Source organism: Symphalangus syndactylus, chromosome 14 (assembly GCF_028878055.3).
Source record: "Symphalangus syndactylus isolate Jambi chromosome 14, NHGRI_mSymSyn1-v2.1_pri, whole genome shotgun sequence".
NCBI classification, from domain to species: Eukaryota; Metazoa; Chordata; class Mammalia; order Primates; family Hylobatidae; genus Symphalangus; species Symphalangus syndactylus.
Genome location: NC_072436.2, coordinates 113,688,306 through 113,749,253, shown reverse-complemented (window position 1 = coordinate 113,749,253; position 60,948 = coordinate 113,688,306). Strand labels below are relative to the sequence as shown.

At 47.9% G+C, this 60,948-nt stretch overlaps 1 protein-coding gene and 1 long non-coding RNA gene across 4 annotated transcripts in view; one reads left to right on the top strand and one right to left on the bottom strand.

Annotated features, from left to right (window-relative positions):
• Window positions 1–9,762: 9,762 nt before the first annotated feature.
• On the bottom strand, window positions 9,763–23,582 carry LOC134732340 (uncharacterized). Of its 2 annotated transcripts, XR_010115384.1 has the most exons (4): window positions 23,457–23,504; window positions 23,316–23,353; window positions 18,659–18,789; window positions 9,763–10,041 (listed from the first exon to the last, which is right to left on the bottom strand). It is a non-coding gene; the product is annotated as an uncharacterized lncRNA (long non-coding RNA). The 2 variants fall into 2 exon arrangements; XR_010115383.1 differs by having other exon boundaries at window positions 23,316–23,582.
• A 19,293-nt stretch (window positions 23,583–42,875) lies between these two features.
• Window positions 42,876–60,948, top strand: part of RBFOX1 (RNA binding fox-1 homolog 1) — a 2,507,416-nt gene continuing 2,489,343 nt past the window's right edge. For both annotated transcript variants that reach the window (XM_055240471.1, XM_055240470.1), the window contains exon 1: window positions 42,876–43,260. In XM_055240471.1, the coding sequence (XP_055096446.1) occupies window positions 43,042–43,260 (219 nt within the window). In that variant the 5' untranslated portion in view covers window positions 42,876–43,041. The remainder of the gene's footprint in view (window positions 43,261–60,948) is intronic.

Genomic DNA, 60,948 nt, shown 5'->3' with positions numbered 1-60,948 from the left:
TATTCTATCATTGAAGCGTGGTGTTGTGGTCACAGCTCACTGCAACCTTGACCTCCCGGGCTCAGGTGATCCTCCCATCTCAGCCTCCTAAGTGGCTGGGATTATAGGTGCATGCTACCACATCTGGCTAATTTTTTGTAGAGGTAGGGTTTCACTATGTTTCCCAGGCTGGTCTCAAACTCCTGGGAATCAATCCTCCCATCTTGGCCTCCCAAAGTGTTAGGTGGCCACCGTGCCTGGCTGACGTGTGTTAATATATTGACTTGTTTTCCTTGTTTGTCATCTGTCTCCAACTACACCACAGGCTCCATGAGACCTGTGATTTTTGTCTTTTTGGCTTACTGCTGTATTCTTAGTGCATGAAGCCACACCCAACACATGGTAGGTGCTTAATAACCATTTGTTGAGTAAGCTAATGACTAGTTTTAAGGCTAGAATGATAATACCTGCTTCGAAAGATTCCCAGTTCAGGCTGAAATCTGTGATGAACTTTGGAGTTTCAGATGTGAGAGGGGAAGGTTCTTGAGCTTTTCTGCTGTCCAAGAAGGATCAGAAGTTGGCTCTGCTAATTTCCCGGGTTGATACAAGGATAGGGGATGCAGGCATGCTCCCTCCAACCCAGGATGAAACAGGGGTGGGTGGAGGGGTGTAGAGGGCCTCCCTTAGTGTGCTGTTATTCCAGGGCAGCTGGGTTTGCCTGGCATCCTGCAGTGGGCCACAATGAAGCTGCTGTCGTCCTTCTGGGTCCACATTTCATCTCCTCTTAGTGCTTCACTTGAGCAGAACCTTTGGTTGTAGCATCAGCCACAGAATTTAAAAACACATGTCAAACCAGACACTCCAGACTTCACCTCCATTCTAGAGTTTAACTCTTGGCCAGATGTGGGAGCCCTGGGCACTGGGTGCACCTGCAGCAGGACAGGTGGAGCCACGTAAGGTGTCTCTATGGGAGCTTCTTCTTTGAGGAGTTCTTAATCTAATTTTCAGCTGCGTTCCCAGTGGGGAGTGCTTTTAGCTTTTCGGTAATGTCAAAGTCAGACCGGATGTTGCCTTGAAGGAGGTTTAGATGTTTCTGTAAGTTTGTTTCCCTGGTAATTTATTAATTTCTTTTTGATTGTGCAATATTTCAAACATATAGAAAAGGATTGGCTGGGTGTGATGGCTCATGCCTGTAATCCCAGCACTTTGAGAGGTGAAGGCAGGAGGATCCCCTGAGGCCTGGAGTTCAGGATCAGCCTAGGCGACAAAGCAAGACCCCATCTCTTAAAAATTGTTTTTAAATGAGCAGAAAATAAGAAAAGACCCCACCCTCCCAATTAGCAACATAATTGTGCAGCGTTTGCTTCAGACCTTTTTAGGTTTCTTAAGAAACATCATCACAGATACAGCTAAACCACCGCTCTCCATCACATCTCCCTACTTCCTTACCTCCCTCTTGGGAGAACCACTGCCCACAGCTCCTTCCTGTACACCTCTGTCTGAGGGCATGAGTGCCGTACAGGGCTAACCCTCTGACAGTGGCTTCTAGGAAGGGTCTGGAGTTAGGAACCATATCTGGAACACTGGACCCCAGAAGGAGTTCGTGCTTTGCCTCTTGGCATACGATAAGACATGTGCTGTTTGCTGTAGAGGCAGATGTTAATTTCGCCTCCCGTCATAGCCAAGAAGCCGTATGAAGCTGTATGGAGACACCTCTGGAGAAGCCCGTCCTGCTCAGAATGATCTCTGTTCTCTGTGCTCTCTCTCCCCTCCCTGCCCCTTGCACAGATGGACTGTGGCAGGTGTATTTGAACTCAACCTTCACAGTGCAGGCTTGTCCCAGGGCCTCTGTTCAAGTATTACCTTGTAGTAGGTGGCGTAATGCCCTTCTCCCCTGAAGATGTCCATATCCTAATCTCTGGAACCTGTGGCTGTGTTATGGTGCTTGGCAAAGGAGAATTCATAATGCTCGTGGATTAAGGTTGCTAATCAGCTGACTTTGAAACAGGGTTATTCTGGTGGGCCCAGTATAATCACAGGACCCCTAAAAGAGGGAAGAGGGCGACAGAAGAGTCAGAATCAGAGAGATGCCATTTGAGAAAGACTCATCCCATGGCTGCTGGCTTGAAGGTAGAGGAAGGGACCATGAGCCAAGGAATGTGGGCAGCCTCTAAACGATGGAAAAGGCAAGGAAAGGGCTTCTCCCCCAGAGCTTCTGGAAGAAGAAGAGTCCTGCCGACACCTTGATTTTAGCCCATCTTGGATTTCCAGCCTACAGAACTACAAGGAAATGAATGTACATTGTTTAAGCTACCCAGTTTGTGATAACTGTCACGGCAGACATAGGAAACTAACATATGCCTCCTCGGGAAGGCTGTCGTTGACTGTCCCATCCCATATTTCTGTATCTCTCTGTCTTAGTCAGTTTAGGCTGCTATGACAAAAATACCGTACACTGACTGGCTGACACAACAAATTATTGCTGATGGTTCTAGAGGCTGGAAATTCTAAATCAAGGCACCAGCTGATTTGGTATCTGGTGAGGGCTGGCTTCCTGGTTCACAGATGGTGCCTTCTCAGCATGCCCTCATGTAGTGAAAGGGGCAAGGCAGGTTTCTCAGGTCCCTTTGACAAATGCACTAATCCCATTCATGAGGGGCCCACCCGCATGACCTAATCACCTTGCAGAGGCTCCGCCTGCTGATACCAACCCCTTGGGGTTAGGATTGCAACACATAAAACTGGAGTAGGGGCCGGGCGCAGTGGCTCACGCCTGTAGTCCCAGCACTTTGGGAGGCCAAGGTGGACGGAGCACCTGGTCAGGAGATGAGACCATCCTGGCTAACATGGTAAAACCCTGTCTGTACTAAATATACAAAAAATTAGCCAAGCGAGGTGGCAGGCACCTGTAGTCCCAGCTACTCGGGAGGCCGAGGCAGGAGAGTGGTGTGAACCTGGGAGGCAGAGTTTGCAGTGAGCTGAGATCACACCACTGCACTCCAGCCTGGGCGACAGAGGGAGACTACGTCTCAAAAAAAAAAAAAAAAAAAAAGGAATGGGGATATGAACATTCAATTTGTGGTACCATTTATTCTGTTTCATTTTTTGGTAGCATTTCTTATGTTTTCTGGAGCAATGTCCAGCAGGTAATAGGTGCTCCAGTTCCCCACCATAGGGTCCTCCTCTTGGCCACAGTGGATGAAGATCTGGGTGGATACCTGGCCTGGCTTGGCTGATCAGCTTCCCTCCTCTGGAAATCTGGTGTTAGGAGTGAGAGATTCTCAGCCTGTCTTGGCAGTGCCTGCGGGAAAGGGAAAGGCTCAAAGCCTGGGGCTGCCACCTTGCACCATATGTGAGAGGAGACCGAGAAGGGTGGGTGCTCAGGGGCAAGAGGGAAGAGGCATGCAAAGGGAAGCAGTGAGGAGAGACGTGGTGAGAATCCCGTAGGGGTCCCACCTCTGTGGCACCTGATTCCAGGGCTGCCAATAGCTTCAGTCTGCCTGGGACTGAGGGGCTTCCTAAAATGCAAGAATAAAGCAGAGAAGGTCCTGGGCAAGCCGGGATGGTTGGTTACCCTACTGTCATTCTTAGATTTCATGAGACACTCTGATGTTTATCCAGTAAACATCCTTTTTACCTGGCATGAGCTACCTTCAGCCAGTTTTATGACCTGCAGTGGAAATCACCCCAAGACCTGCTCATCTCTGCTAGCTTTCACCTGATCTCCAAGAGCTCCTCACTGGCTCTGCATCTGTGAACCGGGTCATAGGTGTCACCCTCTCATAGCCAATGGGCCTCTTAGCACTGGTCAGGGCAAAGGGCTGCGATGTCTCTGCATCAGTTATTCTTCATCCAAGAGCTCTCAGCCAGAGCTGGGCAAAGGCCGTTCCTCTGTTCCCCCATCCTTTGAGCGGGGAACCACTGTGTACTCATAGGAATGCCTGACATGTCAGAGGAACTCAATGCGTTTAGCTGCTCTTGTTATTGTTTTTCCTGACCCAGCCTGATCTTGTAGAAAGCCAGCTTCTGAGGGCCAATTCATCTGAATATAAATGAACAGAGGTTGATTATTCTTATCGTGTAAGTCAAATGCTAGGAAAAACCAACAGCTAGCAGCCTTTATTTTATACTTAGAATGAGCCATACTCTGTGCTAGATGCCTACATGAATTAGCTCATTTAGCCTTAACAACAAACCTGTGCACCACGGGGATGTACCACCATTCCCATTCTACAGATGAGAACATTGAGGCAGAGAGAGGATACAGAATTTACCCCAGGTCAAAGAGTGGGATAAATGGGTGACCTGTGCCTTATAAATTTTCATGACAAGCTCTATACAAGCACCACAGAACACTTGAAAAAGAAAAACAATGCACCTGTCACACCCCTCCAGACCATCACAGTAGAAATTGCCATTTGTTGAGGACATGTGGACCCAACCCAAGGACAGGTGGGCCTCCTGCCTTCCCTTTAATTCTCAAGGAGTCCATAGGCAGACTGAGTCCATTTGTTGCTGCTATAACAGAAGACCTGAGACTGGGTGATAAATAACAAACAGAAATTTTTCTGGAAACTGGGAAGCCCAAGATTAAGGTATTAGTGTCTGGCAAGGGCCTTCGTGCTGCATCATCACATGATGGAAGACATGAGGACAAGAGCACCTGAGAGTGAACCCACTTCTGGAAGCCCTTTTTTATAATGGCGTTAATCCATTCATGAGGGTAGGGCCCTCACACCCTCAACACCTCCCATTCGGCCCCACCTCCTAACATGGTTGCATTGGGGATTGTTTCTGACACATGAATTCTAGAGGACACATTTTGACCATACTGCTGGGATGCTTGCTGTGCAGATGGAGAAATAGAGGCCCCCAGACAGGTGAGCTCTCCTGCCTGAGTGACTCAGCCAATGGGTGATGGAGCCTGATGTCTCATCTGGACACTAGTCCCTGGCTCCCCTGCCTGTGTCATTCTCAGCATGAGCCCTGCAGGCTGAGACCAGGCTGTGACAGCCTGAGTATGAGTCAGTCCACTTCCAACTGTAGCATCCCCACCTGTCCCCATGCCATGACAGCCTGGGCCACCCTGTCCGTTGTTGCTAATGATCTCAAACTGGATTTCACTGACTCACAAGTGCAAATGCACACCTGTGGTTTTAAGGTTTTGGAGGAATTTAGTGATAAATACTGTCTTTGAACCATCTTTGGAAAAACGGATGAGGCAAATGGCATTTTCCTCAAGGTTTTACGCACACGTACATACACAGTGTATAGCAGGAGCCTCACACTTGGGTGTGTGCGTATCAACTTGGTGCTCATAGGGACAGGCCCAGTGCATCCTGGTGATTCCTTTACTTATATGTTAAAACAGTGTCACCTTGTATCCTAAAAAATTATTTAAAGGTAATATGACACCAGTGTGGTGGCTCATGCCTGTAATCCCAGCATTTTGGGAGGCTGAGGTGGGTAGATCACCTGAGGTCAGAAGTTTGAGACCAGCCTGGCCAACATGTTGAAACCCCATCTCTACTAAAAATACAAAAAATTAGCTGGGCATGGTGGCACGTGCCTGTAGTCCCAGCTACGCGGGAGGCTGAGGCATGAGAATTGCTTGAACCCAGGAGGCTGAGGTTGCAGTGAGCCGAGATCATACCTCTGCACTCCAGCTTGGGTGACAGAGCAAGACTCCACCTCAAAGTAAAATAAAATAAAATATGAAAACATTACAGATATTTGAAAGATATTGAGACTTTCCATCTCACTGTAAATAATTTTATTGTTGTTTATTTGATGTAATCACTATCCAAGGCTACTCATAATTCTCAGTTCTTCTTGCTTAACATTATCCTTTTTTTTTTTCATATTCTCCCTGGTTTTCATACTTACGACTTTTCATAACTGCATTAGGTCTAATTTAATGAATGTACCATCATTTATTCAACCATTCCCCTATCGTTGGACATATAAATCGCTTCCATGTTTTGCTATTTTAAATAATGCAGTAATAAATATCTTTACTTACCAGGTCCAGCAAGTAACATGAAGGTAATTTTTTTTTAACTGCCTACTTTTATAAATGCCAACTTTAAAACTTGGTCTGTGAAATGTAATTTAGAACTGAGCTGTGACATATTATATAAATTGAGGAAACACTTGTCATCTACAAAAACTGACACCTATAATTTTTTGTAGAAAATCTACTCTACAGGTTTTCTTTGACATTATCCTATAGAAATTTTAATGATAAAAATTCTGGAAAAAAAACTAAAATTCAGGGCATCACAACAATTTTCAAGGATCAATGTGAGAACAATTAATTAGTAATGAAAAATTTCTCAATACTTCTTAACCAAAATTATTATTATTATTATTATTATTATTATTAATTTATTTTTTTTTAGAGACAGAGTCTTGTTCTGTCGCCCAGGCTGGAGTGCAGTGGTGTGATCTTGGCTCACTGCAAGCTCCGCCTCCTGGGTTCACGCCATTCGCCTGCCTCAGCCTCTCGAGTAGCTGGGACTACAGGCGCCTGCCACCATGCCCAGATATTTTTTGTAGTTTTAGTAGAGATAGGGTTTCACCATGTTAGCCAGGATGGTCTCGATCTGCTGACCACGTGATCCACCGCCTCGGCCTCCCAAAGTGCTGGGATTACAGGGGTGAGCCACTGAAACAGAGTCTCGCTCGGTCACTGAGGCTGGAGTGCAGTGATGTGATCTCTGCTCACTGCAACCTCTGCTTCTTGGGTTCAAGCGATTCTTGTGCCTCAGCCTCCTGAGTAACTGGAATGACAGGCACCCACCAGCATGCCCGGATAATTTTGGTATTTTTAGTAGAGATGGGGTTTCACCATGTTGGCCAGGCTGGTCTCAAACTTCTCACCTCAAGTGATCTGCCAGTCTCGGTCTCCCAGAGTGCTGGGTTTACAGGCGTGAACCACTGCACATGGCCCAGGATGGCTTTCTGTAAAAGCTGCATTATTTTACATCATCATAAGCCATGTATGAGTATATCGGCTTCACCTCACCCTGGGGAGAAATTTTGTATTAGCATTTAAACATATTTTAAAATTTCATATATGAAAAGGTTATCTCTTGTTTCATTGAAATTTCTTCTATTATTCCTCTACATGATTTTGGATGTTCTGTTGGTTTAGGGTAATTCTCATGTGTTTCGGAAATGTGTATTCTGTCTTTTCAAGTAAATCATAAGTTTATACAGAGATTTGTTTAAAGTTCCTGCATGGTGCCTAATATTGTATTAGGCATATGGTGAACGCTGAATAGATTTTGTTGCCATAGTGGGAAGAGGTCGTGTGTTCCAAATCTGTTTCGTTTTGCTTCTGGGCACTCAGCTAGATTATACATCCCAGTCCCCTTGTGTTCAGTCTGGGGCCGTGGGATTACATTTTGGCTAGAGGAATATGAGTGAGAGTCAATAAATGCCTACCTTTAGACTTGACCATAAAAAACATCTCTCCTCCAGGATCCCCTGCACTTTATTCTTCCATACCAGCCTCAGAAGCCACGTGTTGAAGACAGTGAAGTCCTGTCCTGGAAGAAGCATTGATCCCTAAATGACTGCATGGAGCAGAGCAGAGGTACCCTGCCCCTCCCCCATGCATACCACCCATGACATCAGCAATCAACAGATCTCGATTAAGTTAGGCTTCTGAAATTTTGGGGTCATTTTTTTACAGCATCTTGTTTTTGTTATTCACTCTATTTATTAGTCTGTTTCCACATTGCTAATGAAGACATACCGGAAACTGGGTAGTTTATAAAGAAAAAGAGGTTTAGTGGCATTTTCAGGATGCCGCTGGGTTCCACATGCCTAGGGAGGCCTCACAGTCATGGCAGAAGATGAAGAAAGAGCAAAGGGACTTCTTACATGGTGGTGGGTAAGAGAGAAGTTGTGCAAAGGAACTCCTCTTTATAAATCCGTCAGACCTTGTGAGACTTATTCACTATCATGAGAACAGCATGGGAAAGACCCGCCCCATGATCCGTTACCTCCTGCTGAGTCCTTCCCATGACACATGGGAATCGTGAGAGCTACAAATTGAGATTCTGGCAGGGACACAGCCAACCCATATCACCCTAATATGCATACCAACCCATAGCAGTTGGGGAGCTCTAAGTCTCTACTTCCACTTTAAACTTACACTTTCAAGCACAAATTTACAAGTATACCCAGTTTGATGTTCCCTTAATATATCATTGAAAATTCTTTGAACGTAGAGAATACAAAAATACCTGCATATTTGAAGCAAAAGGGCCTTTATTGGAAGGCTGTTGGGGAACTTGTAGAAATAAGGTTCTCCTGAAGAACAAGGCTTGCAGCAGACAGGAGTCAGGCAGTTTCAGAGGACCTTGACAGAAGTGCAGTGTAGAGGTTAGGTGCAGGAGTCGGCCTGGGTTCATGTCTTTGACTCTACTACATAGGGCAGGCTATTTAACAGCTTTCTGCCTCAGTTTTCTGATCTGTAAAATGGCGATGATATTACTCATCTCAGTATTACTGTGAAGTTTAAATGAGTTGATATGTAAAAAGTACTTGGGGCTGGGCGTGGTGGCTCACATATGTAATTTCAGTACTTTGGGAGGCCGAGGCAGGTGGATTTCTTGAGGCCAGGAGTTCGAGACCAGCCTGGCCAACATGGTAAAACCCTGTCTCTACTAAAAATACAAAAAAAATTAGCCAGGCTTGGTGGCGTATTCCTGTAATCCCAGCTACTGGGGAGGCTGAGGCAGGAGAATCCCTTGAACCTAGGAGGCAGAGGTTGCAGTGAACCGAGATCGCGCCACTGGACTCCAGCCTGGGCGACAGAGCGAGACTTTGTCTTAAATAAATAAATAAATAAATAAATAAAAATTAAGAAAAAAGTGCTTAGTAGGGCTTGGTAAACTTCAGCCATTAGCTCAGGTACCACTTTAGAAGGACAGACCTTCAGTCACTTCACCCTTGAATCCCTTTGCTCAAGACCAAAGTTCTGAGAGGGAGTCTACTTGGCTGAGTTGTGTCCATGTGGGCAATGCAGGAAAGGATGCAGCGGGAGGCGGCTCCAGGGACGTCTTTGGCTTCCATCATGGGGGAGCAGGCGCCTGGATTATCCGCCTTAACAAATCTGGACAAAGGAAAACGAGGTTCTCTGAGGAGGGAGGCAGAGAGCCCAAGGAGCTAACCAAGAGACAAACAGTCATCCTGTCTTGGCATTTTCTTTTACACGTGTGTGTACATTATCTTACACTTACCACTTTGTTTTCTTTCTCTCCTTTAATTGCACCCTGCTGCCAAAGTTAAAATAAAATGAAAGTATTGAGATAGCTCAGTAACTGACTTTTGGTCAATTGCCTTTTCATATAGTGAACAGCTGCCCAAACAATTGTCTCTGTCACTGTGCAAATTTGCAAAAGTTTGCATGATCACTCCCAATCCCCCAACACAGAGCTGTGTTGCAGAACAATTTAGTTCAGTGTTTTGCTCTTTGCGGCAGGGAGGTTCTCATCCATTACAGGTTGCAGTAAAAACAGGGGTACCGTAAGCAACCACTGCTTTCCTCAATGATGTGATGAAAGCAAAAGCCAAGTAGCTCGATGTATCCAACTTAAAAATATAAAAAGTTACGCCCGTGGGCTGCAGTTGGAGCCATGGTGGCAGCAACTGCTGCTGGGCCTAGCCCGGGTTCTGGACCTGGGGACTCCCCAGAAGAGCACGAGGGGGAGGCTCCGGAGCGCTGGCGGAAGGCGCACAGGATGCTTTACTACAGCCTCTCGGAAGGGGAGGTGGCGGGACGCCCCGCGTGGCCCGACCCCTTGGACCCGACTGATCTGAACGGGGTGCACTTCGACACAGAAGTTTACCTAGACAAGCTGCGTAGAGAGTGCCCTCTGGCCCAGCTGATGGACAGTGAGACAGACATGGTGTGGCAGATCTGGGCTCTAGACAGCGACATGCAGACCCTGGTCTATGAGAACTACAAGTTCATCTCAGCCACAGGAATTGACAAACAGCATCAAATTGTATGAGGAATTACAGGAGACCCAGAATTTCCCAAATAATCTTGTAAAAGAAGAACAAAGTTGGAAGATGGAAGAGTCACACACACACACACACACACACACACACACACACACACTGTATATATATATGTATGTAAAGTTTTGTTTTCATTCTGTTGTAAATATTTAGTAATTTCTATTGTGATTTTTCCCTTAACTCATGAAAGGATATTTTTAATTTTCCAAATATATGCTTGTGTTTAGCTATCTTCTTGCTGTTGACTTCTAATTTTGTTGCATTATGGTCAGGAAAATGTGGTCTGGAGAATGTCAATCGTATAGTGGATTTTGTTGAGACTTCTTTCTGGCCTAATATGTGGCTGTGGCCAGTTGTCATTGTTGTTGTTTTTTTTTTTTTGCAAATGTGCCACGTGTGGTTAAAAGGAATGTGGATTATTTGTTTTTTTTTAGGAGAGTTTTTATTTTTAAATAGATTCTCAGTGTAATTGAAATCTAGCTTCAATTAACAATATGCTAGATCTCTCAAACCTTAGGATGTTAGTCAGTGTAACACTGGACATTGCTGCTGAGACAAATAAACCCTAAACTCTCAGTGAGTTGGCACCCATAGCATAGTCTGGTGCAGGGCAGGGGTTCTCCTTGGGGGCCCTTGTCCAACAGTGATTCAGAGATTCTGGAGGTTTCCATCTTTTAATTCTGCCATCTCAGAGTTTTTCACTTGTAGCCATGTGGATGGGAAGAGAGGAAACATAGCTCATACTTGCCTTTGATAACCTTGGCCCAGAAGTGATTTCTTACATTCCTATTGGTGGAAATGCAGTCACATGGTTCTAAACTAACTGTAAGGGAGGCTGGGAAGTGTAGTCTTTCTGCATGTCCAGGAAGAGTAATGGTGTGAACAAAGCAGTGTCTTTGACACGCTAAGCATGTGCTAAAGAGTTCTTACTCTTATAGGAGGTTTGTCTGTCCTGTGTAACTTTCTCAGTTTTTCCTTAGTTTCAGGCAATGTTGTCTGGTGCATTCTGCTTGATGATTATTATGTCCTCTTGGCAAAGTTTCAAGATTCCCATCAGTTTGAATGAAAGTGTTTTACCGATAGGTCAGGAAATGTTAATACTTTAAAAGGCCCTTCTATTCCTCCACTCTACAGATAAGAACAACAGAGTCCTAGAGAGGGGAGGTCATGGGTCTCACTCATGAGTGGCAGAATCGAAACCAACATGGCAGTAACTTTGCCTTTCTGCCATCATGTTGTTCTCCCTCTATTTTCACTCTGCTGATTTCTTCACTTGCTCCATACAGACCTCCCAGTGCCAAGTATATAAGGAGTGATTAATCTGAGCTTCTCCAGAAAGTCCATTCCTGGTAGGCACTGGGAATAAGAAATCTCAGAGTATAAAATAGCATCAAGTGGTAGCACTTTTGTGAATGGCTCCCAAATTAGTTCCTTTACCTTTTTTTTTTCATGAAGCGCAGTTGCACAAACCACGCTTAGCCTGAGATGAAGCACATATTAGAGAAAGGTTCTCTCTATAGCATTATCTATTACTCTAATGAGCATGAAAAAGAGGAGAGGGGACATGCTCTGTCTAGCTATTATTACCTCCACTATAGAGTTGACATACACAAACTCATTATTGCATTATGTTTTATTCAACAAAATAACTTTAATGTTGTAGTTTAAATTGAATTTGCTAAAACATCTTTATCTCCAGCATAATGTGCCTCAAGTGTCTTCTTGGTGCCTGCATTTTCTCCAGAATTATAGTGCTGAAGCTATGGAAATGGTGAAATTATATGCAATCTGCAAAACAATGTGGCTGTAACGTGGTAATTGGCCTTCCTCATCAGAGCTGTTCCATCAGAGACCCAAAGGCTATCGTAAAAATCACCCACTTAGGAAAACCTTTATTCCCAGTAGCCTGTAAAAATCTGGTTATACAAACAGATTTGCTTATTCAGTGACATTAATGGCTCCTCATAGTTAAAAAGTCATCAAGGTGATTGACCTATGATCTGTTTCCTCTGTGACCAAGTGTCATTTTTATTTTGACAGTTGGGAGCCTTTTGACTCTTTCACAGCTGGCAAGAAGGCACAGGAAAGGAGATCTCAAAAACCAACAACCTGTGTATTCCCAGCCTATTAATCAGTAGAAAATCACTTCAACTGGATTAGGGTCTTGTACCTGGCAGAAAGGCTCTTATGGACATTGGAATTGGATTTTTACACTTGATATGACACCTCCTTGAGTCAGATCAGATTCGTGTTTGATAGACTCTTGCCAAAAAATTGCTCCAGGGTCTGTGCAGTAGCTAAAGCGTTTTTGTTGTTGTTGCTGTTTTAAAAGCAGCATTAAATGTTTTCATTAAGACCTTCCCAGCAGTTATTTTATTGTGAATATGGTCTTTAGCTCTGGTCCTGAATAAGTTACACTGAGGAAACCTCTACCAAGTGTTTTATTGGAAGATGTCTGATGGATGGTTTGTTTTAATAACAAATCTCTTCCCTTTTTCTGTCCCCTGTGTCCTATTCTCCTTTCTCTACACGTTATTCAGGGAGGATTCAGCTATTCCCAAAGTCCTTTCCTCTTTATTTCCATTCCAGAGCTCTCTGTATAACTCCAGGCGGATGAATCCAGCTGCCCACTGGTTATCTCCACTTGGCTGTCTGTCTTGCGTTGACCTCACCTTACCTTTCCTCTCCTGATTTCCTCTTCTGCCTGGGTTCACCACGTCCGATTCACACCACCATCCACCCAGCTTCCAAAACACCTGGGCCTCATCCTGCATTCCTCCCTCTTTCTCAGTCAAGTTAGTCTACCATCTCCTCTCCATCTGCACTGCCACAGCCTTGGTCCAGCCAACCATCTTGTCTCACTTGGTGTATTGCAGCCTCCTGCCTGGTCTACTCACCTCCCACTCTCCTTCAGCCAGACTGCTCTTTTTATAGCAGAAAGTGGATCATTACTCCCCTGCCTAAAAACATCTACTGTCTCCCTTTGTCTACAGGATAAACATGACAAAGAGCCTTTAAGATTTGGCTCCAACTTACCTCTATATTAGTCACTTTTTACAATTATATGAACATCTCTCAGCTCCTCACCCTCTCACTTCTCGATTTTTGCACATGCTCTTCCCTCTGCTGGGAATGATCGTCCACACCTCTCCTACCAACCTGCCTAATTCCTACCATTTTCTAGTCTTCAACTTAGGAGACCTCTGATGGAGAAGTATTTCTGACCACCTGATACGGACTGGATGCCTACACACCGGCTGGCCATTTTTTTTTTTTTTGACGGAGTCTTGCTCTGACCACCCAGGCTGGAGTGCAGTGGCACGATCTTGGCTCACTGCAATCTCTGCCTCCCTGGTTCAAGCAATTCTCCCACCTCAGCCTTCTGAGTATCTGGAATTACAGGCGCCCACACCACACCCGGCTAATTTTTTTTGTATTTTCAGTAAAGACAGGATTCACCATGTTGGCCAGCCTGTTTTCGAACTCCTGGCCTCAAGTGATCCACCCACCTCGGCCTCCCAAAATGGTGGGATTACAGGCATGAACAACTGCACCTGGCCGATTAGGTGCCCCTTCTATGTGCTCCCATTGCCCCAGGCATACTGTCACCACAGCTTTTACCATTCTGAGTTGAAAATGATTTTTTTTTTTTTTTGCTTTTTATTTCTCTCATTAAATGCAAAGCTCATTGAAAAGAGGACGGTGGTTGTTCACTGTTGTACTCGTAACCTTCGCCTCAGTGTCCTGAGGTTGGCTCTAGAGCTGTGCACACATGTTCAGACATTGGAGCACATCTTGTCTAGCACCTCTTTTGAGGTGGCTTGGAGAAAAGTCAGTAGGTACTTCCCCAAGGATGAAACAGAAGCTTCACCTCAATCAGGAGTTCTTCAACTTCAGCCTGCACTGGAATCCTCTGAGAGCTTGTTAAAAATACAGTCTCCTAGAGCCCACTCTTCAAAAGTCAGTGAGTTGCTTCATCATCAAAATATATACAGAATCCAGCCAGTCTTCAGCGCCAGCCTGGTCTGAGCCACTGTGGACTCCCACCTGCAGAATCTCCCTGCTGGTCTCCTTGCTTCTGCTCTTACCCTCTTATCATCCATTCAAGTAGCCAGGGTGATCCTTTTTAAAAAATTTTAAAAATTTTTTTGAGATGAAGTCTCACTCTATCACCCAGGCTGGAGTGCAGTGGTGCTATCTTGGCTCACTGCAGCCTCGACCTCCTGGGCTCAAGCCATCCTCCCACCTCAGCCTCCTGGGTAGCTGGGACCACAGGCATACACCATGACACCTGGCTAATTTTTGTATTTTTTGTAAAGACAGGGTCTTGCTATGTTGCCCAGGCTAGTCTTGAACTTCTGTGTGCACCCACCTCAGCCTCCTGCATTTATAGGAGGCCCCTCTTGTAGGGATTTTGATGCAGAGGCCTGGGTGCCTCATGTCTCCTCCCATCTCTCTCTGTCTCTCTGTCTGTCTGTCTCTCTCTCTCTCTCTCTCTCTCTCTCTCTCTCTCTGTCTGTCTTTCTCTTTGCCTTATAGCTGCCTGGGGACTAGACTCTGCCTTAGGCATGCCTCTGACTCCTGTTTGCTTTTACACTGAGGCTGCTTTAAGTTGCACCTTGATCGGAGGCCTTGGGCGTCTGTTCCTATTCCTTGCTTTTGTTGGAAGGGCCATGCAGCTTCTTCACAAATTGCAAAGGTGCCCACGAGTTTCCAAGTCCCCAACAACCAAACCAGATGACAAACAAGGATGCAGCCCACAGCTGGAGAGACAGATTTCCTGTCCACACAGAGACTCCAAGATGCTGAACTCAAATCCACCCTGAAACCTGTTTTCTCTCTCATTTAAGTTCAATGTCGGCTGGGGGCTTGCAGGGCAGGGCTGGTGACCATTCACAGGGCAAAGATGCTTTGAAATGTCGACTGAGAATGGTGTGGTGGTTGACAGATGGCACATCAGAGCATAGATTAACATGGAAAGAGAAACTCACCTCTTGGGAGGAATGTGTGAGGCTGGCAGCCACACAGAGGGCTTTTCCTGCGAGCTCTCACATAGGTGCAAACAGCCAGGAGGTTTTGCTTTCTGAGCCTGAGTGGAACCATGTTCCTACCTGCACATTGCCGCTCTGCAGCAAATGTTTATTCCTGTTGCATTGATCAAAAGTGCTTACCGAAGGGGTTTGAGAGGAGTGGTGACAGTGTGAGTTATGGCTCTGCCGGCTGCCAGTGGAGCCAGCCACTCTGCACAGCTGTGCAAGGGTGTTTTGAAAAGTGGCTCAGCCGGCCAGGAGTGACTGGGTGTAAATGTTGCTGCCACAACATCTTGTAGCCTGATTGGGGCCGTATTTGCAGAGCCCCTAAACCACTACCCTTGTTCAGGCTTAAAAATAAGCTTACTTTGTTTGTTTGTTTGTTTTGTCTTGTTTTATGAGACGGAGTTTTGTTCTGTTGCTGGGTTGGAATGCAGTGGCATGATCTCGGCCCACTGCAACCTCTGCCTCCTGGGTTCAAGTGATTCTCCTGCCTCAGGCTCACGAGTAGCTGGGACTACAGGCGTGCACCATCATGCCCAGCTAGTTTTTGAATTTTTAGTAGAGATGGGGCTTCACCATTTTGGCCAGGATGGTCCGACCTCTTGACCTCGTGATCTGCCCACCTCTGCCTCCCAAAGTGCTGGTATTTTAGGCGTGAGCCACCATGCCTGGCCAAACATAAACTTACTTTCTTACCTCTTCTGCTGAACTTTATTTGCTTCTTTTCCCAAACGTCTCTATGCAGAACAGCTTTTAGCAACAAAGTTACCCAATGCCCTTCCCTAGTCTGTCCTTGCAACTGGCTTTCAGCAGGGGGTAGGAGGAAATCCTTGACAGAACCAATTTACATGACTGTTTGGAGGACTCTGGCTAGCCCCAGGAGGTGTTTGCATTTTTAAATTGGTTACTAGTTATCTGAAATGAGTTTCTAATTAGTAGAGCTTCAGGCATTGTAAGGAAATGAAGTGAAAATATGTAAATATTGTGGGGGAAGACTCCCCCCACCATGCCTGCTCCACCAGTGGCATTTACTTTTCCTACCTTCTTTTCTTTGAGTCCAGTGATTTTTTTTTCTTTTTTTCTTTTTTTTTTGAGAATGAATCTCACTCTGTCGCCCAGGCTGGAGTGCAGTGGCGCAGTCTCCGCTCACTGCAACTTCCCCCTCCCGGGTTCAAGCGATTCTCCTATCTCAGCCTCTTGAGTAGCTGAGACTACAGGTGTGTGTCACCATACCCGGCTAATTTTTTGTATTTTTAATAGAGGCAGGTTTTCACTGTGTTAGCCAGGATGGTCTCAATCTCCTGACCTCGTGAGTCCAGTGATTTTTCTAAACTTGCAGTGGGGTTCCCAGGGGTGGTAATTTTTAAGTGGGGTTTGTAAGTTAGGACAGCCTGGTGAAGTCATACAGTATGCTGTTTGCTGAGGTAGATTCTGTTCTCTGAAGATGGCCAAAATATCATCTCCCTTCCTGTGGGCTGTTAGGTAACAGGGGTACCTTAATGGCGCCAGTTCCGGGTTCTTCTCCCCTCCTTGACCGGGCACTGTCTGAACCCGCCAAAGGAGGGCCAATCAGAAAAAAGCATCTCCCGCCTTCCCTTGGGCCCACCCCACGTAGGCCCAAGGGATATAAAACCCAGCACACCAGCAGCTCTCTCTCTCTCTCCTCCTCTCTTCTCTCCCTTCTCTGCTCCATACCTCCAATAAAGATCTCTTGACCGCGACTGGTGTAGTCTGATCCTTGCCCGGCCTCTTTCATGGGCCCTTCTAGAAGCTTGTCTCACCCCCATCAAGAGGCAAAGTACAAATCTCCTCCTCTTGAACCTGAGCAGGATTGAGACTGTTTCCGCAAAGAGGATGTAGTGGCAGTGAGGGAAGAGAGAGACCCTCTCATATTGTTTTATATTGTTTTATACTCAGTACCTGTTTTAAGAAAAAACAAGGAAGTAAAACCAAAGACAGGCAGCCCAGTGCCAGGCCTGAAACCAGGCCTGGGGCTGCCTGGCCTAAACCCAGTAGTTAGAAATCAACTCCTAACTTAGAAACCGATGCTATTCACAGATTCCAGACATTTTTTAGAAGAACATTGTGAAACTCCCTGCCCTGTTCTGTTTCTCTCTGACCACTGGTGCATGCAGCCCCTGTCACGTACCCCCTGCTCTCTCAAATCAATCATGACCCTTTCATGTGGAATCTTTAGTGCTGTGAGCCCTTAAAAAGGACAGAAATTGTGCAGTCGGGGAGCTCGGATTTTAAGGCAGTAGCTTGCCAATGCTCCCAGCTGAATAAAGCCCTTCCTTCTACAACTCAGTGTCTGAGAGGTTTTGTCTGCGGCTCGTCATGCTACAGCAGTGGCTCTATGAGACTTCAAAGGCCAGGTTAGAAGAGGCTGTGCAACTTTCTCCTGGTTCTCTCATTCTTGGCACATAGCCACCATGCTGTGAGGAAGCCCAAGCAGCCCAAGGCAAGACCCCTGTGGAGAGGAACCAAGGCTCTCTGGTGCACAGCCCTGGCTAAGCTTTCAGCTGACACCAGCATCAACTCTTCAGCCATATGAAAGATTCACCTTGGCTGGGCATGGTGGCTTACACCCTTAATCCCAGTACTTTGGGAGGCCAAGGTTGGTGGATCACTTGAGGTCAGGAGTTCGAGACCAGCCTGGCCAATATGGTGAAACCCTGTCTCTACAAAAATACAAAAATTAGCCAAGCATGGTGGCAGGTGCCTGTAATCCCACCTAACCAGGAGGCTGAGGCACAGGAGTATCTAGTATTGCTTGAACCTGGCAGGTGGAGGCTGCAATGAGCCAAGATCTCTTCACTGCACTCCAGCCTGAGTGACAGAGCAAGACTCCATCTAAAAAAAAAAAGAAAGATTCACCTAGAGAGTGGTTCCTCCAGGCCTTGGGGAAGACTCCCCATTTGTTGCTGGGAAGAACAGAAATGAATCCTTTCCTTTGAACCCTGCCCAAAGTACAGATTTATTAGCAGAACAAATGATGCATTTTTTTAAACCACTAAATTTTGGTCTATTATGCAACAGTAGATGATCAGAATCTCTACTTTGCATAAAGCCCCTGCTCCATGGAGCAACTACGAGGGCTCTGGAGTCAGTATGCTCAGGTTCAAATCCCCTCCTGACTCTGCATCATTTGGGTGACTTATGGCAAATTCCTTAAACTCCTTGTTTCTCAGGTTTCCACCTGTAAAACAGGGATGATAATAATAGCATCCACGTCATGGGTGCCATGAAGATATCCACTGGATGGGTGATTGCATCCCATGAATTGTGAATTCCTTTACAAATATTTATGGAATGCCAATTATACGCCAGGCTATGCCAGGCACTGGGGAGTGACAAGTGAGCAAAACAGCCCTGTTCCCTCCCTCCTGGTGCTTACAGTCTAATGGGGGTATAAGAACCTTAAACAAATAGACAACTCAACATATCATGACCAATTATGATAGCTGTTCAGAGGAAGTGACATTTAGGCTGAGACTTGGATGATGGGTGGGCTTTAGCCCAATGAAAAGACCAGGGAAAAATATATGCAAAGGCCCTGAGATATGAAACAGAGGACTTAGATCTCAAATCTGGGCTTCAGGCAATACCTTACTATCTTGCATCTTTCCTCAAGCATCTGGAAGTGCTTCTTCCTGACACACATCTAAATGGTTTCTGGTTTCTTTTTATAGAATTGCACCAATGCCCACTGTTTGAAGTATCCTTGGGGCTGCTGGCTCTGAAAACAAAACACAAAGAACAAAAGGAAGTGTATATCAGTCAGGATTCTTGGCTGCAAGCCACAGCAGCTATTCCTATTTATGAAGGGAGGAGGGAGTTTCCTAGAAGGTATTTGGGGGCTCACAGATGATCAGCTGCAAGATCAGGCTTGAGGAATGGGCAGGAGGAATGTGGGAGGGTTGGAACCAGTTGGTGGGAGCTATCTAGGAAGGGATAGAGCTGACTCCATCTTTGCAACTCTCTTTTGACAGTCAAAACCCTGGTAGCAAACATCTGACTGGCTCAGCCCAGGTCTTTTGTGCCCTCCTGCGGTACCAGGAAAGATCTGGTCCCTTTGGTTTCATGAATATCTGGAGAGTGGAGCTGGCAGTGGAGAATGGGCTCTAGATTTGCACCCTGCCAAAGACTTCTCCAAGACAGATCAGGATGCTAATGGGGATGTCAGCTACAGACCAACACATGCCACCCTGGCTTCCTCGTGTTCCCCAGCCACCCTGATTTCCTTGAGAGAAGCAGTGACTCCAGAGTTCATTTTTGCTTTGTTCTCCATCTTATTTTCCCAGTGGGAGGCTGCATCAGGGTCTGAGATCTCTGGCTGTCCAGGACACAAATGCCAGCCCCATTCCCAGGCAGCGACACTATGTGAAGATGTTCTCACACGACATCACCATTTTGGACTCCATCCTAGTTCACTTGTGGCTTTTATAGCCTTGGCTTCCTGACATGAGTATATAGCATTTGTCATTTATGGGAACTGCTGCAGCCTCAGGGCTGGCCCTCCTCATTTCTCCTCGGCTCAGTATTTACATTTTGTTGGAAGCAAGCCAAAGTGTGCTCCCCTTGGTGCCCAGTACTCAGACCTTGGCTCTAAACTCAAGATGGGCAACTCTGACCCTCTGTCAATATGTCGGTGGGTTTGGCCATGAGGCGTTTTTGGCCTCCTTGGGATGGGCTGAAGGGGAAAAGCGGGGAGACTAAGCAGAGTGGGGTTGGGAAAACTGAGTCATCAGCTTTAATGAGATGGCAGTTAATCCCGGCATTCTGAATTACTGTGGAACAGCACATGGAGGATGAGAGCAAGCTTGGGGCTGGGGATCATCTCCATGGTGGTCCAATCTGATGGGTGGGACCAGCAGCCACAATTTCAGACAGTGCTCATCTCTGATCTTTGGTAGTCTGAGAATTGGGGAAATGTTTTCATCAGGGCCCGAAGATGTGGGTGTGTGGGTGTGGATGATAGAGTCCAGTCTCTTGGGGGAAGCCGAGAGAGTCTGGGCTGAGGAACATCCTGGCTTTGGAGTCAGAAAGAACTCATTTGGATTCTGGCTGTGCCACTGACTTGATAAAAGTGACTTAATTTCTCTGAATCTTAGTTTTATCTGTAATACGGAGATAAAAATAGAATCCATACTTCACATGGTTATTGCAAGAATTAGATGCTGTGATGCCTGCTGAGCTCTCAGCACAGTTCCTGGCACCCAGAAAGAACTCCAAGCATGATAGCTACGTTAATAGAGACTGGGGAGGCTGTGGCTTGGTGGCTATGCAGGTGGGTCCCCGGGCTTATCCCACGACCACTACAAATCATCCTATAGCAGTGAGGTGGGGTCCGGGAACCACATCTGGTACACCGGGATTGCTTGTCCCCAAAGGTTCGATATTTTCAATGCCTAGCCTGAGGCTGCACATTCCTTCAACAATGGCTGCAGTGACATCTCATCTTCACAGGCAGCACCCTCAGACTCTCCCCTTTCTTCTTCGAAATTTCCCTTCTCTGGGATCCTCAGATTCTTTCCTTCTGCCTAGAGTCTTTGGACAACAGCCAGCTTGTTTTCCTGCCTCTCAGGAGGCTGCTTCTCTTTAGGCAGCCCATTGGCTAATGGCACCCACCATTAGTGTCAAGCCCATGTTTCCAGACACCTAACCCCAGACAGACCAAGAGTGGTGATCAAGTGCTCCCGACGGCCTGGTTTCCTGTGCTGGGGTTGGCTTAGAGGTGGGAGGAATGGGGAAAGAGGCTTCCGCAGTGCCTGCAACTGGGGAGGATGGGTGGTTGCAGGGCCCAACAGCCTTTTTTCTTGGCTGGTGAGATTCCTGGTTGTTTAGATTGTAGCGTGTTCTTTGGAAAGTCTGTTTCTTATAGAGAGAAACTCTAGGAGAGAAGGGAGGACTGTCAGCTAGGTAAGGTGTAGAGAATCAGTTAAATCAGTTAAAACATTTGAACGTTGACTTCAGTAAAGACCAGAGTGATGAGTGTCTTGTCTTCATCTCTTCTTCCAGGGTCCTGTGTCTAACTCATTGCATCAGAAAAGGGGAATGTGTGGGTTGACATAACTAGACTATGGGGTGGCTTTCTTTTGCCCATTTTCTCTCTCCCTCTCATCTCTGTAACCTGGCTTCTTTTCTCCTACTGTAGATGGAATTTTTGTACATGGTGAGAATCTTGGCAGAAATCTCCTGGCTATTTATCCCTATGGCTTTGTTGCCAGAAAGAAAATGGACTTCCCTGTCCTAGCTCTTGTTTGAAAACACCCAGGAAAGAGTTGTAATTGGCTCTCTTGGGTTACTTCTCTACCCTTAGACTGGGGGTTTGAGATACTATGATGGACTCAACCTGAGTCCTTCTACAGCTAAGAGTGGGGTTGGGTGCCTCTATTACCTGAAGAAGTGAGGGAGATGGTGGCACAGACACAGCCACCAGAAGAAATCACCGTGAATTGAATCCACAAAATGGGTATTTCTGACAAAGCCATTTCCAATGCATTATTTTCTTAGCCACTTCAAGTCCTTTTTGGAATAAGCCAGGGTACAAAAACATTTATCAATAAAATATATGCTTTTATTATGGCAGAAATGAGTGTGAAGTTAAAGTAAAGAAATGCATCAAGAGTTACCAGCAACCCAGGAGATGACAAATAAATCAGTTTTGCCTTATTGGTCTTGATTGTTTGTAGTTTTGAAGGCATGAGTGAAGATAAGATCAGGGTGAGGGTGAGTTCACAGGCTCTCAGCTGAGATAAAATTTGAAAATGGAAACACAGTACTTCAAATCACCATGGGAGCCTCTCCACAAACCTTAAATATGCAGAGGATACAGGCAGCATGGTCAATGAGGAAGTGATTCCAAGACCTGGGAAGATCTATGTACCAAATGAGGCATGTATTGGACAGGGTTCTTCAGAGAGGCAGAACCCATCGTGTATAAATACACATACAAGAAGGGAGTTACTGGGGAAATTGGCTCATGTGATTATGAAGGCTGAGAAGTCCCACGACAAACTGTCTACAAGCTTGAGACCTTGGGATGTTGGTAGCCTGGCTTGCGTCTAAAGGCCTCAGAACCTTGGAAGACCATGGTGTAACTCTCAGTCCAAGGCCAAAAGCCTGAGAACCCAGGGGGCTGCTGGTGTTAAGCCCCAGAGTCCAGAAATCAGGAAGCCTGATGTTCCGATGTCCAAAGGCAGGTGAAGGAGAGTGTGTCCCAGCTCCAGGAGATAGAGACACATTTGCTTTTTTTCTGTTTTTGTTCTATCAGGGTCCTCAACTGATTGGATGGTACCCACTCACATTGAGAGTGGATCTTCCCTCCTTAGCCCACGCAGACTCACACACAAATCTCTGGAAACACCTCCAGAGTGCTCACAGGCACACCCCTAAATAATGCTTTCTCTAGGTATTCCTTAATCCAGTCAAATTGACACCTAAAAGGAGTCATTACAAGGTGGCTTCTTTGGGATGCCCCAAGTTATAAGTATAGTCAAAACATTACATTTGAGGTCCTTGCATAGAAATATTTTGGAAATATGTTTATTTTCTTGTCTGGACAATTCTATGTTGCTTTAGAGGATGGCCAGCTTTTAGCTTAGTGATATACAAGATGGGTCATGCTTGCATAGGGGTGAGGTAGTGCCACATTTTTAATTAACTGTTGATTAGTGGGATTTGTGTATTGAGGTTAATCAGGTATAACAAGAATAGATAACTTTACTTAGATTCTTTTAAGCTCAATTACATAAATCGAATGCAGGGTGACTGTATATTAGAAACAACTTTTTTTTTGGTCTAGAAGTAAGCAATGCAGTCTCAAAGCTGACAATAACAAGCACAATTCAACCTTCTTCTATCTGTGCGAATCTGGTTTTCATTTTCTTCTTAGGTTATGGAGCAAAGGGGACATATTTCTCTTTCTTGGAAAAATCTCACTATATATGATGAGCAACAGCCCTTTACCATGGAAGGGACAAATGCGGTATTTTCCCAACAAGGAGTCACCTTGCATTCCCAGAGACAGTTGGAGCTGAGGTACAAGGATTTGTCAGGGAAGGAATATTGCTGAGCTTCCTACTAACTCAGGAGTGTCTTCAGGTGAAATTGGAAGGTCTTGTGACAAGGCTGAGAAAAATACACCAGGTGAGAGTTTTTGCTGAAAGATTACTGTTTCTTGCTGCCAGATGTATGAAGCCATGATTGCATTTATCATGAGTGTGGGACCCAAGAGTGAATTTTAACCACATGGTTGCTTACCTGGCAGTCTCTCAAGAGATCCTGGAGTTCACATCTTTCTGAAATCAAAACAAACAAATACACAAATAACTCCCCAAGCTGTCCTTTTAGAACTTGGAAGTGGTTATAGTTCTTCAAGCCTGGACAGTGAGGAGAGGTCACCTGAGTGATCAAGGTATTTTTTCTCTTGACACTCCTGTAGAAGCTTTGGGGCCTGATAACATCAGTCTTTGTGACCTCTTAGAATCCTTTGTGATTTCCTGGATTCTTCAGATTCCGCTTGTTGACCACGGGGCACACAAGGCAGGCCAGCACCTCGTCTTTTCTGCAAACCACTTTCTCCTATTTTCAGAACAGTGTCATTCAGTTTATGTGGTTCAGGGAGGTCACGACTCAGCCTTGTCCAATCAGAGGACTCAATCCTGCTGGCCACATTGATTGGTCCAGGAATGGATACATTCTAAGAAAGGGCCAATCACGACTTTCTGTCAGTCTTTTCTCAGAGGTTGTGGGAAAGATGCTTTTTCCTAAGCTGGTATTGAGGGCTGTGTGTAGTACACAGGCTTGAGACCGTGAACTGCTGTCTTGTGTCCACCTGGATAAAGCTTGTCTGATAATAAAGCAAAGTGGAGCTGAGGGATAAAGACAGAGACATACAGAGGACCCTGATGACATTATTTGAACCTAGATGCAGCTAAGTCTGAAGCTAGTGTGTCCGGAATTGGTGGGTTCTTGGTCTCACTGACTTCAAGAATGAAGCCGTAGACCCTTGCAGTGAGTGTCACAGTTCTTAAAGGCGGCATGTCCAGAGTTTGTTCCTTCTGATGTTTGGATGTGTTTGGAATTTCTTCCTCCTGGTGGGTTCGTGGTCTCGCTGGCTTCAGGAGTGAAGGTGCAGACCTTCGTGGTGAGTGTTACAGCTCTTAAGGCAGCGCGTCTGGAGTTGTTCCTTCCTCCCGGTGGGTTGGTGGTCTTGCTGGCTTCAGGAGTGAAGCTGCAGACCTTTGCGGTGAGTGTTACAGCTCATAAAGGCAGTGTGGACCCAAAGGGTGAGCAGCAGCAAGATTTATTGCAAAGAGCGAAAGAAAAAAGCTTCCACAGTGTGGAAGGTGACCCCAGCCTGTTGCCGCTGCTGGCTGGGGCAGCCTGCTTTGATTCCCTTATCTGGCCCCACCCACATCCTGCTGATTGGTCCATTTTACAGAGAGCTGATTGGTTTGTTTTACAGAGAGCTGATTGGTCCGTTTTGACAGGGTGCTGACTGGTGCGTTTAGGATCCCTGAGCTAGACACAAAAGTTCTCCAAGTCCCCACTAGATTAGCTAGATACAGAGTGTGGACGCAAAAGTTCTCCACCTCCCCACTAGATTAGCTAAATACAGAGTGTCCATTGGTGCATTCACAAACCCTGAGCTAGACACAGGATGCTGATTGGTGTGTTTACAAACCTTGAGCTAGATACAGAGTGCCCATTGGTGTATTTACAATCCCTTAGCTAGACATAAACGTTCTCCAAGTCCCCACCAGACTCAGGAGCCCAGCTGGCTTCACCCAGTGGATCCCGCACTGGGGCCGCAGGTGGAGCTGCCTGCCAGTCCCGTGCTGTTCGCCCGCACTCCTCAGCCCTTGGGTGGCCGACGAGACTGGGCACCATGGAGCAGGGGGTGGCGCTCGTCGGGGAGGCTCGGGCTGCGCAGGAGCACACGGCGGGGAGGCTCAGGCATGGCGGGCTGCAGGTCCCGAGCCCTGCCTCTTGGGGAGGCAGCTAAGGCCTGGCGAGAAATCCAGCCCACTAGGACCATCCCCTCAAACTTGCGGGGTACATAAGTTGCCAGCATTTTAATGTAAGCTGGTTTGAATTGTGTTTCTGCTGTTTGCAAGTGAACTTATTGGTTAAATCTGGAAAGCTTCGATGCATTACTCAATCCAGATAAAGAGGGTGGTTTCAACACATAAGGCAGAAACATGGCATTGAATTGTTTTAATTAAAACAGAAATACCCAATAGCTCCAGTTAGAACATTTCTCAGCAAAACGAAGAGGGTGGTGGAAGGAGTTTGGTGGAAGCCTTAAAAAGCCCTCATCTTATTGAGGAGAGGCAGGCAGAAAAAGAAGGAATGATAACATTTGGCGAAGGCAGGGGTTGGCATCTTGTTTCCATAGAATGATAGAGAAACATATTTATGAATGCTTGGAAAGGGAAAGTCAATTCCTAAAGACAAGAGGGAGCAAACAAAAGCTTGTTCCAAACAGGGAAAAATGAAAATAGGAGATAAAGGAAAATAAATAACAAGTACGAAGCAGTATCAAAGGATCAAAATCAAGCACATCACTTACGCTAAGTAGATTGTACTTTTTTTTTTTTTTAAATTAAAAGACAGTGACTGTCAGTTGGGGTTAAAAAAACAAAATCCAAAATCTGGGTGTCAGTGTCATCTATAAAATGTAGATATAATGACTGTGGTGTGTATCTGTGTGTGCATGTGTACATATGTGTATGAGTTTATGTATGAGTACACATATATTTAGAAGCACAAATGAGTCATGCTCAATACAACATTGTGCAGCTTCTGTTTTTCAGAAGCCACATGTCCTAAGGATCTCTCTACGCTGGCGCATAAAAGCTTGCTCCATTTTTTAGTAGCTGCACATATCCTGCTTTATGGCTATACCATAAATGTAGCTGAACTCCCATCATGGACACGTCGGTTGTTTTGGTTGTTTGCTTTTCTAAACGATGCTGCAATAAAATTTCCTCGTGTACCATTTGGGCTCACTCATGCGGATGTATCTCGAGGATCAGTCCTCAGAAGTGAGATTGCTGGGCAGAGGGTCTGTGCACTTAACATGTTGAAAGATATTACCAAATTAGTTTAATTTGTAAATGTGTCTTATTAGGAGAAAATCTGTTAGATTAAGTCCACCCTGTAAATGTTATGTTTGAGTAGTTCATTTATTAAATTGATTTGTGTTCTGCTTCTTCCCCAAAAGGGCTCAAGGAAGCTTATAGCAAGAGGCAAATCAAATAAGGCTGAAAATAATAAACATGCGGACAAAAGCCAGTATGGCAACAGTAACAGCTAGCACATATTTTGAGCACTTACTACATGCCAGACACTGTTGCAAGTGATTTGTATATATAAACTCAACTAAACCGCAGAATTTCATTAGGAAGGGATTCCATTTTGCAGGTGGGGAAACCAAGGCACAGAAGGGATAGATAACTTGTTCAATGTGACACAGTGAGTGGTGAACCTGGGAATTGAACTCGGGCAGGCTGGATTCAAAGTCTTCCCTGTTAGCCATTATGATATACTACTTCTCCAAAATCAGGATTCTGATGAGGAGGAAGGATGAAGCTGGACACAGACAGGTGTTTTTGTTTTGTTTTGTTTTTTTGTTTTGTTTTGTTTGTTTGTTTTTTTGAGACAGAGTCTCGCTCTGTCATTCAGGCTGGAGTGCAGTGGTGTGATCTCAGCTCACTGCAATCTCTGCCTCCCAGGCTTAAGTGATTCTCATGTCTCAGCCTCCCAAGTATCTGGTATTACAGGCGCATGCCACCATGCCCAGCTAATTTTTGTATTTTTAGTAGAGATGGGGTTTTGCCGTGTTGCCCAAGCTGGTCTCAAACTCCTGGGCTCAAGCGAGCTGCCTGCCTTGGCCTCCCAAAGTGCTGGTATTACAGGTGTGAGCCACCATGTCTGGCCAACAGATAGGTTTTTATTACTGCTGTGATCCAAGTATTCAACCCTTGATTCATTCAACCACCAGTGTATTCATTCAGTCATTCAACAGATGGCTATCAAGGGCAGCCGTTTGCCAAGAACACTGGGATAATAGTGAACAAAAGTCTCTGTGGTCCCCACCTCTACTTGCCTATGGGGATCAAGTTGCTTCCTGAGTGCACTCATCTGGATGCAAGGCTGTCCTTCCTTGGTGAATGGTGGGTCCCTCTGATCAATATGTTCATTCTTGCTGTAGGGAGAGAGGACTCTTTGAGCCCTTGGTCCTCGGCCTCAGCATCACTGACTTGGTGGCCCTCGCCTCATGCATTGTCAGCCAGAACTTTTGGTTTGCTCATTGCAACCCATTAAGATCCCCTGGGATGGGCAGGTGGGGCAAGTTTGCAGACAGCCCTATAAGCCTCATTCCCCAGACACTGGGCTGAGCTGTAACCTCCTCATTGCTGAGGTGTGGTGGCCTCAGCCAAGCTGGGAGGGACCTCAGCTGAGTCCCAGTGGTCCCTGAGGGCGAAGGGTCAGTTTGAGGTTTCTACTCCTTGTCCTCTGGTGGGAAAAACACTGCGTATGGGATTTTGCCTTTCTTGGACACTCGATCAGCCAGGCTTGGATACATTGAGGTTTCCAGACCCAATTTTTTTCGTCTGTAAAATGATAAAAATCAATGCCATTTCCACTTTGTCTCTTTGAAACGCGTATGAAGCAAACTTAACAAAACAAAGGAAATTTCCATTAATTCTGCATACGTTTTTTTTTTAGTACCTATGTGTGCCAGGCACTGAATTCGGCCCTGGGGCTGTCTTGATGAACAGGAGGACCAGGCTGTCAGCTCATGATGTGCACAGGCTGGTGGGGAGTAGAGCTAAATCGAACAGTCACAGCAGAAATAATAACAAACATTTACTGAGGACTTTCTACATGCCAGGCACATTTCTGAACCCTTGACAGGGTGTCAGCTCAGTTAATCCTCACTGCAGCCCCAAGAGGTGGGTGCTTTTATTTATTTATTTATTTTTATTTTATTTTTTTTTTTTGAGACGGAGTCTTGCTGTGTCACCCAGGCTGGAGTGCAGTGGCGCGATCTCGGCTCACTGCAAGCTCCGCCTCCCGGGTTCAGGCCATTCTCCTGCCTCAGCCTCCCGAGGAGCTGGGACTACAGGCGCCCGCCAACACGCCCGGCTAATTTTTTGTATTTTTAGTAGAGACAGGGTTTCACCGTGTTAGCCAGGATGGTCTCGATCTCCTGACCTCGTGATCCGCCCGCCTCGGCCTCCCAAAGTGCTGGGATTACAGGCTTGAGCCACCGCGCCCGGCCTATTTATTTTTTACTTTTATTTATTTATTTATTTTGTGTTTTGAGATGGAGTCTCCGCTTTGTCGCCCAGGCTGGAGTGCAGTGGCGCGATCTCGGCTCACTGAAAGCTCCGCCTCCCGGGTTCACGCCATTCTCCTGCCTCAGCCTCTCCGAGTAGCTGGGGCTACAGGCGCCCGCCACCACGCCCGGCTAATTTTTTTGTATTTTTAGTAGAGACGGGGTTTCACCGTGGTCTCGATCTCCTGACCTCGTGATCCGCCCGCCTCGGCCTCCCAAAGTGCTGGGATTACAAGCGTGAGCCACCGTGCCCGGCCGAGATGAGTGTTTTATAATCCTCATTTTACAGGTGAGTAAACTAAGGCACAGAATGATTAAGTATGTGTCCGAGGTCCTCAGCTAATAAGAGGAGGAGCAGGGGCACCATAGGCCTCTGGCTCCCAAACCTGTGTCTCTCAATAAGACACCCTCTTGCCTCTATGCTATAAAGTGATGTAGGAGCAAAAGAAGAGGATAGTTTGAGAGAAGAATAGTGAGAACCTCATTTATATTGGAGTGTTTGGGAAACGCCCTTAGGAGGAAGTGGAATTGGAAGAGATAGGAAGGAGGAGAAGGAGCCAGGCTTACAGACTTGGGTGTATGTGTAGGAGTTGGAGAGAGGCAGAGGGAACAGGACTCGCAAAGGCCCTGGGGTGGACAAAACGTTGAGGGCATTTGCCGAATGGAAAGAAAACCCTTGTGTTCGGGATCGTTGAATCGGAGGTGCCCTTGAGACTTGGCACAGTGCTTGGAGCGTCGGAAAAGCTCAGTAGAATTTAGCTGTTCCTGTGTCTTGAGAGAGGAAGAAGCAGGGAAATAGAAGTTTTCAGGGACGACGCGCTTCCCTAAGCCTGCAGCTGAGCATAGCAAGTATCGGTATTAGCATTAGGTACAGATAAATGCCATTTGGTCACCTCTGGCCTCCTTCTGCAGGTGTGGGTCCTGCAAGTGTGGGTTCCCTTTGCTGGGGAATCCTTGGGTGGGGGGCTTTGGCTCCCTCCCACCCCTTCGAGGAATTCTCCTTTGTGAAATTCACTGCGTGTTGCCTCCTTTTTCTCCATCAGTCTTGCAGTGGGAAGAAGGCAGCTCCAACCTGCTTTCAAAGCTGAGCAAATAAAGCTCTTTTACAATTGCTTCCATTGTAGAGACCTCATTGGACTGATTTATTCAAATCAATTCTGGGTAAAAGCCATAAAAGAGAGCTTAAGAATGAGCTCTGTTTCCCCAGGAAACCCAGCTGATGGATGGGCACCTGAAGTGGGGCGGTGCGTGGCTGGCTTCCGAAGGGAATGGGCGACCGCTTGCACTCTGGGCAGGCTCAGACAGCGTTTTCCTGGGGGACTGGGGTTAGACGCAGCCTCCAATCTTCCTTAAGCTCCTGGTGGAGATGAAATGGTCCAGTGTGCCTTTTTGTTTTGGCTCCTGAAGGGCACGAGGCCTCATCGTACAGCAGGTTTTGGGAACATAAGCTGATGTCATAGCTGGAAGGATCAGCAGATAACCTGATCGGAGCCCCTCCTTTTTGGCAGTAGAAGGGTGGGTGGCTAGAACCCAAGAAACTGGAGCAGCTTGCCCAAGGTCACCATCAAATTAGCGGAAGAGTCAGAATTCAAATTTAAGTCTCCCAACTTCCTTCTCCCATGCTGTTTGCATCACAGGAGCCACATCCCAGCTTACAAACAAAATGAACCAACCAACTAATCCCAAATGACCCTGATGGTAAGACCTGCCATTTATCCAACTAAAACCAAGTATGCTTTTTTTTTTTTTTTTCTTGAGACAGAGTCTCACTCTGTCACCCAGGCTGGAATGCAATGGCGTGATCTCGGCTCACTTCAACCTCTGCCTCCAGGGTTCAATCAGTTCTCCTGCTTCAGCCTCCCCAGTAGCTGGGGTTACAGATGCATGCCAGCACACCTGGCTAATTTTTATATTTTTAGTAGAGATGGGGTTTTGCCATGTTGGCCAGGCTTCTCTCGAACTCCTGACCTCAGGTGATCTGCCCACCTCGGCCTCCCAAAGTGCTGGGATTACAGGTATGAGCCACCACACCTGGCCCATGTATGGTTTAATCGAAGTCACTTTCCTTTACTTTGGTACTTTGTACACATAGAGAAGAAATAATCAGCACTGTCTTCATAAAAATTATTTGTTGAGATCAGAAGAGAGGGGAAAATTAATCTCTAAATTTGCTGCACTTGAATTCGTGTAACTTCTCAAACAGGATGAGTTTCTTTTCTTTATGTTGCATTTGCCTTCTGTACCCTCATGCCTATGTCTGCCACTTAGTAGCTGTGTGATCCTGATCCCTGATCACTTTACTCAGTCACTCTGAGCCTCAGCATTCTCATGTGTGTAATGAGCACAGGGCCAGCCTCATCAAGGTGTCATGACTGGATGGCATGAGGCGTATGAAGAAATCAACAGTGCCTGGCCATATCGGTTGCTCATAGATGTTAGTTCTTTTTTGATTATTTGCACAGAAGAAATGAATGAGCCTCTTCCCCGTTGGATAAATGTCTGCTGTTCTGTATTCTGCTTTCAGACTGACCTTGCCTGCCTCTCATTTTACTACTAGGATTGTTCATGGACACCTCTCTCTGTCTACCCCCCACCCCTCACCTTCAGCATATATGCACACACAGCCCCTGTATGCACATTTGGGTGTACAAAACACAGACTCTCCTTTTCAAGTTGCAAGTAGGAATAGGAGAGAGTAGTAAAATGTGGGCAGTAAGAAAGAATGTGAGTCCTTACTTTTTTTTTCTTTTTTTTTGGTGAGACAGGGTACCCCTCTGTCACTCAGCCTGGAGTGTAGTGGTGCAGTCATGGCTCACTGCAGCCTTGACCTCCGTCGCTCAAGTGATCCCCCCAACTCAGCCTCTGGAGTAGTTGGGACTATAGGCACATGCCATCACATCTGGTTAATTTTTGTATTTTTTGTAGAGATAGGTTTTTGCCATGTTTCCCAGCTTATCTTGAAATCCTGGGGTTGTATGATCTTCCCACTTTGGCCGCCCCCCTCAAAGTTCTGGGATTACAGGCATGAGCCACTGCACCCAGCCATGTCCTTATTTCCTAGCCCTTTTATTCTCCAGTGTTTTCCCTGCCCTGGACTGGGGTAGGAAATGTCATGTTTTGAGTTAGTGCAGCTTGGGACCAATGTGTATAGTGTGGACTTCAGTATTGAACTCTTTTGATTCTTTGTCTCTTTTCCAGGGGCTTGATGCCCAAATCACTCAGATATCAGAACCCAGACAAGGTGTTCCCAGGTGGTACTCGTGACTGGGACCCACATAAGCTGTGTTTTCTTGGCCAGCTGGATGGTGTCCCGGTATCTGTCATAGAAGCTTCCCTCCTTGGGCACAACTTTGTCATCACTACAGGTATGTTCAACAGCACTATAAAGAGAGAGGAGGAAAACAGAGGAAGGAAGAAGGGGTAGAGAGGAGAGAGCAAGTGGGAGTGAGAGGGATGGAGGGGGAAGAGGGGAAGTCTCAGAAATCTGCAATCATCCACTGCCTTGGGAGGAAAAGGGGAAATCTACTCTGGCCATGGTGCTGAAGTACAAGTGTCCTGCAAAGGACTTTGAGCCGGCAACCAGGCCAGCAAGAAATGAGAGGGAGAGGGAGAGGGAGAGGGGGAGGGGGAGGGAAAAAGGGACGGACAGAGGAAGAGAGAAAGGAATGGAGGGAGGGAGAGAGATAGAGCGAGGGGGGGAGGAAAGGAGAAAGAAAAAGGGAGAGAGTAAGAGAGAGGGAGGGAGGGAAACGGAGGGAGTAAGAGAGAGGGAGGGAGGGAAACAGGGAGGGAGGAAGAGAGATAAACAGAGGGAGAGTGAGAGAGAGAAAGAGAAAGAGACAGAGAAACAGAAATGCAGAGGCAGGGAGAGAGAGAAAGAGATGAGGGAGGGAGGAAGAGAGTGAGAGCGAGACCGAGAGTGAGAGAGAGAGAGAGAGAGAGAGAAAGGAGAGAAGGAGAGAGACAGAGAGGGGCTGATATAATGCTAACTCCTGCCTAGATTAGGGGTCAAATGCCAATGCCACAGGTTCATGTTGGGGAGACACATATTTTTTTTTTTTGGTAGCATTTTTGTTCACTTCCCAAGGAGGCTTAAATTATGTGTGCATGTGTGTGTGTATGTGTGTGCATAAGAACAGGGATTATTACTATATGGATTTTACTCCATGTTGGAGGCATTGCTTGGGACATCATCTTACTCGTGCCTATAAAACAGCGGGGTGGCATAGCTGGGGCATGGACATAGGCGCCTTGCTCATGGGGACACCAAAGCTTTGCTTACAGTGCAGGAGGCTAGCAGCTCTGTGGGAGGGACAATGAAAGATGCTTCTGTTCTGTCTTCTGAGGCCTTGGCTTCTAGGTCAGCCCAAGGGGATGGGGGACTTTTTACTCTGTTTTGATGATCGAGGGTGTCTCCCAATCCCCGTGGTTGCCTATTTGATTTGCTCTAGTTTAATCTTCTGGGGGTAACCACGGGTTTGCTCTCTGCCTTCTGTGCCTCACAGGGACTTCTGGGATCTTGGTGGCTTCCACAAACCTCAGGGATTTCCATGCAGGAGTAGAAGATGATGGGCATGTGGCTGCATGGTGCCTCAGAGCTCAGGTTCAGGAGCCAGATATGCCTGCATTGAAGTCATTTCTAACCCTCACTGTGGTCTTGGGTGAGGTCTCTTCTTGATGCAGATGTGGAGGCCCCTGGGTGGTAACTGGTTTCTGAAGATGAGAGAATGAAGGGGGTAAGGCTTTTTCTTAATGTCATCCCTGAAATTATTACACAATGCACCATGGTTCTTGCTGGTCTTAAGCAGTCAGCTTGATCTTATAGTGATTCCCCAGAAAGTTCTGGAAGGTAAATGTCTTTGAGAGGTTACCAGCATGGGCTTGAGGCAGATCATGGAGATACGAGTCCCAGCTCCATCCTTTACTAGCTAGGTGACCTTGGACAAGTTGTTGAACGTCTCAGAGCTTCATCCTCCTCATAGGTTAAATGAGAATAATAATAATATCCACCTCAACGGTTGTAAAAAAGATTATTTATTTTTATTTCTTATTGAGAGAGGGTCTCACTGTCATCAAGGCTGGAGTGTAGTGATGCAATCAGCAGTCACTGCAACCTCTACCTCCAGGGCTCAAGTGATCCTCCTACCTCAGCCTCCCTAGTAGCTGGGACCACAGGTGTGTGCCACCACACCTGTGTAATTTTTGTATTTTTTTTTGTAGACATGGGGGTCTCACTATATTGCCCAGGCTGGTCTCAAAGTCAAATTCCTGGGCTTATGTCATCACTTGCCTTGGCTTCCCAAAGTGCTGGGATTACAGGCATGAACCACTGTGCCTGGCCCTGTAAAGAACATTAAATGAACTAATATACACAGAATGTTTAGAATAGTGCCTGACATAGAGTAAGCTTTAAAAAGTATCAGCTATTATTTTTTTCTTCAACTTTTAAGTTCAGAGGTACATGTGCAAGATATGCAGGTTTGTTACATAGGTAAATGTGTGCAATGGTGGTTCGTTGCACAGATCATTCCATTACCTATATATTAAGCCCAGCACCCATTAGCTATTCTTCCTGATGCTCTCCCTCCTCCACCAACAGGCCCCAGTGTGTGTTGTTCCCCCCATGTGTTCATGTGTTCTCATCATTCAGCTCCTCATAAGTGAGAACATGTGGTGTTTGGTTTTCTCTTCCTGCGTTAGTTTGCTGAGGATAACAGCTTCCAGCTCCAACCATGTCCCTGCAAAGGACATAATCTCATTCCTTTTTAGGGCTACATAGTATTCCATGGTGTATATGTACCACATTTTCTTTATCTAGTCTATCATTGATGGGCATTTAGGTTGATTCCACTTCTTTGCTATTGCAAATAGTGAATATCAGCTATTATTATTTTATTAATATTATTACTGTTGTGGCTCAGAAAATGATAACTGAAAATTTGACACTTTGACACACTGAATGCTTTGAACTGAAATAGGAAGGCCTCAGAAATAAGTCTCAGAACCAAGGTCTCTCTGATCTTCCCCTGCTCCCCATCTCTCTGATCCTCTTTCTTTTCTCAAGCACAGGGCGGGACTCTCTCTGAAATTTTCTTGTTTGACTAAAGACACTTCTTTCCAAAAGAAATACAATCGTCTTAAGACCCCCTCCCTAGGAATTTCATTGAATAACCACCAGAGAAGAGACTAAAAGTCGTCACCATGCTGAGACAGACTTTTCATCTATTCTTTGAGGGCAGCTGTAAGAGATTACCTGGGAGACCTTATCTGCATAATAAGACAACCTTTGCCCACAGTAAGTTCTGCCCCTTACCTTCCCACCACCTTTACCAGAGCTCTGAGGGATGTTGTCCCAGGCCATTGTTCTTTCGGCTCATTTATTTCCCTTAGAAATTATATACTACCCCTAAAATTACCTACAGGCCCTTTATTTCCCTTCCTGCTAAGAAAATAGTATTTAAGCCTCAGTGACCTTGTCTCTTTTTGAGCCTCATATTTGCAGGACTCCCATGTCCATATACACACCAAGAAATCTGTGTGCCTTTTTTTCTCCTGTGTATTGTTTATTTATCAGTCATTTCAGTGAAGCTTCTGTGGGCAGAGAGGACACTTTTCCTCTCTCTCTACATTACCATGGCTCTTGTCAACTAGAAAGCATTGGGAACTAATGTGTACCTCCTGTCCTCAGTTTCCTTATCTGAAAAATGGGGCTGCTGATAATAGTCAGTTCGGTCGCTCAAGAAAGAAATAAGAGAGATTACACAAAGTGCCCCCACACAGTGTAGGCACCCAAAATATGACATTTTCCCCTTCCTCCTTTCTTTGGTCATATTCAAGATAGAGGCGTATCAAATATTGGCATAAATGCACAGTTTGGTGGTTCTTGCCTTTTTGAGGGGTCATGGGTCCAGAATCATATCTCCCTCTCAGGGTTCAATAATTCAATGAACTATAATGGGTTTTTAATCTCATTGCCCAGAAAAACCCATCTTAATTGCTTCTTCACACAATACATTAAATATAATTTTCTAGGAAAGAAAATGTGACTGACAAAAGTGGGTTATTAAAAGTCAAGCTCTCAGCCAGGCACAGTGACTCACGTCTGTAATTCTAGCACTTTGGGAGGCCAAGGCGGGAGGATCGCTTGAGCCCAGGAGTCCAAGCCTTCAGTAAGCTACATTTGCACCACTGCACTCCAGCCTGGGTGACAGAGTGAGAACCTGACTCTTATAAATAAATAAAAAAAATTGAACTCTGGTGATGCTGAGATGTGGAGAGTCTGAGGGTCCCAGAGTGCTTGGCTGTTGATCTGTGCAGAAGCTTCTGAGCCCAGAATCTCTGCCGTTCTGGGACTCACTGTTCTCATCCTATGGCTGTCCTTGGCCCCATTTGAGGCCATCTGATGGCTGAAGACAGGATGGTGTTGGGTTGAAGGGGCCTTCCTCCTTCCCCAGTGCTGACACAGGCTGTGTGGGTGTGGCCTTTAATGCTCTCTTCTCTAAACTCTACAATTTGCGGTGCAGCCGCACCATGGAGAAGGCAGGGATTCGTCTTTGTTGGAAGAGCTGTTGCATGTATTAAAAGGCTCCTGCAGCAATCAGGTCCCCATGGCAGGAAACAGTAAGACACAGCCCATGCCCATTTCCTTCTTCTTCTTCTTCTTCTTCTTCTTTTTTTTTTTTTTTTTTTTTAAGACAGAGTTTTGCTCTAGTTGCTCAGGCTGGAGTGCAATGGCGGGATCTTGGCTCACTGTAATATCTGCCTCCAGGATTCAAGCAATTCTCCTGCCTCAGCCTCCTGAATAGCTGAGACTACAGGCATGTGCCATCATGTCCAGCTAATTTTTGTATTTTTAGTAGAGACGGGGTTTCATCAGGTTGGCCAGGCTGGTCTCGAACTCCTGACCTCATGTGATATGCCCGCCTTGGCCTCCCAAAGTGCTGGGATTACAGGCGTGAGCCACCATGCCTGGCCTTCCCATGCCCATTTCAGCAGAACAAGATGAGGGGAGATTCAGATAATCAAGACAAATAGCCATGTGCCCAAATACCCAAGATGCCTCTCAGAAGGGCTAGCAGCCATGGTTTAGATAAATGCTGATGTCTGATGTTTGTTCTCTTGTCCCTGCAGATATCTGCTCGCTAAGTTGGTTCCAAGCTGAGGAGGAAAAAAAATAGGTGCTAGGATGCTGGAGAGGTCCTCAGAAACCCCTCTACATGAATCATTTAAGTAGATGAAGAGCTAGATTGCAATAATCACTGGGAGGAGAAGAAGAATAAAACATGAGATTCCAGTCACATCCCAGAATTAAAGGTAAAATGGGTAAAAAGTGACATTTTCAAACCTGGAATCACACTGGAATGTTATTTGCATCTTGATAGTTAACAATAAAATTTAACATTAACAATAGGGCCAGGAGTGGTGGCTCATGCCTGTAATCCCAGCATTTTGGGAGGCTGAGGCAGGAGGATTGCTCAAGCCCAGAAGTTTCAGACTAGCCTGGGCAACACAGGGAGGGACCCTGTCTTTACAAAAAATAAAAAAATTAGTCAGGCATCCTGGCACGCCTCTGTGGTCCCAGGTACTTGGGAGACTGCGACAGGAGGATCACTTGAATTTTAGGAAGTAGAGACTGCAGGGCTGCAGTGAGCTGAGATTACACGACTGCACTCTAGCCTGGGCACAGGGCGACAGAGAGAGTGAGACCCTGTCTGTAAAAAAAAAATCAATTTCCAGCAGCACCATGGTTGGGCTGACAGAAAAGCTTGTTGATGACCCTGGGGAAGCTGTAATCCCTGTGTAATTTACAGATGCTGGCCACATAGAGACATACATGTTCCAAATGAGGTGGAAGTTGAGAAGCTATAAGCAGAGATATGCAGGCATCTGGGAGCACGGGCTGATAAGAGTGAGGCATCCTGGCACCAGTAAGGTGGAAAGTAAGATAAGACTCATGGAATTCTCAGCAGCAGTGCAGGCCCGCAGAAACCCTGATTTGTCAGTTTTTTGGGGGTACGGTTGGCTTTGGGGTCATGGCCAGCTGCTAATGGCCACTCAGGAGGTGGTTTGCAGATGGTGTCAGGAGACAATTGGCTTGTGGGGCAGTTGCCTGAAGAAATTATGAGGCTGTGTGTATGTGGGGGGTAAATTATTACCCCCGCTGGGAATTCTCACTGGAGAGGAAGCAGCGACACCTTGAGCTCAGGGGTGTGCCCTTATGGGGGCACCTGTGTAGGGTGGACAGGCGATGAGCAACTGTCTCATCCAGATAGAGTCTTGGGGACTCAGGTGAGAATCTAAGGAAGGCGTTTGTGGGCAGAGGGTGCTTCTAACTGCTGGGCTCCTTCCCTCACCTCCTAAATGGCTAAAAGTTTTCAAGAGGGATTTCAGCAGGGCAGCCAAGCCCTGGGGTATATTTTCCTCACGCCCTAATTCACGACCAGCTTCAGATGTGGGTCTCGAAGCTTCTAATGGCTGATCTGGCTGCACAGTGAGCTGCGGCTGTTCCCGGGCCCTTGCCTCCAATGTCCCATCCTTGGCCCACAGTCTCATCAGCATTCAGTCTCCCTCCTCTTCTTCATCAGGACCTCATCCAACTTCAGGGCCAGACTCACCTTTGTAAGCAAAGTATGTGGGCTGGCTGGGTGCGGTGGCTCATGCCTGTAATCCCAGCACTGTGGGAGGCTGAGGCGGGCAGATCGTGAGGTGAGGAGTTCAAGACCAGCCTGGCCAACATGGTGAAACCCCATCTCTACTAAAGATACAAAAATCGGCCAGGCATGGTGGCACAAACCTGTAATCCCAGCTACTTGGGAGGCTGAGGCAGGAGAATCTCTTGAACCCAGGAGGCGGAGGTTACAGTGAGCTGAGATTGCACCATTGCACTCCAGCCTGGGCAACAGGGTGAGACTGTGTCTTAAAAAAAAAAAAAAGTACGTAGGCTAATGATATTTAAAAACAAACACTTTTTGAACCCTTATTAGGTGTCAGGATTAGAGCTTTATATGCAGAATTTTGTTAAATTCTCAAAACAATTCCACCAGGTACTGTTGTGATATCCATTTTACAGATGAAGAAACTGAGGTTTCCAGAGGTCCAGTCCCTGCCTGAGCTAATGCAGTTATGAAGGCTGAAGCCCGGACTCAATTTGAGTTCAGCCTACAGAGCCCTGGCTGAGCTACCTGCCTTCTAGCCCCACGGTGGAAAGGGAGAATCCAGACGTCCTCGGGACCTACCCAAGGAGTTTCCCCGTCATTGCTCTGCCATCCTTCTGATGCCACCCTGCTCCGTATCTGGCTGGAGCTGGCGTGGTTGTGTCTGGGTTTGGCTCCATAGCACGTGTTCTCAGTGGCCTTCCTATTCCCGTGCATGCCGGCCACTTTTGCCTGAAGCTGTCTGTGGCCGCCAATGCCCATTTTGTTGAAAGTACTTGGAAATTAAGACCCTCTAGGGAGTATCTCTGAGTTGTGCCTGGTGAGATTTCAGGAAGGAATGGCCCAGCTCCTGCAGACCTAGGCAGGATGTCTGAGGTGCACCTTCTACACGCTCTTTCAGTTGGATTAAGTCCTAGGATGCCCACAGGAGTCACCGAGAAGTTGACAAACTTTTTTTTTTTTCTTTTTGAGATGGAGTCTTGCTCTGTTGCCCAGGCTGGAGTGCAGTGGCCTTATCTCGGCCCACTGCAAGCTCCGCCTCTCGGGTTCACGCCATTCTCCTGCCTCAGCCTCCCGAGTAGCTGGGATTACAGGCGCCCACCACCATGCCTGGCTAATTTTTTGTATTTTCAGTAGAGACGGGGTTTCACTGTGTTAGCGAGGATGGTCTCGATCTCTTAACCTCATGATCCGCCTGCCTCGGGCTCCCAAAGTGTTGGAATTACAGGCATGAGCCACCTCGTCCAGCTGACATTTCCGCTTTTGTCTGTCAGCCCAGATGTTGACATTTTCTGGGCTCCCAAAGAATTTACAGACATTTTTCCTAGGTCAGAGTAAAAGGGATCCCCTTTGTTCTGGACCTTCTGCTGCCTTGATCATCAGATCAAGTTGAGGAAATGGTCCCTTGGGGAGCTAATCCCAGTGGCTTGGTAAACTCACACCCTTTCTTTTGATGTCAGGCCTTTTAAAACATCAGGGCCACTTTCCTTTACTTGTCCAGGATGGAAACATTTGGCAGCACTTTTTGCAATATCCATCTGTTCAACAGCCACATGCCCCAGCTGAGGGCTTGGCACTGTGGAAAAGCAATGAAGATTCAAGAATGAACCAGCTTAGCACAAGGGATTTTTAGGGCAGTGAGACTATTCTGTGTGACACTGTAATGGTGGATGGTCACCTCCATCCAAAGAATGTGCAACACACCAGGAGAGAAACCCAAACTATGGACTTAAGAATAATGTATCAATATTGACTCATCAATTGCAACAAATGCACTACATTAAAGCCACATGTTAATAACAGGGATACGGGATGGAAGGATTTGAGGGCATATATGGGAACACTATACTTTCTGCTCATTTTTCTGTAAAGCTTAAGCTATTCTAAAAAATAAAGTCTATTCATTAAACAACAACAAAAATGAATGAGCCTTTCGCCTTACAGAATTCACCATCAAGAGGAAGAGGAGGCTGGGTACAGTGGCTCATGCTTGTAATCCCAGCACTTTGAGAGGCCAAGATGGGCAGATCACTTGAGTCCAAGAGTTCAAGACCAGCCTGGACAACATAGAGAAACCCTACCTCTACCAAAAATGCAAAAATTAGCCGGGCGTGGTGGTGCATGCCTGTAGTCCCAGCTACTCAAGAGGTTGAGGTGGGAGGATTGATGGAGCCCAGGAGGTTGAGGCTGCAATGAACCATGATTGTGCCACTGTGCTCCAGCCTGGGCAACAGAGAGAGACCCTGTCTGGAAAAAAAAGAGGAAGGGGAGACGAATAGATAAGCCGATCATGTCAAGATATGCTGCAGACTGGGACAGAGTCTGTCCAAATTAAACCTCAGGAAGGAAAATATTTATGATACACACCAGAGAGTCTATGACTACCTGGTGGCCCATGTCCTTTTAATTGTCCCTAATTTTCCTGCCTAGTTTAAATGCTGCAAAAGATGGGGTTGACACTCTGACCTTGGGCACTGGAATTGGGTCAGGCTGTGTGGGTGGGGACTGGAACCCTGAATTACGGTTTTCTTTACAGAGATGTCAGAATGTTTCATGCATAAGAGCACAGCCTCTATGTTGGATGCCCTGAATTTGAATCTCAGCATTGCCACTTTGTATATAACCAGAGTATGGATTTGGGGACCCAATGGATCTACCATGACGTGAACTTGCACCAGCATTCACCTGACCTCCAAAATGCCTATTCTGACTGGTAGATCCTAGTCTCGCCCTAGTGCCAGTTCAGAGCCTGTGTCCAGTGATCCTGCACAGGTCTCATTGGTTCCTTTTCCCCTGTTCAGTCATCCTGGTAAAAGGCTGTGTATTCCTTTGGGGGCAGGCTGGGAGAAAGATTGACAGTATAAATTTTTGGCAGTGGAGCAGAGTCCTTTATGGAGAGGACGTGGCTTCCCATTCAGCCAAGGGCCTCCAGGCCTGTGAAGTGGCTTATGTCTGGGAATTGACTGGGGACTATGACTCTGTTTTTATGATTCAGGTTAGACTTCTGCTCACCTGACCTAGACCTCTTCTGCAAACACAGATCAAGTAAAAATGTGGCAGGCTTCTTATCTATTTCACTTCTAGGAATGCCACGATCAGCTGGCACCATAGGTCTCTGCGAGTCAGGCTATTCTGGTTGCAGCTTTGACTCTGCTGTCCTTTACGGTAACTGCATCCACCTTGCCTTTGGGGATTGAGTGCTGTGGTCACTTGGCCCCGGCCCCTGTAGTGTGCCTGTGTCACTTACCCTCTTTATACGTCCGTCTCCTCCTCTGTAAAATGGGCATCCTAACAGCACCCATTCCCAGGGCTGTTGTGAGGTATAGATGGATTAGCATATGGAAAGTAATAGAAGAGGATCTCAAAGCCCATGTGTCATTATCAGAATTATTTCATGACGGGGAGAGCTGGAGGAGAGAGGAAGGTGCTGAGTAGACCCATGTGCTGTCCCGTTTTCTGAGTACCTACTATGTGCTGCCCACTGTGAGAGCTGTTAGGGTTGAAATAGGGAGCACAGCAGGGTAGGGGCTGCCATCAGGAGCTTAGCTTAGTGGAGAGACGATTGTGCAACGTCGTTCCAGCGCTTGGGGTGGGGAAGCTCAGGGACTACAGGGGCCTAGGATCCTGGGCAGAATCATGGAAAGGACACAGCCTCCCCAGCCTCTCCTGCCTCCACTGCCTCCCTGGCCTCCTCTGCTTCCCTGGCCTCTCCTGCCTTCCTGGCTTTCCCTTCCTCCCCGGCCTCCCCAGTCTCCCCTGTCTCTCCTGCTTTTGAGGTAGGCCAGGAGCTGCTGGTGCTCACTTAGCCTGCCCTGGACTCTGGGTGTAGCACCTCGATGTCCAGAAAATACCCCCGGGTTCAGCTCATCACACAGCCAAGGAAGGAGCTCCGCACTGACACTAAGGCTGCATCCTGGGCTCGTTCATCAGGACATGCCTCCAAAATATTTCTGCACGTCTCCTCCCTTTGTCCACCTGCATTGTCTCTGTGCCTGAGCCCCGGATGGGGGCCTGCAAAGGTCCCCTATCTCCTCTGTCCCTGCACGGCTGGGTCCCAGGCAATCTGTCTGCCCACCACGCTCCAGCCCCACAGTCCTCTTGCTGCTTCTTTCTCAGCCTCTGGGCTTTTGCACACGCTGTTCCCTCTGCCTGAACATGCTCCACTGGGCTGAGAACAACTCTCTGAGACCTCTCTCAGCTGTTGCTTCCTTTGGAACAGCTGCTGCTGCTGTCACTCTCTCAGCTCCAAGAGCTGCTGAGCCTCCTGTCTTTTTCAGTTCCCATGCACCCAGCACTTCTTCTTGGCCTCCTTTTGCCCAATTGACAGTGTCCATTCTCAGTGCCTTCTCACCTAGCGCTGAGCCCCACTAGGTGAAGGCAATGCCTGTCATGTTCACCACAATATCCCCTCCCCCATCACCACACCTGGTCCACAGTGATGCTCAAAAAATATCTGTTGGTAGGCAATGCGAAGATGCATTGATGTCATCCTGCAGGCGGAATTCTCCACGAGTTTTGAGCAGCCTCGGTTTTCCCACCACCTCCAAATCATGCAAGACACAGGGTAAGAGCAAAGACAAGGTGGCTGTGGCCGATGTCCCCCCTCTCGGGGCGTCCCTTTTCCTCTCTCATCCTTGGGCAGGGACACCATCGGGGTGCAACCTGGCTGGGGCGGGGAGAAGGTGCAGGGGCCTGGCCGGAGCGGGCCTGGCCACGGGCAGGGCACAGCGACAGCCTAGGCCGGGGCAGGTGAGCGCGGCGCAGGCCCAGGCCCAGGCCCGGCGTGTCCGCGGTGCGCGCGAGAGGCCAGCAGAGGGCGCCGGAGAGCCAGGAGCGGCCCGCGGAGGAGCCCGCGCCGGCCCCGAAGCCCAGCTCCGCGCCGCGCGGACCCACCGAGCCCGCGCTCAGACGCCCCAGCTCCGCCGAGAGGCCGCTCGCGCCGGGTCCTTCCTCTTCCCCAAGTGCAGGCAGAGCCCCCGGAGCCATGGCCAGCCCTTCCGGCAGCTCCGAAGCCACTGGCAAGCCCCGAGGCAGGGATGGCCGGCCCCGGAGGGAGGAGGACGACGTCCCTCCCGAGGAGAAGAGGCTGCGGCTGGGGCTGGAGGGGGTAAGCGCACAGCCCGAGGACTGCGAGGACGGGGAGGACGCGCCGCGGCCGGGCAGGGAGGAGACCGGCACCCAGACAGGTGGCGACGGCAGAGGAGTAAGTGACGCCGGCGCGGGGGTCCGGGGGTGCCGGGGACGCGGGGGTGCAGGGGGCGCGGGGTAGGGGCGGCGGGAGTCTCCGTGGCCGGCCCCGGTTTGAAGTTGGTAACTGGGCGGCAACTCCGGCGGGCGCGGAGTGACAGCTCGTGACGGCCTCCGAGACGCCAGCTGCCCCTTCCCGGCTATGTGGCTTCGACTTCCTGATTCTCCCACGACGTCCCTGGCCGGGAGACCCGCTGGCTTCTGCTGCTGGCCAAAAGGGGAGGGGGAGCCCCGCTTCCTGGGGGCCCCCAGCAGGGGAAGGGGCGGGGGTCGTGCTGGGCATCCTGTCGGGGGCATCTGTCTGGGACCCTGTCTGTGCCTCTCACCTGGCGAGGGGCTTGTGGTGGGGCTAGGGGGGAAGTCCCTGGCGCCAGGCTTGGCCAAGCCCTGCTCTGCTGGGCTGCGGGCTGGCGACGCTCACCCAGCTCCTCACCTGTACCGCATCTTCCTGTTTTTGTTCCCTTTCTGGTTGGGCAGCGAGAGTTGAGAGGAGGCAGATGACTTCCATCCCAGAAATCGCTCTCCTCCTTCCATCCCTACAGAGAGGGACAGAGAGGCAAAGTTCCTTGCATCCCCCGGGGCGCTGTCCCTGTGAGCTCCTGGTGTCCTGCACACGTGGGCCCCTGAGTCACCGGGCCTGTGTGTGTGGGTTGGGGCTCCGTGACCAGCCTGGCCTCCTGGGGTTCACTTTCTGCTTTCCTACCCCAACTCTTCCTGTGTGGCTTTGCTGGCCTTCCACTGGGGAGGCAGATGGGTTTGGAGGGCAAATGAGGGCCCGCTGGAGAGTTGTAGCCCTCAGTGAGGGCCGCCACCTTGATGGTTTTTGATGGATAATGGGGTTGACCTCTTTGTTCTTTCCAAATGTTTTTATGTTTGACCGTTTGCTCAGCTGAGCTTGTCTTAATAATTTGATTCGTGGTTAATGAGCCCCACACAGGAGAGAGAGCGGCCTTCATTCTGAACCCATTTAGGCAGCACGGGCAGCCCTCCTCGCCGTGGGCTGCATCAGAGCCCGCCCTGCCCAGTCTTGGGGTTGCTCCTGGATGCTGTCTGGGAGGTTTGCCCATGGTGACATCCTCATCTCCCCGTGCACGTTACTGCATTCAGAGCTTGGGTCACCTGGACACTGAACTCAGGTGAATTTTCTCTGAGATCCCAGGGGAAGGAGGACAGTTCTCTGGAAGGTTTTCCAGGGCCAATCATGGAAAGGGTGAGAAGGGAGAGGTCCTGGTCGGGGACACAATTACGGTGGCAGTGTAACGCCAGGAAACTTTATTGTATGAAGTCCCTCTCACTCCCTCTACCTCCCTCTTTTACGTGGACTCTGCCAAAGACCAGGATACCAGAATGCAGTGGAGTGACCATGTGTAGTGGGACCTTGGGAACGTGAATCTGGAGCCAGGTGGCTGGGGTTTGCATCCTGGTTCTGCCCCTCCTTAGCTGGCCGACATGGCACAAGCCACTTACCCTCTCTGAGCCTTACTGTCTTCAGTGGCAAATGGATCTGTCAACAGTCCCCATTGCCTGGGGCTGTTACTGCTGAGATTAAGGGAAGCTCGTCCATAGAAGCACTTAGCATTGTGCCTGGCACATAGTGTACGGTGGATAAATGGGATTTAGGACTGAAACTCATGCCTTGGTGTGCTTTTGCAGTGATGTTTTGTTCTGGGGTGCATCACAAGAGACAAGGTTCTTGGCCGGGCGTGGTGGCTCAAGCCAGTAATCCCAGCACTTTGAGAGGCCGAACGGGGGGATCGCTTGAGCCCAGGAGTTTGAGACCAGCCTGGGCAACGTGGTGAAGCCTCATATCGACCAAAAAAAAAAAAAAAAAAAAAAAAAAGCCAGGTATGGTGGTGTGTGCCTGTAGTCCCAAGTACCTGGGAGGCCGAGGTGGGAGGATTGCTAGAGCCGGGAAGGTCGGGTTGCAGTGAGCTGTCATCATGCCACTGCACTCCAGCCTGGGTGACAGAGTGAGACCCTGTCTCAAGGAAAAGAGAGAGAGAGAGAGAGACAGACAGACCGACGAGAGTCTTAAGCCAGAATCTCCAATAAAATGCTTTCTGGAGGCTGAAAGGATGATATATTGATAATGAAATATTTAAAAGGCAGAACCCCACTGAATTTTCTGGTCCACAGAGGGAAATGGGAGTCCCATGATCTGAAGGATGACGGAGGATCTGAACAGAAACCATCCTTGTTTCCTGAATCTGAATGTGGTACCTTCTGTTCACGGTGCCTGTATCTGCTCAGTCCGGCGGCCCCTCGAAAAGAGGGAATCTTGATTTTCAAACTTAAAATTTGGCCCAGAGCCCACTGCTGCCCACAATGCCCGCCAGACACATTCTTCTTCCTTTGTAGTTTCTATGGGAATACTCTCTTTGAAGAACCCATGAGCAGTGTCAGGCTGGTGTGAGGATCAGCAGTGATTTCTTTGAGGAGGAGAGCCCGTTTCTTTACTCACAGGCCATGTCTGAGTGGATCAAGAAGAACAGAGTGCCCTTTTATGAGATTTTGTCTGCATAGACCATTAGCTTGGTAAAAATGTCAAAACCATCCTCGTTCTTTAATAGATTATTTTGGACTTTTCTCTGCAAGAAGCAGCATGGGCATTCAGATGCTTTGAAGGATAAAATGTTCTTTCTCATCACGAGGCCTGGTGCTCTGCATGGCTGAGGTTTTAATATGACTGGGTGTCCCTTAGAGTGGCTCCCAGGCTGTGCTCTTGTGGTTGGGTGGCAAGGGGTTGCTTTATTCGGTGGTGGCTAGAGGATGTTTTAGCAGGTAAATCGGGACCCCAGGAGCCCCTGAGTGCCAAGTCCTGCTGCAGGGCATGTGTTTATGGTGGGGGGGCGGCGGGGTGGAGGGTGGAGGGTGGAGGGTGGGGGACATTGATTTCCTGCCAATGTCGGAAGTTTCACAGGCTTCTTGTGTATCCACAAACACCTACCCCATTGAGAAGGCCTAGAAAACCTGGCCCTCCCCAAGTCTTTCTTGACTGCCTGTGAATGATCCGAGGGTGTGTCTGGCCCACAGCTCTTCCTGGAGGGAGAGAAAAGTCTCTCCTAGGTATTTGGTTATCAACCTCAACTATTTGCTGAGCCTTCCCCAAGACCAGGCACCTCGGCAGAGATTTCTGGGTTGTCAGGCGGAACCGCGCATTCAAGGGTAATAACTCATTGGAGTTCCTGAAATCCCTGATGATGCACCAGGTAAAAGCATCCAGGGTTGAAACCAGATCAGGAAGGTTATTGTCAGCCTGGGGCTCCTGCAGAGGTGCATCCACGTTGCAGGTGTTTTCCCTTCTTGCTGAGGAGAAACCTGGGTTTCTCAGCTTTGGCACAGTCACAACATTTGGGGTCAGACCATTCGTGGTGGTCGTGGAGCCGTCCTGTGCATTATAGGATGGTTAGCAGCATCTCTGGTCTCCATCCTGTAGATGCCATTCTCCCCTCCCCGCTATGGCTACCCTAAATGTCTCCAGACAGTTTCAAATGCTGTGGGGCATGGGAGTGGTACGTGAGCAAAACCACCCCAGTTGAGAGCCATTGGTCTACACTTGTGGAAATGTTTGAGGGTGACAGTGTCGAGCTTGGGTCCCTGCTGTACCCTTTATGAGCAATGTGGTCTTGGAAATTTAATACTACTCCAGGGGCCTCAGTTTTCTCATCTATGAAATGGAGATAAATGAGATACACTTTCATAGGAAAGTTATATGGGATTACTGAGATAATAAGACAGTACATGGAAAATGCTGGGCATAGCATTTATTTATTTTTAATTTTTTTAAGATGGAGTCTTACTCTGTTGCCCAGGCTGGAGTGCAGTGGCGTGATCTCCACTCACTGCAAACTCCACCTCCTGGGCTCAAGTGATTCTCCTGCCTCAGCCTCCTGAGTAGCTCGGATTACAGGTGCCCGCGACCATACCCAGCTAATTTTTGTATTTTTAGTACAGATGGGGTTTCATCACGTTGGCCAGGCTGGTCTCAAACTCCTGAGCTAAGGTGATCCGCCTGCCTCAGCCTCCCAAGGTGCTGAGATCACAGGTGTGAGCCACCACGCTGGGGCTGGGCATAGCATCGTAACACAGACAAAGCACAAAATACTTGGGCAATATCTTTTTACATTTGGGTTGTCTAGCCTCCGTCCTCCATCCCCTCATGCACTGGCGTGGTGCAGAGCAGAATATCACCCACCTAGACTGCAGAGTGGATTTGGGTGGCATCTTGGCTTTCTGCACAAGACTTGCCTGTTTCCCCGCCACATCGCCCCGGTTCTCAGGGTCCAGGATTCCAGGAGGCAGGGACGTGGGCAGGCAGGGCAGGTGGCCCACCCAGTTCACTCCCACGCTGGGGACTTGCAGAGCCGGCTCCCTGAGACAGGCTGTTTGGACCAGCATCTGGGTTTTTGGATTTTCACTTCAGCACAGCTGGACTGCACAGGCTGAGCTCTCTCTGCCGAGATACAGATATTTCCCTGGCAACGATCTTTCAAGCTGACATGAAGACATGGCCACCTGCTGGAACGTGGTGTGTCTGCCCTGGTGCTCTTGTAATTTGTGAGGCAGGCTCCTTAGGAATGCAGTGCATAAGTGGGAAATGGTGGGAAGTTCTCGCATCCCCCCTGGCCGAAAGTGCCGCCTGCGCAGGTTGGTGGACGGTCCTTTGAGCAGGAAGAAGACATGAAGCACATTCCTGTTAGCTACGACAGAGAGGGGCAGGGTACACACTGGACATTTCAAGCCCCTCCAGAGAAGCAAGTCTTACTGTGCTGGGAGTACTTGTGGAGTGTGGCTGTGTTGCCCGGGGCTTTAATTATTTCAGGAACATCTAACCTCAGGGCCGGCAGGCTGGATCTTGATGTGTGTTTCTCACTTGGAAAGACTTTGGACCATAGGGAGATGTCTTCTCAATTCTTTTAATTTCATTAAGGGGGTCATTTTTCTTCTTGTGGCCTCAGGAATGTGACAGAACTCAAGGGACAGGATGAGTTGGAGGCTGGGACAGGGGTCCTGCCAGGGATGCTGGTGACTCACATGATGGTGTTGATGTGTGGAGTCTGGTGCCTGGTTTGGGGAATGTTTGTGGGATATGTTCCAAAGGACTGACGGACCTATCAGGTACTGGAGGTGAATAGTCGAGTCTGATCTCAGGGCTGACAGTGTCAGGCAAGGACAGGAAGTTGACGTTGGACTCATTGGCTGAGGTTGCCCGGGACCCCGGGGGCAATGTGTGCCAGGACAGATGGGTCTGGGGCTAGGAAGGCAGGTTTGGGCTGGAGACTCGGGCTTGGGACCCATCCCAGGTAGACAGTGGTTGAGGCTATGGAAATGACTGCGATTGCCTGGGATGAGAGTGGAGACAGACAGGATGGGAGTTTTGCTCTAAGCCTGGGGAACCCACCTCCCAGGTTCAAGGGATTCTCCTGCCTCAGCCTCCCAAGTACCTGGGAATGCAGATGCACGCCACCATGCCTGACTAACTTTTGTATTTTTAGTAGAGATGAGGTTTGGCCAGGCTGGTCTCAAACTCCTGACCTCAAGTGATCGGCCCACCTTAGCCTCCCAAAGTGCTGGGATTATAGGCATGAGCCACCATGCCTGACCATTTTTAAATATTAATTTTTATGAAATATTTTCAAAGACATTTTACTGTACATTGGAAAAGTCAATCATGATTTGAAAACTTTATCAAAATCCAATCAAATGTCAATTAACCATTTAATTGTGGATAGGTAAGGAGATTGTTTTGACCAAAACATATTAGAACAATTATCACTTATAGAAATAATCTATGTTTTAATGTTTTAGTTGGATTAAACAATCTTTTATATTCTGGCCGGGCGCAGTGGCTCACACCTGTAATACCAGCACTTTGGGAGGCCAAGGCCAGCGGATCACCAAAGGTCAGGAGTTCGAGACCAGCCTGGCCAATATGGTGAAACTGTCTCTACTAAAAATACAGAAATTAGCCAGGTGTGATGGCACACACCTGTAATCCCAGCTACTTGGGAGGCTGAGGCAGGAGAATCGTTTGAACCTGGGAGACAGAGGTTGCAATCAGCTGAGATCACACCACTGCTCTTCAGCCAGCCTGGGTGACAGAGCAAGACTGTGTTTCAAAATAAATAAATAAATAAAATTCTGAATTTTATTTTTAATAATTATTTTTGTAAAGACAGTCTTGTTTTTTGGAGTTGTTGAATTTATTGAATTGACAAAAAATATGTACAAGAGGGTATACAACATGATGTGATTGAAATATGTATATATTACAAAATGGCTAAATCAAGCTAAAAAACATGTCACCTCCCAGACTTTTTTTTTTGTGGTGAGAACAGTTAAAAAATCTATCTCTTAGTGATTTCCAAGTATACGATATGTTGTTATTAACTATAGGTACCATGTTGTCCCATGGATCCCCTGAACTTATTCTTCCTCTCTAAAAATGACGTGCTGTGTCCTTTGGCATCTGCCCACTTCCCCACCCTGGCAACCATCATTCTACTCCGCTTCTATGAATTCAACTTTTTTCTTTTCTTTTTCTTTCTTTTTTTTTTGAGACAATCTCATTCTATTGCCCAGGCTGTAGTGCAGGGGTGTGATCTTGGCTCACTGCAGCCTTGACCTCCCAAGCTCAATCAATCCTCCCACCTCAGCCTCCTGAGTATCTGGGAGTATAGGCATGCACCACCACGCTCCACTAATTTTTGTATTTTTTGTAGAGATGGGGCCTTGCTGTGTTATGCAGGCTGGCCTGGAACTCCTGGGCTCAAGCAATCTGCTGGCCTCAGCCTCCCAAAGTGCTGGGAGTACATGCATGCACCACCACGCTCCACTAATTTTTGTATTTTTTGTAGAGATGGGGCCTTGCTGTGTTATGCAGGCTGGCCTGGAACTCCTGGACTCAAGCAATCTGCTGGCCTCAGCCTCCCAAAGTGCTGGGATTACAGGCATGAGCCACCATGCCTGGCCGAGTTCAACTTTTTTAGATTCCACATATAAGTGAGATCATGTGGTATTTGTCGTTCTGTTCCTGGCTTATTTCACGTAACATAATATCCTCCAGGCTCATCCATGTTGTCTCAAATGGCAGGATTTCCTTCTTTTTGAAGGCTGAATAGTATTCCATTGTGTACATACACCATATTGTTGCTGGAAGTTTACTGGAGGCCAGTTGGGGGAGGAGGGGGAAAAGATTCCCTCTAAGTCTAGATGCTCCAGCACCCACCCAGGATGTGTGCAAGGAAGCGCAGGATGCTCCTGGTCTTGCAAACTGTGGTTTGTGGGGCTCCAAAGCCCCTATCCTTCCATGATGCTTTCTGTCCTGTTATCACATTTCCTTGGAGGAGAACCCAGCCTTGATGGAGAGCCCTGCTCTGGCTGTGTCCCTCCGCATGAGATGGCAAAGGATGGTGCTGCTGGGAGACCCTCACCTCTGCACGCTGGGGGCTGTTTGCCTTCTCCATTCCTTCTTCAAGTATCTGAGCAGCTCCTGTGTGCCAGGTGCTGGTCTACAAGGTGGATGGTCCTTGGAGATGACGCTGTAGCGAGGAGGCACACTATAGTCCACAGGCCAGAACCAGCCCCCTGCCTGTTCATACAAATAAAGTTTTATTGGAACACAGCAGCACCCATTTCAGTGCATATTGTCTGTGGCTGCTTTCCTGCTACAATGGAGAGTTGAATAGTTGGGACAGAGACTCTATGGCCTGCAAAGCTGAACTATTTACCAACTGGCCCTTGAGAGAAAGGAAAAAAATGGTGATTCTTGTACCCTGACAGTCTTAGGTTAAGAGGACTTTGTACCACCCTGACGTCCCAGGGGGCCATGAGTCCAGCCACCCTTGAAATGTACGCAAGTCTGGGCTGGGGTTGCAGCAGGTGAGTCCCAGTTTTGTAGGTCTTTGGTATCAGGGGCACAACCCAGGATTTTGAGCGGGGTTTCCTCACCACTGTGGCTGGGCACTGGGCTAGTGTGCTTTCTGATTTTTGTACGGGGAAAAGAAAGGAGGGAGGAAATGGCAACTTGTTGCCCTGTTCTAACATTTTCCTAAGATGGGTCTCCAGGCAAGGGCTTGGGATCTCACCTTGCACAGCTTACAAAACCCAGTGAGGCCAGCTGTCTTGGCGCTGCCACTCTGAGGGATGGAGCCTCCAAATTACTAGGAAGGGAGATAAAAGAATGGTTTCTGCGAGCACAAGAACTGGCATTATTGAAATTAACATTTCCCCCAAGTTTTATAATGTCTAGGCATGCATATTTAAGTGTCTGCCTCAAAAGCTCTTGCTAATAACCAGATGGTGCATTTAATTTCCTTTTTTTGTTCTCTGAGCAACATGCAGCTTCCTGCACAGCCCTCCTTGCAGGCAACTGCGCTGAGGTGACAGTCCTCCTGATGGCCAGCACAGATCCCCAGGGCCTCTGAGGGCCCTGTATTCCGGGGGCAGCCTTTCGCCTTCTATTTGGCTCCAGCTGGAAGGGGGCAGGTTACCCACAGCCTAGCACAGGGCTCCTGCCTTGGCTTCTCTAAGGAGTCTGGCTCCCTCTGACCCTCTAGACCTCACCAGCTGAGGATGAGAGCCCCAGGGCAGGGGCCAGGGCCGGTGGGTGTGGGGCGGGGGTGGTCTGAGAGTGCGGTTCTGAAAGGGGGCAAGGTGTGCCCAGGAAAAGCTGCTCGGGGGAGACTGCAAAGAGGTGGCAGAGGTAGGACAAGAGGGCTGAGCACGGTGGCTCACACCTGTAATCCCAGCACTTTGGGAGGCTGACGTGGGCGGATCACCTGAGGTCAGGAGTTTGAGACCAGCCTGGCCAACATGGTGAAAGCCTGTCTCTACTAAAAATACAATAATTAGCTGGGTGAGGTGTGGACATCTATAATCCCAGCTACTCGGGAAGCTGAGGCAGGAGAATTGCTTGAACCCGGGAGGTGGAGGTTGCAGTGAGCTGAGATTGTGCCACTGCACTCCAGCCTGGACAGCAGAGCAAGACTCCATCTCAAAAAGAAAAATAAAAAGTTAGGACAACAGGAGGAGGGAAGAGAAGGGAGCTGTGGGGCAGCAGCCAGGACCTTAAAGGCACAGAAGAGGAAGCTTGGATTTCCAATTCCAAAGGACATGAAGACAAAGTCACACACCTTTATTTAACCCGCTCCAGGTGAGGCTGGGCTTTGTGTATTTTCCTTGTTTCCCTTTTCCTTGTGTTCAGGCTGTTGTAGAAACAGGTACACAGGTGCTCTGTGTAGCACCCTGTTCTGGTGGCCTTCAGGAAGCATGCAGTGCCCTGGTTTCCTTGGCTTCATGTCCCCCTTCTGCCACCCCTGACTGTGCACCCCACCTTGTCCCTCAGACCATCCTCCTGGAGGGGCCTGGCCAGGGCTTGTGTCCTTGCTAGTCTCTGGGGAGGAAGACTCTGGCTTGTAAGCCTGTCGGCTTAAGTTGCAAGGTGTAGGTGCCTGGGAGGGGACGTGCACGGCCCTCTTGACTGATCCATTCATGTTTTTCTTTTTTGACTCTGTTCTATGTTGTCCTGATGGAGGGGTAAGCCCCTGCGTTCTGCCTTTCCTGCCTTGGACTCTTGCAGTTGGGCCAGATGAGACGGTCTGTGTGGTCTGAGTATAACTTCTTAGTTTTTGTTCTGCTTATTAAAAATACAAATTATTATTTGTTTATTTGTAAAGAATTCAAGCAGTGTAGGCCAGGTGCGGTGGCTCACACCTGTAATCCCAGCACTTTTGGAGGCCAAGGCGGGCGGGCCAGGAGTTCGAGACCAGCTTGGCCAACATAGTGAAACCCTGTCTCTACAAAAAGTACAAAAGTTAGCTGGGCTTGGTGGCGCGCACCTGTAATCCTAGTTATTTGGGAGGCTGAGGCAAGAGAATCACTTGAACCCAGAAGCAGCAGATTGCAGTGAGAAGGAGGTTGCAGTGAGGAGGAGGTTGCAGTGAGGAGGAGGTTGCAGTGAGGAGGAGGTTGCAGTGAGGAGGAGGTTGCAGTGAGGAGGAGGTTGCAGTGAGGAGGAGGTTGCAGTGAGGAGGAGGTTGCAGTGAGCTGAGATTGTGTCCCTGGACTCCAGCCTGGGTAACAGAGTGAGACCGTGTCTCAACAACAACAACAAAAAATTTATGTAGAAAACAAAAAACAAAACTTCCTTTTGATTTGCTTTTCTTGATCTTGCTTCTCAGGGGTAACACTGGGAAGGGTTGGGGTATACCTCTCCACACCTTTTTCTTTGATTTCTTTTTATTTTTTATTCGAAGTTCTGAGATACATGTGCAGAATGTGCAGGTTTGTTACATAGGTGTACATGTGCCATGTCGGTTTACTGCACCTATTAACCCATCATCTAGGTTTTAAGCCTCGCATGCATTAGGTATTTGTCCTAACGCTCTCCCTCCCCATACCCCCTCCCCGCGACAGGCCCCGGTGTGTGATGTTCCCCTCCTGTGTCCATGTGTTCTCATTGTTCAACTCCCACTTATGAGTGAGAACAAGCAGAGTTTTTTTTTTCTGTTCCTGTCCACACCTTTCTCCTCTGTGCACGCAAGCACATGTATTTGCACATAAGTGTTTATTGTAACCTTTTTTTAAAAAATAAAAATGGAGTCATGCTATATTTATTCTTTGGAAAGCCTGCTTTTCAGGCAGCGTGTCTTTGACATTGTCTCACGTTGGAACCTGGGTACCACCTTCTTCTCCCAGCAGTTATTCTGACGTGTGGATGCACCATGCTTCATTTAACCAACCCTGCACCGAGACGTCTTTGCATGGTTTCTGCCTTTTCCCAATCACAGACGGTGCTCTGATGAATTTCCTCGCACACGTCACTTGGTGCTCTGTGCCTGCATTTCTGTGAGATGCTCCTGGAGGTGGGCTGTCTAGGTCAGAGGGGAATCTGTGCTTAATTTACATCCTGTGCAAAATTCCATCCAGTCATCCGGCTCCCCAAGGGCTCACATGGTGCTGTCCTCTGTAGACGTCATGTTCTGCAGATGATGGCATGACCGCCGCTCTTTCTTTTACTCAGACTAATCTGCACCGTGGTGTCCTGGGGAGGGGGTCCGGTCCCTACCCGCTTGTCTGCCCCCACACCACAGTCCCCCCAGACCCTGCTAACAGGGACTCTGGCTTCTGAGCTTTGGCAGACTGCCTCACTCTGGAGAAGTTTGCTTTCTCAGACATTCCTGGCAATGTAACTGCAAATCTCGAGGCCTGCATTTGCCTTCTTCAGGCCTCATTTCTTCAAAAGTAAAGTGGGGATAATGTGATGCGAGTGTCTGCATGCTAGAGCTGCCATGAGGATTCAGTGAGATCACTGTTGAGAGCAAATTCACAGCGCCGGCCTTGTGTGCAGTCAGCACCTGTGGGGCAGTTCTGTTGCTGATACGTTGTTGACTGTCATTGCTAGACTGTGGCTTTACCGGGGCAATGTCTTTAGTGCCAAGCCCAGAGCCACCCCTAGTACCTGCTGTGTTTATAGAGTGATTGAGTGGCAGGGTCAGAGACTGGGGCAACGGCAGCAGAAACAGAGGAAAGAAGTGGGGCTTCTAATAGGTCCTGAACCAGTGGCCTTTGAGATGAAGCCCTCTTGCCAAGGTCTGGGGCTGTGCTGTGTGTTCTCGGCCCGAGACTGGAAGCTAGACCTGGCTGCAGCCCCGGCTGAGCTGGGGAAGTGCAGGTCAGCATCCTGCTTCATTAGGACACCTCCAAGCCCAGCTTAGACCTGGATGCCAGGTGACCCCGTTTACTCTGAGCCCAGACAGAGGACAGGGAAGTGTGCAAGGGTGGGGACCCTCATCACAGCCCTTCACTCTCTAAGGCATATGAGTTTGTGCATGTCTGTGAGCACGGCCTTGGCTTCTCTGTGAGTTTCAAGCTTGAGCTTGTGTTTATGCAGGGTTAGGCTTGCTGGGACGTCCAATTAAACCTCAATTTCTCATTAACCATTTTTTGTTTTTTTTGGTGCAAATATATGCCATGCAATATTTGGGACCAACTTACCCTAAAAAATGATTTGTTGTTTTTCTGAAATTCAAGTTAAACTGGCATCCTGTCTTTTCACTTGCTACATATGAGAGTTCTGTGTGGGGGTTATCAGTGTGCATTTGTGAGTTCCCATGTGAAGGACTCTCTCCAAGTGTCTGTAGGTGCCAGGATGGAGATGGACAGAGAAGGTCCTCTTGGGCTGCTTTAGTGGCACCTAGAAGCTGTGGGCTTGGACACTTCAGCCCCAGAGGCCTCGGCAGCACTGTCGAGCACCTGCCTGCTCCTGTCTTCTCCACGGGGGCTGACTTCCCTGCCATCTCTCTCCAAATACGGTGGCAAGAGCTATCCCATCCGCCCCCATCTGGAGCTCGGCTGCCCAGCCAGACAAGATGGCAAACAGTGTGCAGATGGCTGCAAAGCTTTCCCCAGCTCCTTCTGCAAGGGGCCTGCAGATGAAACGGAAGCCCTCATCCTCACCGCCTCCCCCTTCCAGAAAACCCAGGCAACAGCCACGTCTGAATGCTGCTTTAGAAGCTTCTCCCTCCTGGTGATTAAACCACCCCAAACAAATAAAGCACTGCATTTCCACGATAGGCTAGTTCACATGCACGCAGCCAGTTGTCTTGGATCTGCCCGTGTGCCTGATTCATCAGGGCGAGGGGTTCTCCTCTGAGGTGCTTGCAAAGAGCTGCTTAATTTTCATCCGAAAGACTCTCTTTAGAAACCAGGCCCAGCTTTGGAAGAAAGCCCTTTCTCCCCCTTTAGCAAATTCTGTGTCATTCTTTTTTTTTTCCTTTCTTTTTTGAGATGGAGTTTCCCTTTTGTTGCCCAGGCCGGAGTGCAATGGTGCAATCTCGGTTCACTGCAGTCTCCGCCTCCCAGGTTCAAGTGATTCTCCTGCCTCAGCCTCCTGAGTAGCTAGGACTACAGGCACCCACCACCACACCCGGCTAATTTTTTTGTATTTTTAGTAGAGAGGGAGTTTCACCCTGTTGGCCAGGCTGGTCTGGAACACGTGACCTCAGGTGATCCACCTTGGCCTCCCAAAGTGCTGGGATTACAGGCGTGAGCCACCATGCCTGGCTGGAGTTCTGTGTCATTCTGGATACTTATCATGACTTGAAGCATCCAGGACTCTGTCCTGGGTATCCTGAGCCTGAGGGTATATGTGTGTCCAGCTGGCTTGGAGGTTGTCTACAGGTAGGTTGAACTTGGCCTCTGAGTCCGTGGCAGCCTCACGTGGGAAATACCAGCAAGGAGCCTCATCCTGTGCTTTTAGGAGATAGTTTCTGTTTAGTTACTGCTGAATCTGTTACACACAGGGTCTCAATTTCTTGCAAGTCCTGTATGAGGTGAGTGCTTTGATTATCCACATGTTCACTTGCTCTCTCTGGCCTCTTTCAGGCTCTTGCACTTCCTTTGCTCTTTTCCTGCCACAGGGCCTTTGCACATCCTGCTCTTTCTGCCTGGAAAGATTTTCCCTCTTCCTGCCTGTTCACCTGGTCATGGTCTCGTCTGACAGTGGAGTCACCACATCCTCAGGGACGCCTGGCCACACTGACTCAGTCACAGCAACCCCCTGTTATCTGCTTTCATGACACCAGGTTCCTCTCTGTGGTAGACACTGGCTCAGCTACGGCTTCCTATTTCTGTGCATGTCATCCTTCCCCTTCAAGACTGTGGTCACCATGAGGGCCAGGGCCATGCCTGTTCCTGATTCTCATTTGTGTCTCTGATGTTTAGTATATGCTCACCTAGAATTTGATAAATGAGTGACGGCATACCCATTTTACAGATGAGAAAGTTGAGGCTCGGGAACATTATGTAACTTGCTCGGTATTAGATAGTGATGGTTTGAAGCCACCTGGCTGGTCGCTGGGTGCACACTGTTAACCACTTCACTGTGGTTCTTCTCTCACGGTAGTTCTCCAACAGCAGGAGTGAGAGACAACTTTAGGACAGGTGTAACCAGAATCCCAGGGGTTATCCTAGAAGATGGTGTCAGGAACATACTTGCCTATGTCTTACTGTATTGCATAAAATACCCAGTTTTTCTGACTCGCTTTTAGTAAAGACCTTAGTTGTCAGTAGGAAAGGGTGGATGTTTATACTTTTTTAAAAAGGAGTCTGTATCATATTTATCTTGTGGTCTGCCATGCCTCCCTGATCTTCGTCAGCTTCAGTTATGCAAAATTAACACTTCTTCTCTTGACTGCCTCTCTCTTACCTGTTCAGTTTCTTTTCTGTGTCAGAGATTGCTTAGAAGTATTCCCCATTACTACAGCCTGCTTCCCACCTGCATCCCCCACCCATCTTGTTCTGGATTTTGTCAACAACAGTTCCAGCGTTTAGTGAGGGCTGGGTTGAAGGAAAGTGTTGGAAAGGCTGTGTGATGAAAGGTGAAGATACCTAATGGGCAGGCAGTCATCAGGGTTAATTCAAAGGCTGGAAGAAGGGCTGACCTGGAGGACTGGAAATGTCTTTGAGCTGAAGGTCGTGTGCAGGTGGAGCGAAGAGGGTGAGCCTTTTGGGGTGAACTGCAAGTATTTGATAAGATCCCTGTCCCCATGGTTGGGGGAGTCTTGATAAGCATCCTCAATGTGATGGAGGGATTAAGGAACCCCTGGCTGTACCTGCCCAGCATGGGAGTAACATGACACAGCCAAGTTATTGATTATTGGTTGCCCAGCTGTCATCAGCTCAACATCTTCTGTTAGTTGTGGCTGCAATTTGCATTAGTTATCAATGCCAGTTTTGACTTTCCTAGTCAATAAAGTGTTCTGAGAGTGGTGACTAAGGCTGAGCACTACCCAGAATCATGAGTATTACAGAGGCAAGCCCCCTTGCCCACCTACCTGCAGGTGATGAGACACCCTAGGGAAATCACTCAATTCTTTGGAGGACCCCGAATAAATGCCAAAGTCCATCTGTTCATCTGTCCGTCCGTCCACCCTTCCATCCATCCATCCAGACATGCATACATCCATCCACCCACCTACCCGTCTATCCACCCACCCACCCATCTATCCATCCAACCCACTCTCTTATGCACCCAGCTATCATCCACCTGGCCACCTACCAACCCAACTATCCATCCACTTACCCATGCATCTATCCACCCATTCAGTCAGCTACCCATCTATCCACCCACTCATCCATCCATTTATTTATCCCTCCACCCATTCACCCACTTATCCATTTCTCCACCCACTCAGCCATCCCTTCACCGACTCAACCATCCATTCATTCATCCACCTGCCCGCCCACTCATCTATCCATCCACCCATCTATCTATCCATCCACCTACATATCCGTCCGTCTGCTTGTACTTCTGTTCATTTATTCCACAAAGACTCGTTAACCACCTGCTATATTCTGGGGAGGTACCTGCTCTAGTAATTGAGAACACGGTCTCTGGAATATGATTCCCTGGGCTCAAACTGAGCTCCCTCCTAGCTAGCTGCTTGGGTAAGTTACAGAAACTGTGCTTTGATTTTCTTATCTGAAAATTGGCTATTAATAGCTTCTACTCTTGCAGATATAGTGAGGATTAAATAAGATGTCACATTAAAAGTGCATCATCGACACTCAATAGAGATTAGGTTTTACCATTCATTATTATTCTTGGCAGATGCTGCAGATAACGTGGAGAGCATACGAAAGACACATGTTTGAACCGATAGTGACATACAAGTGCTAAGTTCTACAGTAGGGGAAGGGCAGAGAGCCATGGAGAGGGCCTGGCCCAATCCTGGAGCCTCAGAAAAAAGTTCCCCATCGAATTGCTGTTTTAGCTGAGACTTGTGGGATGGGTAGTAGTTGGAGATCCCAGACAGGATGTGACCGAGTTAGCCAGGGAAAAATTGGGTCCTGGCACCCATGGCAGAGTTGAGTGATCCAGTCCTTCTGTCTCTGGCTGGAAGTCCACCAGATCTGGGAATGTCAAGTTGGGGGAGGGGGCTGTCAATGACCATGACCTTCACCTGTCCTCACATGTCCTCTGTGTGTCTGCAAAGCCTCTGCCTCCGTCTCCTCTTCTGGAAAGTGGGATTGGAAACCACACCTGCTTCTCTCCCAGGACTGCTAGGAAGACAAGATTAGATGGCAGGTGAGAGCTCTTTGAAAATGAAAACATTCTACTATTTGAATGCAAAGTGTTCTTCTTTGCCTGTGATGTTTCCTAATCTGTGAAATCATACTGGATCTCGAAGCTGTCTATTAAAAAAATAGCAAAGTGGCTGGGCATGGTGGCTCATGCCTATAGTAGTCCTAGCACTTTGAGAGGCTGAGGGGGTTGGATCACTTGAGGCCAGGAGTTCGATACCAGCCTGGCCAATATGTGAAACCCCATCTCTATTAAAAATACAAAAATTAGCCGGGTGTGGTGGCGTCTGCCTGTAGTCCCAGCTACTTGGGAGGCTGAGGCACAAGAATCATTTGAGCTCAGGAGGCAGAGGTTGCAGTGAGCCGAGATTGCACCACTGCACTCCAGCCTGGGCAACAGAGTGAGGCTCTGTCTTGAAAAAGAAAAAAAAAAAAAAAAAAAGCAAAGTTAACACTTCCTGCATCTCTCCCCTGGGGGAGGCAATTTGTCAAAGATTGTTGTTGGATTTTACACACAGAGAAATCTAAGGAAGGTGTGGAAACCAGACCAGGACCCCAGACTCTGGTCTCCCTGTTTACAGGGTCTTAAATGGGGGAACAACTTTGTGTTCTTTCTACAAGATTGCTTTGTAAAAAAAAAAAAAAAGAAACAAACAAAAAACTCAGAAACAATAGCCCTGACCTAAATATTCACAAGGGACCTTAGGCAATATCTGCAAACAAAGGTGAGTGATGAGTGGAATCTGTCATCTTTGCAACTAAGACAGCTCCAGAGTTAAAGCAAGTGGAAACATCTCTAGAGACAGAGGTTTGGGCAGGTTTTGCCAGTTACAAACTATGAGAACCTGGGCAGGTTCACCTCTCTGAGCTTCCGTGACCTTGTAAAATAGGACGCATTGCGCTAAACGTGCAGGAGGAATCCCAGCATCTTCCTGTGCACAAGGCTGGTTTCTTCCCGTCCTTTTCCTTGTTCTGCCTCTCTCCTCCTCTCGAAGAGATGAATACATTTGGACCCAGTAGGGGCCTATGTTTGCAAAAGCTCGCAGGTGATTCTCATGCAGCCAGCCTGGCTCTGGCACTGAGTTCTTGGACACTTCTGGAGGCACATTTACTCTTGAGGAAGGTCACTGTGTGTTAAAGGCATGATTCATCTTCCATTCCTTTCTTCCATGAAGCAAGGTGCATGGATCGACTGAGCTGGCAGAGTGCACAGTGTGAGCCTCCCCCACGCTTCCCTCCCTCCCCATTCCTTGTGTGCTGTACTTTGACTCGACTTCCTCTACTCTGTACCAAGCCGGGAGATGGTAAGATCTCAAAAAAATCGTTTTTTTTTTTTTTTTTTTTGGAAATGAGATCAAGAGGGTTTTTGTTTGCTTGTTTGAGACAGGGTCTAACTCTGTCACCCAGGCTAGAGTGCAGTGGTGTGACCTTGGCTCACTGCAGCCTTGACCTTCTGCCTCAGGTGATCTTCCCACCTCAGCCTCCTGAGTAGCTGGGACTGCAGGTGCACACCACCATGCCCGCCTAATTTTTCTATTTTTTGTAGAGTTGAGAATTC